Source organism: Emys orbicularis, chromosome 22, assembly GCF_028017835.1.
Source record: "Emys orbicularis isolate rEmyOrb1 chromosome 22, rEmyOrb1.hap1, whole genome shotgun sequence".
NCBI classification, from domain to species: Eukaryota; Metazoa; Chordata; order Testudines; family Emydidae; genus Emys; species Emys orbicularis.
The window spans coordinates 10,576,816-10,638,146 of record NC_088704.1 but is presented as its reverse complement, the minus strand read 5'-3'; the positions used below and the strand labels follow the sequence as shown (position 1 = coordinate 10,638,146).

At 42.4% G+C, this 61,331-nt stretch overlaps 1 protein-coding gene across 1 annotated transcript; it reads left to right on the top strand.

The window, feature by feature from the left end:
- Positions 1-29,773: 29,773 nt before the first annotated feature.
- PDPN (podoplanin) lies at positions 29,774-51,583 on the top strand. Its single transcript, XM_065421178.1, has 5 exons — positions 29,774-29,843; positions 45,333-45,418; positions 46,619-46,748; positions 50,627-50,665; positions 51,468-51,583. Exons 1-5 carry the CDS (start codon positions 29,774-29,776, stop codon positions 51,581-51,583), a joined length of 441 nt encoding a protein of 146 aa, XP_065277250.1.
- Positions 51,584-61,331: the final 9,748 nt, after the last annotated feature.

Below are 61,331 nucleotides of genomic sequence, written 5' to 3'. Positions count from 1 at the left end.
AACACCCAAATCTCTAGCCAGGTTCATTGAAAGGCTCATAAAGATTTGAAAAATCTGGAGCAAACCTGGGGTCTGAGCTTGCTCCGTAGTCTGGAGATAAATTTTTCAGTAAACCTTATGTGACATTATTATTTTCACTGGAAAACATATGAATCTCACTGGTTTTTAAACAGCAGCTTGGGTTGAGTGTTGCTTTGAGTTCTGAGGCTTGTTTGAACCGGAAACTCAAAGGGAAACTCAAGTGGAGAGAGCTCATGAGAAGCAAAATGGAAAAAAAAAGTTTGACTGAACCTCTAGGAATTGAAACCACCGAGTTTCTTGCAGCTTTAGTTAAAAGTTACATGAAAGATGATCTGAACCCACTGTTGCCAATATAAAGATGTCGTGTTTGCTCCAAATAACATGATTCTAAGGACTTTGTGCAATTGATTTTTTCCAAGTGTAACCCCTACACTCCACATTCATTCTTCCTAACCTTTCTGTAAAGAGCAATCTCCAAATACTTTATAGAAGCATTCAGAGTCTGACCATGTCACTCTGCGATCTGGCTAAGCTGACAGTCATAGAGTATGACAAATTGTGTATGTTCTGGGAAGCAGAAGGAGCAAAAAAGCTCTTGGAGAAGGGAAAACAAGAACTTAATCTGGAAGATCGGGAGTTGAATTTGTGTTGTTCAAGGGGATAATATCTCATTTTTATTACCTCTCCAAGCAATTTATGAAACATTCTGGATAGGCCCCTGTGCCCTGACTCCATGGTGACTAAGCCCAACCCAGACTGAAATACATAAGCAGATGAGCAATGGGATTTATTTATTTTGATTTATGGAAAGGTGTTTTTCTGCTAACAGGCACCCATCTCATGCTATGGGACAACCTTGAACATCCACTGACTGCCCCAATAACAACTATGTGGGTGAAACCAGGCAATCACTACGCTCGCAAATGAATTCACACAGGAAAATGATGAGACAAAAACCACCCTGTCACCTGAGACAAGCCTGGGAGCTTAAATTCATAACTTTGCTAGACACTAAAAATCATTGTCTTAATAAAGACATGGGATTTATGGTTTATTACGACAATCTCTAACCCACTAACCTTCCTTTTTGTCCCATGACAACAGGGGTGTTAATGGACCACTTCATCTTAAATATGTGCTAACTACTTATGCTAAACTGTTCGACCTTGGATTTAGCTATGACACTGAGGCCTGGTCTACACTACATGGTTAATTCAACGTAAGCTACCTTGCAGCGACCTGGGTGTGGAAGTGTCTTCGCTTAAATCTGGCTCCCGCCAACATAAGTCCCTCTGTACGCTGATTTAGTAACACCACTCCACAAGCGGCGTAGAGTCGTAGTTGATGTAATTAGGTCAACGTAGTGTCAGTGTAGACACTGCCTTGCTTACATTAACTGTTACTGACCTCCAGGAGCCATCCCACAATGCCCCACACTGACAATACAATCGATGCAAGAGCTCCTGGTGAGGATGCAACACTGCTGACACAAGGAGCCAAGTGTGCACATGCACAAGCAATTTAATAACTGCGGTGGCTGGATGCTGAGGTAAGTTAGGTTGACATAACTTTGTCGTGTAGACATGGCCTGAACGCCTTCCCCAGACCTGAGGAAGAGCTCTGTGTAGATCAAAAGCTTGTCTCTCTCTCTCCAACAGAAGTTGGTCCAATAAAAGAGATTACCTCACCCACCTTGTCTCTTTAACATTGAACAAGATCATTCAGCCTCATCCACAAACAGGAAAAGAACAGGCTGCTCATTCCATCCCAGGTAATGAAGCAGCTAACCCTTCCCACCCTAGAGCGCCCCATAGAAAATAAACTTCTCCAGTGCCCACCGCCCCCTCCACACATGCCTAGGGGAAAAGATGGGACTTGCAGCATATCCAGAAGTTAACAAATCTTGACCTCTGAAGAGGGGGCTGTGGTGGGCAGTGCACCCCCATGGGAGGCTCTGTTCACCTCCTGAGCATGCAAGGTGGGCTTCTTCCTGGCCCTGAAAAGGCCTACAGAGAGGATAATGCTGGAGGCAGACCAGCGAGTGGCTAGTGGATCCACAACTATGCAGATCCAGTTGCATCAATGACACAGGGAGGAGGAATGCAAAATGGTTGCAGTGCAGCCCCCTTCCCCGACCCTGAGTTGAGCGCGGATTGTGGATGTTGTGATTGCTGGGGTTACATGCACGTCCTTTATACTTTGCGATCACCAAGGACGCACAGCCCTTTAAGTCAGCAGAGCACTAAGAGAGAAGCCCCCGTTTATTTCCGAAGGGCTTGAATTCACTTTGCCATTAATGCTGTCATTTTAATGGACTGAAATGTTTTTTGGAGACTGAAGGAGAACGTGCACTATGGTAGTGGCTTTGTGCAACTGTGTGCCACATTATATACCCAGCTAGAAAAAAAAAATTCTTTGCGGGTAAATGAGGACACAGGGAAATTAATGGGTAGCCAAGGTCTTTATAGCTGTTCCTAGGCACTTCTCTCTACTGCAAGAAAGGGGCTTATTTAACATAAGACGTTCGGAGCCACCACATTTTGCTGTGTTAAATCACCTTATTTGATGTGATACATCCTAATCACAATGGAAGAAAACAGCTTGGTTCTTCCAGTAAATAGAAACAAACAGCAATCCGTGAGCTGGAGTCTCTTCTCCCATCCACCATACGGCTTACTATTGCATACTCTTCACTGACTCCATGTGCATACTGCCTGTTTGTGTCAATGGGGATTCCACGCACGAGATGAGCGAGAGATGTAATGAGAATAATCATCTTGCGTTTCTCCAGTGTCTTTCACCCACAGGCGCGTTACAAGCTTCACTAAGGCTGTGTCTACACTACAAGTGCTACAGAGGCATAGCTGCAGTGCTTCACCTACGCTGGTGTAGTATAGACACTACCTACAGTGACAGATGGGTTTTTTCTGTAATTGTGGTAAATGCACCCCCTCAAAAGGGGGTAGCTTAATCAACAGAACAATTCTTCGGTAGCAATGTCTATACCGGGACTTAGGGTGGCTTAACTCAGTCTCCCAGAGATGTGATTTTTTTACACCCCTGCGCAATGCAGCTAGGAGGGCTGAAGTTTTAGGTGTAGACCAGGCCTAAGAGAGTATCAAAATGACAGGCCACATTTTCAAACTTGGTCTCTGAAATTGCACCCTCAGGATTGCACTCTCATCAGTTGGCAAACACCAGTAAGGCAGGCGTACAGTTCCCTGATGTGCATCTGCCACCTCACAGGTCATTTTTGAAACCTTGGCCCTGTATACAGACAGTAGCTTTATCCATCACCAAAATGCATCCACCTCTGAGGTGGAACACAGCAGCTGTTTAATGGTGCAAAGTGACACTGCATAATAATTTAGAGCAGTGTGGTGGAGTATATTCCCCACACGGGCTCCAAAAGGGTTAATATTGGCCTAAGAGGCCAATTAATATACCAGTCTGCACCTGGAGGGGGAGCCAAGGTTGACTGAGGATGAAGCTCAGGAGGGAGGCTCTGGAACAGGACAATAAACAGAGGAAGCTGAGAGCAGAAGGGGGCTGTTCTTCAGTATAAGTGAACTCCAAATAGTGATAATAAGCCATCAGACAAAGACGAAATAAGCTTTGAAATGCTCAGACACCTAGGTGCCGAAAGCCTGAGGGTCATACTAAACTTCTACAATAGCATATGGAGAAAAGGGGAAATGCCTAAGGACTGGAAACATGTGATTATTGTCCCAGGGAGGAAACCAGGCAAGATTCACTCTAGACCTGAGGCATACAGACCAATTGCCCTCACAGCATGTTTAGGTAAAACTATGGAAAACCTGGTGACAGAGAAGTTAGTAGCACACTTGAAAAGAAACAGCTCATAGATGGAACACAAAGTGGGTTCAGAAGAGGCAGGAGTGTGACTGACCTGACCACGTTGTGTATATATAGAGACACAAGCACAAAAAAGCTTGACAGCCAAAGAACACATGACAGTAATCTTCCTGGACATAGCAAACGCCTATGATGTGCTATGGAGAAAGGGACCATTATGTAAGTGGCAACCATGGATATTGTAGGCAGAATGTGCAGATGGATAAGGGATGTCCTAGGCAAAAGGGTAGGGAAAGCCTTTTCCACCATATAGTCCATTATAAATGGAACTCCCGAGGGGATGGCCTTAGCCCAACCATTTTTAACATCATCATGAAATGAGCTTCCAAAGGAGATGAGTGCAAGAACAGGCACCCCGTTATTTGCTAATGACTCTTTTGTTGGCACTTTCAAGGTTTCTGCTTTCGGGCCATCTAGAACAATCGCTTCAGAAGAGTACAGAACGGGGAAACAGGTGGAGCTTCAAGTTCTCCACTGACAAAACGAAGGGAATGATCTTCACAACACGGAAGATTAAAAAAAGAGGGAAAACTATCTATATACTTACAGATCTACATATGAACAGCAGATAAGTATAGTGAAAAAGTACAAATTCTTAGGTGTGCTGTTTGATAACAAGCTCACCTGGAGGGACCAAATTGAAAATATGATAGATAAGTGCAAAGGAAGAATCGTCTTACTTAAGAGTATATCTGGAACCTCCTAGGGACAGGGGTGGTGCCTGTGGACAGGGCAGCATGCAGAGCTGCCTGGCCATACCTCTGCACAGGAGCCGGAGAAGGGACATGCCGCTACTTCTGGGAGCCACTTGAGGTAAGCGCCGCTCAAAGCCTGCACCCCTGAGCCTCTCCCCACTCTCCAACCCCCTGCCCCAGCCCTGATCCCCCTCCCGCCCTCCAAACCCCTCAATCCCAGCCCAGAGCACCCTCTTGCAGTCCAAACCTCTCATCCCCAGCCCCACCCCAGAGCCCGCACCCCCAGCCGGACCCTGCACCCCTTCCTGCACCCCAACCCCCTGCCCCAGCCCAGAGCCCCCTCACACACCCTGAACTCATTTCTGGCCCCACACCAGAGCCCTCACCCCCCCCCCCCCCGCACCCCAACCCCAATTTTGTGAGTATTCATGGCCCACCGTACAATTTCTATTCCCAGATGGGGCCCTCGGGCCAAAACTTTTGCCCACCCCTGGGCAATGATTTGAAGAAATGATGATTTATACAGCGTCCTAATCAGACCTTTTATTGAGTATGGCTGCCAGGCTCTTAGGTCAGTCTTGAAAACAAGTGTGACAAAACTAGACGGTATCCACGTACAGGCATTGCATATTGCATGTGGTGCCTTCATTACTATGCCCCTGTCTGTAATGTGGACACCAGCCAGAGAAATGCCTGTCACTCTTAGAATGACCCTCCGAGACTTAGACTTAACTTTTTGGGCCAAAGTACTAGGTAATAGTGAAGATGCTAACACTGCGCTAATATAGACTGATTGTTGGAAATTAAGTGGAGGTAGGACAAAATCTCAAAATTCCTCATGAAATTAGGGCACAGAAGTGGATTAAGGATCTCAATGAAAAGAAAGGCTTAAAAGAGGGAAAGCACTTTATCACTTGAAAACCATCCCCTCTCCCCCCGAGATAGACATGGAATTATATAATAAAATAAACAAAAGGAGAAGAAGAATATATCTACAAGATATAGCAACTCAATATATCTATGACAAGTGGGGGTGCTATTACCAAAAGTATACTGAAAGCTCCAAAGAGGAAGGAACAGGTAGAGTGGGAACAACTTTCTCTGTGCCCTCATTCGGACTCAAGAAAGCTGAAAGACTATTTAACTTTATCTCTGCCTTCACAGCTGAGCTAACAGGGATATTGCTGGCACTAACTTGGGACTTAGATTTGCGGCGGCCATCCTGCCTGATTTCTTATCAGAGCTGCAGGCACTGTGCAATGGTAAGTCTGACAGCAGAAACAATATACTTAAGGAAATATTACTGCCAATAACCGAATTTGCGCAATTGAATGTGGCCGTCGTAATAGCACGGATCCCGTCGCATGCAGGGATAGCTGGCAATGAATTGATAGATAAAGAGACAAAAAATGCTATTAAACACAAACAAGTTGACCTAGCCCCTTAAACAAACTAGAATTTAAACACAATCAAAAGTGAGTGAAGGAAAGAATCACAAGAACTGCAGGCACATGAAAGAAAGGGGGGAAATTCCATGAAGGTTGCCCAATAGTTGAAAATGTTGCTATAATCCAAGACCCAGAGAGGAAGAGTGAAGTGGCTTTATTCTGAATGTTAACAGGTTATCATGGATTAAATAGCAATCTATTTCTAATAAACAAACCAAAGGACTGTCAATGGGATTCTGGCTCCTAAATTCCTATGGAAAATTAGATTTAGGATTTTAAATCAGTGGGCGGTTGCAATGCTGAGCACCGCAACCCATAAATGCCTTTAAAAATCTGGGCCTAAGTGTTTTGTCCACTAACTATAGGGAGCCCTTTCTATCATCTGGCCCTTCAAACTCTTTAATGCTACTTACAAAATTCTAAAAAATATATCCTCCCCGAAGTTTTACTAAAGACTTTTGTAAACTTGTCAAACCTCTGTTCTTTCACACCCACACAACGATCAGAGACCAAAACAAAATGGCTGCATAAAGATCTTGGGGTCAGTGGGTGAAATTCTAAAAAATATATCCTCCCCGAAGTTTTACTAAAGACTTTTGTAAACTTGTCAAACCTCTGTTCTTTCACACCCACACAACGATCAGAGACCAAAACAAAATGGCTGCATAAAGATCTTGGGGTCAGTGGGTGAAATTCAACCCTGTGCAAAAAGCCTGTTTTTGTACAATGTTAGTGGGAGTTAAGTGATGGCTAGGCCTGTGCATTCACAAAGGGACCATATTTCCCCCCATGGTGAATTAAGGCTGGATTGATTTGATCAGAGGATCTGGGACTGCCAACCTGAGGGGAACTTCCAGGATCACTTATTTTTCAGCACTCCCTTGTCTTTGCATCATTTCCTCCAGCACCACACTTCCGGGGCCTAGGAATGCCCAAATATTTGAGTGATGGATCACTCATAGGACAAGAGTTGGAAGTAAATTTTTGAAAAAATAGTAAACTTAATTGAAAAATGGAGTTTCAGGGCAACTGAAACTATTTGCTAATTCAGGCTGAATTCAGCAAATAACTTTAGCCAAGTAAAAAGTAGGGAAAAACTTCCAAAAAGTCAAAATGGTTTGTTTTGACTTTTTTGGAAATGAACCGTTTTGACATTTTGTTTTGGAACGATCTGTTTTGTTTCAAAATGTCATTTTGAATCTACATTTCATTTTAAAACGATGATTCGTTTGAGCCGAACAAAACTTTCCGTTTTTTATTTCAGTTAGAAAAAACAGGGGGGAAATCAGTTTCACTTTGAAACAAACCAAATTTTTGTGTGCCACCAACCCAAAAAATTAATTACTCGCTTAGCTTTGCATAGGACCTGCTCCTATAAATCCATAGTCACACAAACAGCCTTTACTCACAGGAGTAGAGTCTTATGGAAGCCAATTGGACTCTAGCCAGTATAGGGACAGGGACCTGATTGTTTGCTGGGTGGGGACCATATTGATTAATTAGTTCAGTTACTATTCTCTGGGTTAGTTTGAAATGTATCTGCAGTGCTGTGCATGGCATGCTGCACCGGTCACTCAAGTATGTTCACACAAAGAAGATCCTTCCATGCTCTGAACAAGTTTCTCTGGCTCCACAAAAATATTGCACCCCTCAGGGAATGCAACATATTTTGACTTAATGTTTTCTGACATTTCACTCGCCTTCTTAATAAGATGGGTGAAATGTCAGGAGAAATTAAATCAGTGAGTGCAGCAATCCCCCAAAGGGGAACATTTGGAGTTCTAATACTTCCTCTGGATTTGCTTTTTAAAACAATTTGTTACCCATTCCTAACTGTTACAATTACCAGTTTTCATAATTGTTACAGAAAGTTCTTATCCCAATATCTAGTAAACAGTGGTACCACCCTTGTACTCGGTGATTTTACACAATGTCCTCTACAGTAATATTACACGTGCACTTGGTGACACTAAATTAGCACTTGTTGAGTAGTGCTACTCTAATATTTGTCAGAAGTACTATATTAATCTACTTGGCGTTACTGTACCATTACTCAGTAGTACTATATTAGTATTTTGTGGTATTATACTAGAACTCACTAGTAGTATTTTGTTAGTACTTGGTGGTATCATACAAGTATACATTACGAAAACCAGTAGATTCTAGGGAGTGTAATAGGATGTTTGTCTATATGTCTTTACTCATATCTGGATTAACTCCTTTTATGTCTTTTTATTGTTGCCTTGGTTTTTTTAAAGAAGGGGCAGATATTGCTGCAGGTGACTATCTTTTCGAATGGCAAAGTATTCGCCAAAAATGGCAAAACTACAAATTTCCGCCCTGCAGAAAATTGATGAAATTAAAGACCTTTCTCCTGAATTGGCAGTTTCTACCGTATAGTTTTCAGGTACCATCATAGTCTTTCTGGGATCCTCTCACAAGTATGGAGCTTTTTTGTTTTTGGTCCATTAAAAGATATTACCTCACCTATCTTGTCTCTCTCCTATCCTGGGACCAGCACAGCTACAACAACACTGCAACACTCAGTTACTTAGGTCCTTGTCCTGCATTTGACACTCTCCAGAAAGTTCCCTGTACCTGGACAAAGCCGCATTGAAGTCACACTCATGTATGTGTCCTTCTAAAGCATCCTGTACTCTGCACAAACTTGAGACATACCCCATTCCTACTATGAGTCCTGCTTTCAGCTCTGCATGCTTAAAGGGAGCATCTCCAACAGCACAGTGAGCACTAGCACCAGACTGGGACATACTGACCCAGATAGAATGCTATCTACTGATAAATGAACACCACTTCTCCTTGGCGTTTCTTGACAGCCTCCGTCCAAGTATTGACTCCGCCTGAACCCATTTGGCTGGTCAGATTTGACAAGATCATAACTAATGGTGGCAGGGAATTATTATTTGTGGTCTTTGTAAGAAAAAAGTGGCAATCCTGGAATGCTCTGAAACATGTATGCTTAGGCCTACAATTTCTAAATCAACTAGTGATGTTGGATGTCTCCATTTTTGGGTGCTGAATGGGAAACACCCTCTGAAAGTGAGGCACCTTTTAAGGTGTCTCATGGAGACACGCAAAATGTAGGCTCCCAAAATCACTAGTCATTTTTTAAATATGTTGGCCTTGGGCATCAGTAGAATAAGGGGAATAACTTGTAATGGCTACCAGACTCCATGGCAGAGACTGGGAGTGACAGTCTGTACCGCTATGTTCACTTTTTACAGGACTATGATAAATTTTGTATGCATCAAAGTATGCCTTGTGATGTATCATTTGAAAACCCATAATTTGCTGCTCATTATTGTCATGGTAAAATATGTGTGGCAACACTGTATGTAAAGTTCTAAGATTCTGTTATATGATGTTACTTAAAACATATTCCAAATCTGGGGAAGCAGCCACAAACCAGTTCCCCAGATACCTCAGTCAGGTATTAACAAAATCAAATGGACCATCACCTAGTTAAGTGGCCATTCTTTGGCAGGAAAGAGGATGTGAGCAGAAAATCTACATCTTGACAAAGTAACAGCTTGGGGTTCCCATTCACACAGACTTTCTGTCTCCTGAACCTCAGCTGGAGATGCTTCTCAAAGAAGAGAAAGAACTATAAGAAGGGAAAATAGATGCTTCAAATTATTCCTCCCTTTCTCTCTACCCACAGCATCAACAACACTTGAAGAACAAAGGAAGCAGCATTAGACTGAGGGAGGGATCCTGACTGAAAGAATTCAGCCAGTAAGACTGCTAGAACATGTGGTGAGAGAGACCTTTACTTTGAATTCACTTAGCTTGTTAAGTTAGGCATTAGTTGTATTTTACTTTTATTTTCTTGTAACCAATTTTGACTTTTATGCCTCGTTACTTGTATTCACTTAAAATCTATCTTTTGTAGTTAATAAATTTGTTTTATTGTTTTGTCTAAACCAGCGTTTGTCTAAACTCTATTTGGGATAATAGGATTTGTGCATATAATTTTCTATTAATAAAATGACTGACTTTATTTGAGTTTGTATTGTCTAGGAGAAAGCAGGGCAGTACAAGACATATATTTGGGGGGAAAGTCTGGGAATGGGAATTTGCTGGTGTTGCTTTGCAGAGTAATACATGAGTGGCTGGCCATTGCACTCATACAGTACAACTGGGAGTAACTTACAGGAGTGGTAACTCTCACAGCAAAGCAGTGTAAACGATACCCATGTTGGAGAACTGAGGGAACACAGCTATTCATCGGTCCAGCTTGTACCCTGGGTAATGTCACACTGGGTGAAAAGGGCATGATTTCAGATCAACCTGCAGAGACGTGTTCTAATTGCTCTAATTTTTGAGTAAGAGGAAATCAGTCGCTATAGCTGCATCATGAGTTTTCTTCCCTTGAGAAAATCTGTCAAATCTATAAGTGCAAATATTAACATACATATCAAGAAAAGCTGACTGATTTTTTTTTTTAGTTTGTCTTGAGACTTACCATTGTTCAGGTATCATAGTTCACCTGAATATTGCTATTGATAGTACTGTTGACAGGCATCGCTCAGCAGAACAGAATTTGTTCATTCCTCTATGGGAGTTTTTATTATTATATTTAATCTGGAACTGCTCTTAACATGTGTTATTTTGGCACTGCCTGCCAATTTTTGAAACATTTGAATACTCGGGCAGAGAAGTGATAGAGGAGAAAAGCAGAGTGAATTAATCAGATTTCTGGATGCTAACTTTGGAAGTTCTCCAGGGTTTCCTTTGAGCCCAGGTGTCTTTTTTCAGGTTGAGGATGATCTCTGTATCCGGCACAAATCTGAAGAGCTGTATGATATGTGGGTGACTTACAGCTTGCTCCTGCTCCCATGGTAGAAGTTCCACTGAATTCAGTGAGATAGGGTCACTTCCCCAGAGCCCAAGAATGCATCCCAAAACTCCCGACAAAGCCACTGGGAATTCTATGCACACATGATTTTACGTGTGATAACTTTGGAAGGAACACATCAAGGCATAGGTTAACCTTTCCTGACACATGGTCTGAAACCAAACCACCAGGAGTCAACAATTTTAAAAAATATTTGGCCATTACTCATGTTTACAAGTCACAACAGCTCTGTGCCTCAGTTTCCCTTTTAGTACAAAGGGAATAAAACTACTTATGTTATCTGCATTACGGGCTCTGAGTTCTGATTATTTTTATTATACAGCGTCCACAAGTATGCTAGGTGTCCCACAAGACGGACAAATTGCATAGGGTCCTTGCCCTAAGAACATACAATCTATTTTCTGTTCATTAATATGAAAGGTAGTATATAATGGGAATTCAAAATATTATTATTATAAAAAATATTCCCTCCAGGCAATTAAAAATTGTCCACATCACTTGTGTCGCACATGGTGTACAGATGCCTACGCCTACGAATATATGAATCATGATCCCTTAATTCGCTTTACTGCACTAATACCAAGGACAGATTTATAGTCCAGTAAACAAAAAGCTCTTAGCCCAATATCTAATAAATAACATAGCAGGAAAACAGTGTGATCTAGTGGACAGGACCCTAGATTGGGAGTTTAGAAACTTGGGTTCTATCCCAGTTCTACCAAAGACAATCTGTGTGACCTTGGGCAAGTCACTTCACCTTTCTGTGCCTCAGTTTCCCATTACATAAAATGGGGATAATGAGATCTTTGTTTGTAGAGTTCTTGGAGGCTTCCAGATGGAAAAAGACTTTTAAAGAGCTAAGTATTATTATTAATAGGCTAAAGGGCCCAATCTTGCCCATCTGCTCCAGCAGGAAATAGGCTATTGATGTAGGGCAGGACTGAGCCCTAAGTTTAGATGAAACCTGTTTTCATGGAGTTATCAGCATTTCCATTTTCAAATTCATAGACTCAAATATTTACATTTTGTCATTGCAACAGTGCCTGGATTTTAAGCCGATTTTGTGCTATTAAAGCTGCACAACGCTCAAAGGGAGCAGCTGACTGGCTCTCCTTAGTGTCCTTGAATTGGTTTCCGCAAGACAGGTCTTGCTTGTAAATACAGAGCAAAGCACAAAGCATTTATCCGCTAATTTAAAGCTTGACTTAACTCACCCCATAGCTATAGAAATCCTGTGTTTGAACTGCGTTCCCATCATTCCCTCAAGTTACTGCTGACAAGATATTATCATATTAAATGATCACAGCAAAATACTTTCCTAGTGCAAAGAAGAGGTCTCTCTCAGTGAATATGCCATCGAGCCTTAATTGTGCCACTCCACATCCACCCTCCACATAAAGACCGAGTCTCTGCTGCTCTGCATCTTCCATGAGTGCTAAGTGGATGTAAACTGCAACAAACAAAAACGATAGCGTTTCACACCTACTCTGAACTCATGTTGTACAGGTGCAAATGATGACAGAAGGTGCAGGGTGGTGACCAATCAGGCCCTGACTCTCCAACTTTCACTCTGGCCCCTTCTGAATATTCATTAGATGATGATGTTGTTTGCAGAGGCGGCTCCAGGCACCAGCGCCCCAAGCGCGTGCCTGGGGCGGCAAGCCGTGGGGGCCGCCCTGCTGGTCGCCGTGAGGGTGGCAGAGTCAGGCAGCCTTTGGCGGCGTGCCTGCGGGAGGTCCGCCGGTCCCGTGGCTTCCTTGGTAATTCGCGGCGGGTATGCTATATATTTACTTATTATGATACTGTGACCGGGGTCCCAGTGGGGGCCAGCTATGATCATTCAATTAGGGTGAACTGCAAAGAATAGGGCAGACGATCCCCAAAAAGCTGGTGGATATTCCAATACTAAGATTTACCAAGCCAGCATTAAACAGCTTCTTTATTACCTTACTGGTTACTCAGAAGTCCAAACAACGCAGTTCCCTTAAAGTGATCCAGCCCCACACCTCCATCCAGGTACCCAAGTCAAATATGATGATTTCTGAAAATCTTATTTCATCATATAAAAGAAAAGGATCTACCAATCCCAAAGGATCAGACACATTACCTCTCAGGTTATTGAATGTTCCAGATCTTACCCAAATACACGCTACAGCCAATTCTTATTAACTAAACTAAAATGTATTAAAAAACAAAAGAGAGAGAGTATGATTAAAAGATCAATATGCATACAGACATGAATTCAATTCATTTAGATGCAGATTCATAGCAGAGATAGTGAGCTTTGTAATTGTAAAGAGTTCTTTTAGAAGTAGTTCATAGGTTATAGTCCAATATCCAAATATCATATTCAGGGCGTACCAGCATAACTGGGACCTCAGTCTTGTGACTCAAACTTCCCCTGATGAAGCCTAAGCAGATCTGAGATGACAGAATCAGGATCCAAGGATCTTTTATACAATTTCATGTTAAAGTTGGGATTTCCTCAGGGAACAAAAGGTCATTAGGATGACTTTGAAGGAAGTCCATCACTGGTACCTAGCTATAGAATTAACATAAGGCCATTTTCTTGTTCCTCCACCATTCACAGATGATTTACTATACATTTCAAAGAGCGATGAATACTGAGATATCCAGTGTTTACAATTCATCTAAATGCTAGGCTGTTCTTTTGACCTCTGAATTATCAGAATACACCATAGACAGGGACTGTTGATTACATTGTTGACCCTACTCATACATATGTAAATACACAAAAATACAAACATTATCTCCCCACCTGTCTTTTGAGGGTTATTTATTTTGCAGGATGTTTAACCCTTTCTAGCCATGCCTCACAGATACGTATTGATGCTTTTTTCTCTCCTCTTGCTTTATTTGAAAAATCAAATCAAATTACATTTCAAGAGAAAAGTAAAGTCCAAATCAGAAAAATAAAGCATTCACAAACCCCATTAAAAATTAATTATTTGGAGAAAAAAAAATTCTGATTCTAATATCTTCTCCCAGTCAAAGAACTAGCACTCATGGATGGAAGCAAGCCCTTATTAATTTAATATAATGCTACTGTATTTTATTTGATGTGATTAGAAAACTGGGCATATAATTTGTGAATACATCTGGATCTTGCAAATATTTGTGATTTTGTTGTTGTTGTAATTTTCAAGTTTTCAGACTGGTTTTAGTTTGATTTGAGGCATGCTTTGCCTCTAAGAAACCTTCAGATTGCTATTAACTGTTGAATTTGTTTCAGGGCCCCATTCACTCAGCATTACTACCGCAGTTGTCAGTTCAGAAAAAAACAATTGTTTCTACTGTTGCCTTTTATCTACTTCTCATTGTGGCATGTGATGTTTCTTTCATTCCCATTCCAAAATATATCTGGGAGGGGGGAGACATTGGTATCTGAAGATGTGGCACAGAAGCTTCAGCCCCTGAGTCTGGTTTGTTTAGTGTATTTGTCTGCTAGAGTTTCTTGGCGGGGGTTGAGGAAACAGTGGAATCCAACAAATAAATAGTGACTGAATTTTAAAAAGTGCAATATCAGTAAACATGCAACTCCCTCTAGTGGTCACAGAAAGACTCTAAAATTTATAGGCTCCCTTGTTGCTCGACCTCTTTAAAAATGATTTGGAAATACCTAGCAGAGTCAAGTCATATCCTACTGTTACAGTACCAGGGAAAGACACTGGAATTACCACTCAGTGAGCACCCTTTCTTTACTTTCAAAGCTTTGCAGCTCTCTAGTCCTACGTGTATCTTGGCTGTCATGTCTTCCTTCCCTCTCACATTTGTTCCATCCACCTTTTACTCCTAGCTGCTCCCTTTTCACCCTCTTTTCACGTTCATCTTTGCACCTTCTTCTATGACAACCCTTATCCCTGGAACATTTTCTGTATCCTGGAAGTAGAAGAATCCACCATCTCTGTATCATATCCCTCGTTAGAAACACCAGGCTGAAGTCAATGGGAGTTTTACCGTTGCCTTCTGTGTGGCCAGAATTTCACACACACCCGTCTTCTGCCCAAAGAAGCACTAGTTTTTATTTACAAAAAGGAAGCAGCTGCACCACTATGCACCATCTCCTAGCGACCCTGTGTGAATTTTACCCCACGCAGAAGAAACCGAAAGGGCCCGTGGAGAGGACTTAAATGGTGCATAGGCCTTGTGCTGACTCTGCACAGGGATGAATTTCAACCCCCGTGATTTATATCTGAACGGTTTCCTATGTGCCTCTGTAAATTATAATCTCTGTCTGTATACTGTCAGTGCTCAGCACAGACAAATTAATAACAAGAATGAAAATGCCCAAAGTCCTAATGACAGACCTTTGCTTTAATAGATTCTACTCACTTTAAAACACTGAAGCTGCATAAAAACAAGAACAAGCTCATACAGATCCATTTTAGACATCATAGATCTGATGAGGGTGAATACACAGGACGTGTGTCCGGCTTCTTCTTTTTTTGTTCCCTTGCTATATTGCTTTCCATATTTAACTGCCCTAGTTAAATAACCATCCGTGCCCTAAGAGAACCTATGTCAACATTGTAATTTTTGGTTAAATACATGGTGGTCATCCACAGATTTAAAATTAGCAAAGTAAAGTAAAGAGTGAGCTTTCCATATTTAATTCTGTGTCACACTATTGTAGGTCATGTAAAGCTAACTACTGGCAAACTCTGGAAAGATTTTTTTTTTCCTGGATAAAGTGGCAAAAATCAAGTATTGTGCAGCCTAAGCAGCAAGTCTTCACTCCTACAAACAGTTGTTACTATACGGCCTCCCATTAATTTCAGTGACACTAATGTTTGCAGGAATGAGCGCTAAGGAAGTCTCATAAGCTCTATTTTCTCTGCTAATGTAAAAAGGGAATTGGGGGAAACAATGAACAGTTACATTACATACTGTAGTCAATGGGACTCCTTTTGTTAATAATTTGAACTGGGCTTCCTTAACAAAAGATAATCACATCTCATGCCTGTGGGTATAAACTGATTGTCACAACTGATCCTTTCTTTTTCCTCAATACAACATTTCATGACTGGCTTAGTACAGTATACTTTTCCCCCCTTAATCTAAAATACCAGATATTGACAACTGTCAGAGCAGGATATTGGACTGGATGAACTGATGGTTTGATCCACTATAGTAGACCCTATCTTCCTATAAAAGCTCGTTCAAAGAGATCCTATTCTATACAGGTTCTTATACAGCACTTGTCACTGTAGCATCTGAATGTAGAATCTGAAAAGTATTTTTGATGATCTACAAGTTTTCTTAATCAAGGTAGTATAGAATACTTCAAAAGTGTGTATCCTATCCCATCCCCCAGAGGCTAGGCCTCACAGAGGTTAACACCCTTCTACTGCTATCGGACAAGTTATCAGTAGTTGGTTCTTAGGCTCAAGAGGTAGTGATCCATTCTTTGGTACAGATTCAAGCCCTGCTTCTGGCAATGACCCCGCAGTAAGAAACAGGAAACCCCAGGCTTTGAAATGCCAAAGGCAGGAGATAAAGTCACATTAATGTCATTTGTAATGTAATTTGCTTTTGAAACACAATATCCGAGACCAGAAACTTTTGACAGGTCAAAAAGCTGCCGGCGTTCATCCCCTCCAGACTGGGCTGTTGCTGATTGTGTGGGCAACATGGAAAGTCCAGCTTATGCAGGCTGCAGCCACCCACCTCCCTAGTATGAAACTATACAGAGACTCGTCGCTGAATCCTAGTTCACTCTGAGTGTCAGTTCAAGGCCCCACGTCCTCATTGGGTTGAAACCTGGCCACTTCAGAGATTGCCTCTCCATTAACAACCCACCAAGACTGCTGTTATTCCAGAGACAATGCAGCTGGCAGTGGTCAAATTTAAGCTCTTGAAAGACAGATGTAGGACATTCTTGGGCAAAGGCCTTTGACTGTAAAACAATGTTCCGGAGGAGCTAAAACTGAGTGCGACCATTTTCAGATACATTAAAAGACTCACCTCTTTGCCACAGCTTCCTATGGCAGCTGAAGGTGAGGAAGACAGTAACAAAGCAGAAAGTACAAGAAGCCAAATAGAAGAGACGCGAAGAGCAGGTGGTCATCTCAGGGCAATTACTAATAACTGTATCTGGCACTTATATTCTATGGTGATGGATGCTAAGAAATACCGAAGACAGATAGATCTGGGACCTAGTGGAGGAATTTTGTGCCAAGTCTGTTGTAAGTTGCAACACCTTGGCTTATGTCACATATCTAGATCAACTGACTGAGCACGAACAATTGTTTTTATAGCCTCTTCTATATTCTTAAGTAACAGTAAAGTAAATCTAAAAACAGCCTTCAACTGGCTTGACATTAAATTCATGTTGTTTGGAAATTTCCCATGAAGAGTCTCCATCTCTCTGTGGTTCCTCTCTTTAAAAAAATCTCTCTCAGAGTATGTCTTCACTGCAAAGTTAGCCTGGGTGATCAGCACCTGGGTCAGAGCACCTGGGTTATCCTAGCCTGGCTGTGAGCATCCCCACTACAAAACCTTATCTATGTTACTTTGTCCCCTCTGTTTCTGCACTTGGCCATGTGGGTCTGGGGGTATATAGCATTTTGTGTGAGTGCGCTGAGAGGCTCTAGGCTTCTTTCCCAGGCAATTGGGTCAATTGCAGGAGAACTTGTCTGTCTTTCAAGGGGAACTGTGGGAAGGCATGGGAGGACTATCAGAACTTGAGTGATATAGCCTACTTCCTCAGTGCAAAGTGGGCAGGTTCCAGCCTGAGTTAAAGCAAAACACGGGCTGTAACCTACAACTTCAGCTGGGTAGGCTAGCCCAGGCATCTCCATACCCGAGGTATTTTTTGTGTGTGGACAGTAGAGGGGGTCAGACTAAATCCTGGGTTAGAGCCCAGGTTAACTCTGAAGTAAAAACATACCCTCAAATGCTTGCCTGAATACAGTCTCATGAAGGGATTCTCAGAGACTGCAGTCCTTTGTTTATCCCCATGCCAGGTATGACACAAATAAGTTCATGCTTCCCCATAGCACACCTCCACCTGATCAAGCGGACCACCTCCATGGCCTGTTCAATCCTTGAACTGTGAACTGAGATACACGAAACTTACCTCACTTAGTCTACCTAAAAGCTACTGACTTAGGCTGAAAGATGATGTACCCCATTACCAACCTCCATAGCCATCTTCTTCCTGTCTCTTGGGGTTTGTCAAGATAAAGGAGGTACATTTTCCCTGTCACTTTCCTTCCAGTTTACCCTGTTGAGTTTCCTCTCAACTCATACGAGCTACAAGGGAAAAACGTTTTACACACCTTGACTTCAGATCCTGCAGAGTTCCCAGCTGAATTCTCGTGGAAGCTTTGTGCTTTGTGTGCATGCTTGCTGTCGTATTTTGTGGTCCCTTTGTGGAAATGATAGGCTGCACTCTGCTTCCGTCTGAACCCAGGAATTTCTCATTGACAGTAGCATGAAACACGCTTGCTTTCTGTTTCTGTCTATGCATCATGGGCCAGCTGGTGCAGATTTGTATAGCTGCATCGACTTCAACGAGGCTGTGCTCATTTAGATCAGCTGAGGAGCTGGCTCCTAACCTCTAAAACTGAGGAGTAAATTAGGAAAAGTAGAGAAGGAAGCTAGGATTTACTGTTCTAATTTGAGATCTCCATGGCCCAGCACTGATTCAATGTTCTGATTTAATAATCTCTCTGAACTCTACATCTGACAGTCGTGGCCGGGCCGACAGGCCTGAATATATTATTTTATGGCCCGGAGTATTAATGTTCAAGGAAGGATATTTGATTTATAATTGTTTACCTTACAAATTGTCTACCTAATATGCAGGTTTATGGACATCACTGAAGTAGAAGAATCAAGAGTCACCAGTCCAAGCCTGTAGGGCACATTTCACATTTCTAAGTAGTCAGCTCCCATCGCCTCCCTCTTTTATCTTTATCTTTATATTTATCTGCTTCAAATCTGACTTCACATCCAAATGATTGTGCCTGTCAGTCACGAGCTGTTATCTGCTTTGGGGCCATACAATAAAGCTACTATGAAACAGCAAATGGAAAGAACAGAACACAAGAGTTTTCATAGCAAACACCTTCACATTCTCCCATTCCCTAATCTCTGTGTGATGGAAAGCTTTTTGGACTGACATTCTTACATAAGTCCATCTAGCCCAGCATCCTGTCTTCGGCCAATGTCAGGTGATTCCGAGGAAATGAACAGAACAAGCAGCCACTGAGTGATCCATCCCCTGTTGTCTGATAGTTTCTGCCTATCAGAGGCTAAGGACACCCAGCCATGGGGCTGCATCCCTGACCATCTTGGCTAACAGCCATTGATGGACCTATCCTCCTGGAACTTATCTAATTCTTTTTTGAACCCAGTTATACTTTTGGCCTTCACAATGTCCCCTGGCAATGAGTTCCACAGGTTGACTGTGTGTTGTATGAAGAAGTACTTCCTTTTGTTTGTTTTAAACCCGCTGCCAATTAATTTCATTAGGTGACCCCTGCATCTTGTGGTATGTGAAGAAGTAAATAATTCATTATTCACTTTCTCCACATCATTCATGATTTTATAGATCTAAATCATATCCCCTCTTAGTTGTCTCTTTTCCAAGCTGAAACTACTTAGTCTTTTTAATCTCTACTCATATGGAAGCTGTTCCATACCCTTAATGATTTTTGTTACCCTTCTCTGTACCATTTCCACTTCCACTATATCTTTTTTGAGGTGGGGTGACCAGAACTTCTCACAATATTCAAGGTGGGGGCGTCCAATAGATTTATACAGTGGCATTATGATATTTTCTGTCTCACTATCTACTCTACCCCTTTACTAATGGTTCCTAATGTTCTGCTGCTACACATTGAGCAGCTGTTTTCAGAGAACTATCCACAATGACCCCAAGATCTCTTTCTTATGCCGCGGACAGCAGCTAATGTGAAGTGATACATGCAAACTGGTCTGTTGATCATTTATTCTGAGCTGGAAGTATACACAAAGTTTTGGGAAGTATATGCAAAGAAACACAATTGGCAAATCATGTAGGTAAAATCATTTAGGGAACAATCCAGTTCCCTCTGAAGCCAAGGGAAAAACTCCCATTGACTTCAGTGGGCTTTGGATAAGGCCCATAACACTCACCCCCTTTGTATCCACTGGAACAAATGCGAGTCAAGTGTTTTATAACAGAATGGGATCTGGTTTTGCATACTCTAAAACACTGGGTTGGCCAAATGCTTTTGCAGAAATGAGTTAACATAGTGACTCAAGCTGAAAAGTCAGCAAAAACTGGTACAGAACCTTGGGTATTTAGAACCTCTTCTGGGGCCTTTGAGGGTTGATCCCCATTTTTCTTTCTGGAAAAGAACCCTTGGAATCTTGCAGCTTCTACTTAGGTAGCTCTGTGAAATGGGGCTATGTCAACTCTACTATCTAGTTAATGTCTGACACATAGAGCTGGTTTGAAAATGGGTTGCTTTTATTTCCATGGAAAATCTTAATGGAAAAACTGAAAACCTCTGGCTGAAAATCCAAAGTTTCTGATGGGAAAATCAAAACAAAATATGCCTGAGTTGTAATTTGGCTGCAGCATGCCCCAATATTCCCCTTTGGGTCAAGCTCCTGGGCCAGACTGCATGTCCCATGATGCACCATGGTCTCTCCTCTTGTAAGCTGCCACAGTGCATCATGGGAGTCCCGTGGCCACAGTGCATCATGGAAGATGTAATCCAGACAGGGAGCCTGCATTGGCCGTATTACATGTTCCAAGTTCAATCTAAATATAATACCATGAATGTTGCAGTCACGTTAATTTTTCCAGCAAAAGGTAATCAACAAGGTTTAAATGGTGATCACTGTATAGTCAAAAATGGATATAAACAATAAAAATGAAATTCTTTCTTTAATAAATCGTTTTTGCCTTTGTAAATTTCAAGGGTGTTTCTCTTGTCAGTCTCCAAATGGATCCCTACAGCTTCCAGATCCCATTAAAAATAAAAAGCTTTGGTTTGGCTTTGCTGTGCACATTAATGCCTATTTCCTTGCACCTGTACCTTTGGCTTCTGCTTTCTGGTCACTTAAATGAACAAATGGGTGTTCTGTCATTTACAGTAAGAAATGAGGTATTTGACTGTTTGGGGGACAGGTAATGGATTATTGCTGCAAGTCTCTGAATGTGAAAAATTCCACACTGATGGTCTGAAATTGAAGAGGTGTAAATCAACAAAGGATTTGTCCTTTTCACTTCATTTTCTGCACTGCAGTGAAATAACCATCAGAGTACCCTTATGAACTGGCTAGTGCATATGTGCGTCACTGCCCTATATGCCGTGGCATCAAATAAAGATTCTCCTATAGCTCAAGTGGCCAGGACTCTTGAAAAGGGAGACTTCAAGTTTTCTCCTGGCTTTCCTCCCATGTCGTTTCTAGTTGCCAGGGCATGCAGCATGGAGACAAGCGTGAAGTTTCTGGCTGGCCCCACATTTGTTATAACGCTTTTTTGTTTACAGTGCAGCCCACCTGCTGTAAGAATTTCTGTTTCTGCAGAATTAGCCCTAATGCAATTGGGACCCCGTGCCCTTGAAGAGTTTCTCCGGAAACCCCACTTTATAGAATGCACATCGGCCATTCCCCAGCACCAGAAAGTATACTGGAAAAGAGCTACTGAAGCCTACAATTTGTTATCCTTTGCAAAGCTGCTCTATAACTAGAATGAACTTGCCTTTTTCCGTTGCCAAATTTCCTGTTTCTGTATCCTGGGGCAGCTGTGGGCCCTGCAAAATTGGGTCAGAAACATAAAAGCTGTTTTCTTCAAGCTTTATTAATTTTCAAGTCATTTCCTGTTTTCCCACTACAGCCCAAACCTCCCTTTGGCAGGTATTGAACTATGAAAACCCCTGATTCAAAATCTGTGGCCACTGAGTAAATGGCCTAGTAGTTGAAAGAAGAAGCGACCCAGAATGACAGCTACAAGGTTTCATTATTCTGCTTCAAAATGGCAATTTTGCTTTAGTGTGAACAAACCTTTCAGGAAATCAGATCCACTCTACAAAGGTCCCTATCTGACTTTTTGAATCATTTCTTACACAGAACCTCCCCTCCAACTAGGGTGACTAGGGACTGTCCTGACACTCGGTGCTTTGTCTTACATAGGACTCTATTACCGCTCATCCCCAGTCCTGATTTTTCACACGTGCTATCTGGTCACCTCCAACCCCTTAGAAAACTTCTTAAAAGTCATGAGCAGGGAGGTCTCTTCCCTTACACTGAATGCAACCTTTTGAAAATGGAAATAAAACATGTGTTCCATTATTTGGGCCTTGTATTTATTTATTTATATAGCGCCTTCAGCTGGGATGGAACCATGAAGTCAGATGCTTCAGAAATGGCCTCTGATTTTGGGTGTCCAGCTTGAGGCACCATGGTTCTGATTTACGGAGGTGCTGATCACCCACAGCTGCAAAGAAAGTCAATGGCAGCTATGCATGGTCAGCTCTTCTAAAGATCAGGGTCTCAGGAGGGGAACCCCCAAAACAGAGGCATGGGGCCACTTCAGATAATATTGACCTAAAAGCTTAGGGCTTGACTCACAACTTGCATCTCCTTGTGCTAGTAGAAGCAGAGGGAAATCATCCCAGAGAGAAGGCAGAAGAGTGGTTCTGCTGCTATCATTCCCTGAGGCCTTGGCTACACTTGCAGCTGTACAGCGCTGTGAGGTAAACCTGTCTTCGTACAGCTGAGTAGGGAAAAGCACTGCAGTCTGTCCACACTGACAGCTGCCAGCGCAGTGGTGTGGCCACACTTGTAACATTTGCAGCTGTGTTGGGAGCGGTGCATTATGGGCAGCTATCCCAGCATTCATGTGGCTGCAACATGCTTTTCAAAACGGGGGGGGGGGTTGGGGTGGATTGTGACAGGGAGTGTGGGGGGAGAGAAAGTGCTTTTTGGAGCATGTCAGCACTCTATTTTGCAAGTTCCGAACTCCCGGCCCCCTGCTCATTCATTTACTCACTCAAAGCAAGCTGCAAACTGTTTGCTTTTCTCTGTGGTACGAGCTTTGAAACCGGCACTTCTGCATTCCTGCAGCCGGTCACAACAATGGAGAGGATTGGCCACTTGACAAGATGATTAGTGCAGCGCTGCAAGCCGTTTACACTCACACCCGTGAGTCGTAGCCACTCCGCTGCAGCTGTTATTCCTCTCGGGGAGGTGGAGTACCTGCAGCGGTGTACCCAGGGAGATACAGCGCTGTAAGTGCCCTGCCAGTGTGGACGGGGAGTGAGTTACAGCGCTGGGGGAGGCTTTACAGCGCTGTAACTTGCAAGTGTAGCCAAGAGATTTCTGCACAAGCAAATTGAAGCTACACCTGGAGCTCCATAGGAGCCTCCCCTGGAAGCTAACCAAGGAGCATGTTTCCCAGATCTCACTGCCAAGCCTTCTCCATGGCTTCCTGGGCAGCATTGGGCCCCCGGCAGAATAAGGATTATGGTTGCCTTGTGCAGCAGGGTCCCCTGTCCTTCAGATGGACTTTGTATCACTGGGGTCTGAATTCTTTCCGTGGATATGAATCACGCCATTAATATACAGCAAGGGATTATTTAATTCACCAGAGCAATACAGCCATCTCTGGGGCGACATATGCCAGTTGTAACAGCACAAATCAATACCACCCAAGGGCTTACAACAGGGCATTAAGAAAAAAGCAGGCAATTAAACCTACAGGGGAATTTGCATACCAAGAAGGTACAGCAGGGCCAAATCATCTGTGGCAAGCCCAGTTAACACAGCCACAGATCCCCTGGCCGCACCCCTCCGTGATTGTGTGCAGGAAGCCCACACACCTCTGAGCTCCATGGGTGACAGCCAGATTCTGGCTGTCTGCACTGGCCCTCTGTTTCAGCCTCATCCCTTCCTGTGCAGCAGACTCACAGTGATTCATCTGGGGTCAAGCCCTTCCCCATCTGCAGAGCTGGAAGCACCTCATTGAAAAATACGATCTGAAGTCTGGAATTTAAGCCCGGAATCTTTCCATTGACTTCAATGGTCTTTGGATCAGGTCCTTCTTGCAAAACCCCATGATTCAGAAGAAAAGCAAATGATCCCAGATCTCATAATGCTTTTGTTGCTGAGACATTAAACTTTGCTGGATGATCTCTCTCCACCTCCAGCGTCTCTCACCCTCTGCTCTAACTAAATCAGAGAGACAGCCTGGCCTCCCAGGAGGCTGTGTAAATGACTGATAGGGTCAGAAGGAAAGAAGAGATTATGAAATGAAAACAAAAGAGCAGCTTGTGTTCAAGGCCCTGTCTCCCTCCTCCCCTAAAGCATTGTGATTAAAACCTCACAGAGTGGCCCTGTGCAAAACCAGGCAGTTTGAAAGGGTGACTCACCCACTCACAGCCTGGTACATGCCAATCTGAAGAATCTGACTGGTAAGACTTTAGGTGAGTCTTCTTAGTAAGGCTTATAGGTATGGGACAGCTCTGGCACTCATCTGTAGAGGTCCAGGTGCCAGTTCAGCAAAACATGCCTAAGGGCATGGCTACACTTGCAGATGTAGAGCGCTTTGAGTTAAACCCACCTTCGGAGAGCAAGCGCTGCAGTCTGTCCACACTGACAGCTGCAAGCGCACTGGCGTGGCCACATTTGTAGCACTTGTAGCGGCATTGGGAGTGGTGCATTATGGGCAGCTATCCAGCATGCAAGTGACTGCAACGTGCTTTTCAAATGGGGGTGGAGTGTGGTGTGTGTATGTGGGGGGAGAGAGAGTGGGTTTTGGGGGGGCTGAGAGCATGTCAGCATGCTGTCTTGTAAGTTCAGACAGCAGCAGACCCCCCCCCCCCCCCGCCTCTCTCTCTCTCACACAGCATTCCACAGTAATGGTTGCTTTGTCTCGGAGCAGATAAGCAGCTGGCTGTCAGAAACGGAGCTTTCAAAGGGCATATCCGCATTCCTGCAGTGATTCCAAAACAATGACAAGAGTGGCCACTTGACTTAAGGGGATTATGGGACTTTCTGGAGGCCGATCAGAGCGCAGTAATGCAACACCCCATTCACACTGGCACCACAGCGCTCCAGCGGAGGCGCAGCAAACGTTATTCCACTCGCCGAGGTGGAGTCCCAGGAGCACTGCAGCTGCGGAGTCAGAGCGCTCTACGTGCCTTGCCAGTGTGGAGGGGGAGTGAGTTAGTGCGTACGGGGCTCCTTTATTGCGCACTAACTCGCAAGTGTAGCCAAGCCCATGATCCATCCCTATTCAGCAAAGCACTTACGCACATGCTTAACTTTAAGAATGTGCTTACATCCCATGAAATCAAGTAAAGTTAAGTTAAGCACATGGTTAAGTGCTTTGCTGAATAGGGTTGAACTGTAGAATCGGGGCCTGATTTAGGGATGAACTGAAGTCTCTTGCTCCATTAACAAAACATTAGTTCTGTTTTTTTTTTTTTTTTTTACAAATGATATTGGCTAGATTAGTAGAATAACAATATGTGGCGAGATATGTTTTCACAAAGAGCTCTGACTTCAGTAGGGAGGAATTTAGCCTATTATCTAGTTTCAAACTTCCTATCCCTTATCCTAGGTGCGTGCCCATATATAAGGAGATTCCCCTTCTGAAGATTATTCTTTAAAACTGCGATTTTAAAGAAAATCACTGTGGGTTTGTGGGTTTGTTTTTTTGTTTGTTTGCTTTGGGGTTTTTTTCATTCCCAGGGTCATAAAATGGCCCCAAATTCCTTCATTTACATATTTCTTAGGGACCTCTCCTTCCGTTCTCGCCCTTGGATGTAAATGAACAATTTTCATAAACATTATGCAAGGGAGCCATGCACATGCACCAAAGAAAAGACAGAGACTAGAGAAATAATTTGTCATAACTAACAACTGGATGGGTCTCACTAACTAATGCTAGCTGAAGTGGCAACTAAAGGCAGTGTACTCGATTGATTAGTACACAGCACTAAAAGTTAAAAGATCTAGGTTCTATTCCCAGCTGTACCACTGATTTGCTATATTTCCTTAGGCAAGTTCCTTTCCTTTTTGTTGTGCTTGGAAGCTGACTTTATAAAATTATTGATAGACCGGTAGATAGAATCCTCTAAAGCCTTTTTCTGATGAGGAACTGACTGACTTACTGGTCAGAAGAAATTGGTATATATCATAATAGACTTAGACAAAAATGTTCAGAAGTAGCCACTGATCTTTGGACGCCTCTATTTCTTGATAGCCCAACTTGAGACACTTTCTGTTCTATCAAATAGAATTAAATGAACTTTAAAGAATGAAGTTATTTAATCCAGCAAACTACATGTCCTCCTTCAAAACGATTCTCATTCTGAAGCCAACAAGAGATACATCCATGCATCTGTGGACAAATTTGACTCTAAACATGCAAAGTTCTCAGGGTACCTGTAAATAGGTTCATTGATCAAGGGGGAAAACAGGGCTAATGTCCTGGAAAGACCCTGACATTTCCATTTGTTTTTGTTCCAAATCAGAACAAAACCAAAACATTTCAAATTCTTCTAGGTAACATTTTCAAATATTTTTGTCTCAAGTTAGTCGAAACATCATGATCTGATTTAGACTTTTTAAATTGGATATGATATTAAATTGTATACAATAATATAAAATAAAGACCTAGACTACAAGTCATTCTGAAACAAAAAAATCTAACCATTCTGTTCTGATAAGGTCAAACTACTTTGAATATTTTTTTTTAATGAAGTGTTATTGAAATCAGCACATTCCTATGAAAAGTTTTATTTTTAACAAAATTGCATTTACCAACACAAAACATTCTGTTGGGAAATTTTTAACCAGCTCAACCCCTGAATAATCCATCCCAGGTTTTATAGGAAACTCAGGACATGCTGAAACACAGTACATGGATATATTTGTTTAGTTAGTTCTATGAAGACAATAATCCAGGCAGGCTATAGTCAAGAAAAGCTGCTAACTCTTAAATTAACATTGAGCTTTAGTGTTTAATTCTAATTTCCTAGTGATCTGAGCTTCAAAAAGGAGTATTTGGCTATAGGCACTTAACTTACTGGTATAGCTAAATCTTTGGCACTGAATGCAGAATTGCTGAAAAATGGGATGTGTCATTGCTGGGAAAACGGAATGACCAGTGCTGAGACATCAAGCCAAATTCATCACTGGAATAAGAGGATCTTCTCCATTGAAGACACATGCCAATAACACATCCAGCCCTTCACTTCTAGAAGTCCTATCCTTTGGAAACAATCCCTAGGAAGGCTGTTACAGCATGATGAGTCAATGGGGGGGGAAAAAGGGGAACTTTTCTATTTGTTGCCTCTGGTTCAAGAAGACCATCATGTTCTCCAAAGCCAAATTAGTGGATGGAATGAATGGCACTGAAATCAAGACATCGGTAATTTTGATGGATGGTAGCAGAAGATATTGTATATCATTTTCTATGGAGTAAATGATTAACATTACATTGTGCAGATGGGAATCAACAGCATTAATTAAGGTGCCCGATATGTAATGGGTGGGAGGGAGAACAAACATAGGTTTTTAATCAGTAAAATAGCACATGCGGAAATTTCAAATAGAATATAATCAAAATCTTTTAAATAAAGGAGGCTAAAATAAATAAATAAATAAAGTGCCAAGTGTTTTAAAATATCACGAGGTTAAACAAACTTGCATTTATAATCCAATTTCCAGCTGAGATTTTTGTTCCCCTAGCAAGGGGAACATCTTCCCAATGCCTTATACAAGACTGATTTCAACTGCTGTGAAGCACGCTGCCCCCAGCCAACCAGCTCACTGGCAACCCACAAATGCCATGTATTTGCTTGGAAAAACACCCAAAAGAATTCTGTTTATAGCACCTTTCATTTGCAGTTCTTTATATACACGTTCAAATTTAGCCTCAGTTTACTCATCTGTACCTACTACTTATGGGGGCTGTGGGCCTTCATTCATTCATGTGTGCGCGCGCGTAGCTCCTGCCAGTCTGAGGACTTCACAGTGGCTGCTTCCACAGGTCCAGGATAGATGTGTGACAATTAGTGTTGCCCATTTCCCCGGATTTATCGGGTAAGGGGATTTTGGCTCTGCCACTGGGACTCTCACCCCTATATCTGCCCATCCTCTGCCCAGCAATTAATCTTGCTCCCAGTTCTGCTCCCACATCAGTTCTGCCCATTCCCCTGCCCCATCAGTTCACTGCTGCCCCTCAGGCCCCAGATCAGTTCTGCCCCTCTCCTCCAGTCTCACCTCTGCTTCTCCTGGAGTTCTTCACCCTCCTCCCCAGACCTGGGAGGGCTCAGCAGGGTGCTCATCTCCCCCTTCCAGACTGCAGGGGGGCTGCTGCAGGGACTCATCACCCACCTTGATCCCTTCCCAGGCTGGGAAGGGATCATCTCACGTCATTGCCAGACAGGCTCAAAAATCCCATAACTCGTGGAAAAATCACGAGAGCTGGCAACACTGTAGTTGTAGGGGCTGCAGACCAGCAGAGGCCATAGGCCCTCCAGGCACTGGGAGCCAGGGCTCAGTCCCGCTTTGGATGCCATCCTGCTGGCATGAGAGCTGTCAGCCGCCCAGGCACAGACACTATCTCTATATCCTGAGCTCCAAGCCCTCTGCCCCATCTGGCCTATTGATTTCATGTTGAACTTTCTGTTGTTGTTACAAGACTGGTTGGAGCCTTGTTTAGTTCTCATCCGTGAAACTCTTGCCCGTTCCCATCTCCTCCTTTCAGTTGACCCCTTTCCTGTCCAAGGACTGTACTGTCATTTATTGTTATGTGGTGTTTGCTTTACTGTCCTAGTTAAGGAATATCCTAGTGGTCATAGGGTGTTAGGCCTTCGTACACCCAGCCCTAGGTGGAGGCCCCAGTTGGTAGGAATGCAAGGCACATTGCTCCTAAAAGGGGTGAGGGGAAGCGCAGATGGACCTTGAGTAGGGAGGACCAAGGGACTCCACTATTCTGGGGGATCAGGGGTGTCCCAGGAATGGTCAGTCAGTTACTCTATCTATCTGACTTAATTAAGCTTCACAACACCCTTAGGTAGTAGGTACAGATGAGTAAACTGAGGCTAAAATTAAGTTACTTGTCCAAGGTCTCAGAGAGCAGAATGCTCTCAGTGCTTGCTAGAGCAGGAACATGCCAAAATATAAATGCTAGATGACGGTTAGGATGTCACTTGAGGACACACAGACAGACACACACATACCAAAATCAGACACTGTGTTTACTAGCAGCATTAAATCCTCTGTTCCACAATTATTTCTCTATCCCTGCACACACACACAGGCTTACTGAGAAGTGAAGAAAACACCATTAGTTTACTGCTGGAAAAAAACAGGAAAAATTATGCTTTACCCTGGGTCCTTAAATATTTTTGAAAGGGGACTTTATAGAAAGGAGGGAACTCCCTGCTCACCTCCCTCTGCCTGAATTCCCCTCCCCCTTCACTAAAGATAACTGTCTCGGGCATCTTCTAAAAATCCTATGCGGATTTTGTAACTTTAAACCTGGCCTGAGATCATAATTTTAGTGCTGGCCAAACAGAGTGCAGAGGGCGGGCCTGACTCTTTTTTTCAAGACCACCTTAGATAGCCTCCCACCCCTGAGTTAACAAAAAATGCTGACTCCATTCTCAGTTACTTTTCTTTAGCTATATAGTTATCACTCTGGGAAAACCTACCCCTCTAGCTACTGCAGTGAAAGGAATATTTGGAACCCCAAAGTTTTTCCACAGTGATTTCTGCTTGTGATTTCAACTTTCCCCCATGCTGTTTCTAAAATAATCAGAATTTGGAGTAGTTTGATCCCAGGATTGGAAACCTATCCTCTAACAGAACTACCAAAGATGTTTATTCAAACTCAACTCCTCATCTTCCTCCTAGGGAGCATGCCCTTCAGGGCATTTGCTGAAGAAGGTAAGAAGAATCCTATGATGAAATTATTTCCAATGATTTGTTGTAATTAACACAGATTGTGTGTTCTTATTCATTTGCAGCGGGACAGGTCTGTGTTGTTTATTAAGCCCTCCCTTTTGAATTCTTAAAGCCACTGTTGAGTGAGTGTCTAACATGAGAGAGACACGTCCAAGTTTTCAAACTGGTAAAGTTTATTGAGTGTTCAAAACCAGTTTTTGTGCATGTTGCCTTTTACACAGGAATGCAAGGCAGTGGGAACTATTATAAGCACTCAGTGAAAGCATTACATCAACAGCCCTTGAAAATGTCTCCAGTTTTACCATGTACTGTGTGCAAGAAGATACTGTCAGCAATGATTTCGTGTAACTGAAATTAAACAATGGAACCTTTGATACCAAAGTGATTTTTATTCAAAGAACAAATTATTTGCAAGCAGATTGCACTGTATAGTTTGGTGCATTGTAGCAATGGAGGACTTTCACACTCCTTCACTTTCAAAGGGGCTTTGCTAATGCTGACTTCACTATAAGCATGTTTGACTGTATTTCCATTTAAACAAGTATTGTGACAGTTCTTAAGGAAATTTATGAAATGGCAAAAATTATTAAGACAGGTTCTAAGCAAATGTAACTCGACTCTGAAATGTGCTCTGTGCCTGCTCAGGGGGAGTACATTTTGCAAACTATGTCTTTTGAATGTTAGGTATTAGAAGCATGAAATACTCTGCATTCTTAGAGTTCTTGGATTTTTTTATCCAGCTAAAATGTATAGGGGTAGATCTGATCCGCTTACACTAAATAGTACCTTTAGTCCATGATGAGTCACATTGAAACTGAGTAATGTGCTATTCAATATAAATCAAGATATCAGAATCTGGCCAATAGGCAATTAACATCAATGGGGTTGCAGTGGTGTAATATAGCGGGCTTTTGCCAACAGAATTCTGCATGACAGGATAAAATGTGTTAATCATGCCCAGAATTTTCAAAAGCAGAAAATTATTTTGCAAGCTTTTGCTTTTGGGAAGCTACTTAAGATATTGGACCAGATCCTCAGCTAAATCAGCACAGTTCTGTTGGAATCTGTGGAGCTATGTCAGCTGCAGACCTAGCCCACTGACTGTCACTGGAACTGCAGGTGCCCAGCACCTCCGAAAATCAGGCTCAAGGTGTCTTGAGTTGGGCTCCCAAACTTTACAGCCACCCAAAGTCAGTGGATACGTTTGAAAACGTTTGCCTATTCCATTTTGTGTTCCCCAAGATAAGCACATTTGGCTCAAATCCCCATTACCCTGCACCTCCTCGTATACATCGGTGCAAAGTGTCAAACAGTATTTTTCTGCTTTAGCATCATTTTACATTGGTTTTTGTACTTACTTTTCACCGGTATAAATGACTACCCAAGCAGCAGAGAAATGGTGAATCCGCCCAGCGCTGCTGTCCAATTTTAAATGCACCAGAATATCCAGCTGTGAAAAATGAAGCAGGCAGATATGTAATTGCTATCTGTAATTACTGTAACCAGTTTTGGGGATGTCAGAACTGCAGCTGAAAGAGGGCTTTTTTAGTTGTTTAAGAAAGGAAAAAACCCTTACTTTCCCTGAGCGCTGACGCAAGGAGTGTGGCTGCGACAGAGTGGGTGTTGTGCCCATCTCCACTGAATGAGTCACAACACTACAGTTCAAACTGTGTTAGCCATAAACATGTTTGAACACAGTTCTTGCTGGCAAAGTGCTAACATGGTTTTCCTGGGCAGCTTGGATAGAGCTGAACTCTGGTGACCTCTGTTAGAAGTTGGTTTACAGAACCGTGCTATAGACTGGGGAGCTCTTTAATAGTCTAATCTGTCGTCTATTTTGGGTTAAAATTTTTGAGACATACAATTCCATGTGGGTGCAGCACCAACATTGGTTGAATCTGTGTCTGGTGTAGTATAAACAAGACTCAGATGGGCATTTGTACCACTGTGTCATTTAACTTGTACCCATTAGTGATTATGGATAAACAAATCCCACAGGACTAATACAATTTCCTTGGCCAATAGAAACTAAGTTGATTTTTTTTGCACTGTGTTAGGCAGAGTTGTGTCTAAACATAATTATTCTGACCTAAATTATCTCAACCTCTGTGCCTGCAAAACTGGCAGGAGATTTTGTGGAAAGGGACTTTCCTTGTAAGATTTCTGGTACTTCTTGCTTCCGCTTACACTAGAAATAAACCTGGCATTATCTCTTAGTGGCATTTTGGCCTTTCCATTTCTGGACCTAGACAGAATCTGGAAGGGCAGGTTCGGTTTGAGTTTGGGACAAAGTTTTAGAAAGATTCTTATATGATCTTCCCCCAAACTACTTAGTGCCTCATATACCCAACCCAAGACCTCTTCTGCTCCTGGCAATATTCCCCTCCTATACTGGTATTCCATATGAACCACTCTACCATCGAAGCAGGTTGGCAGTATCAGCTACTTCCAAGTCTCTGAGTCTTAGCCAAACCCAGATGTGCACAAAGCATCTGGGGCACTTGTGAGCCAACAAGCCTTTAAAACATATGATTTAAAGACATCAGCCAGTGCAGATCGACCAATGGGGAACATCAGCAAAGGTACAAATAGTTTTGTGAGGAAAATCTGTGAATCCTATGGGAACAGCCAATACTACAGAAACATTCTCAGCCCATGGATGCTAGGGTGTGTCTGCATTTCAAGATGGAAGTGTAAATTCCAGCGTGAAGAGACATAAATGTGCTAGCTTGAGAGAGGGAAGCTGTGGCAGCGCAAGTGGCGGGAGGAGTTAGCTGCCCTGAGTACATACCTAGCATCTTGAACAGGTACATACTTGGCATGGCTAACCGCTCCCACTGCTCACACAGTGCAGCTACACTCTGCTTGCAGCGAGCTTGCGTGAGAATGTCAAGTGTAAACGTACTCTTAATCTACAACATGGCCCACAATGAACAAAGAGCTATGTGAACTTTTCCTTTGGCCTTTGTGTCTATCTTAGTATCAGGGGGGGAAATTCCCAAATCGGTTAAGAAATAGTCTTCCAGGGGATATCAGCCCTCATTGCAGAGAATGGACATTGTTTGCTTTGTTCTCCAATCAAGTTCTCCAAGTTAGTTAAAAGAAAATGAAAATTAAGTCCTTGAGTCTGTGTAACCTCACTGGTAAAGAAAATCTTCCCGTTTAAAGATCACAGCAGTTCTTTCATTTGCTGAAAGTGCATCGTGAAAGCTGGACACAAAGGCTAGATCCTGAGCTGGTGTAAAACAGCATAGCTCCACTGGATCCATGGACTTACACCAGCTGAGAATCTGGCCCTAATAATTTACCAGCAAAGATAAACCACTGGCTGGCACCACGGCTGTGTATCAGAGACAAAAAGTACAGTCACAGATCATTATAAACAATTACAGAAAGCGTAGGGCTTGTCTTCACTACCTGCCCGGATCGGCGGGTAGAAATCGATCTCTCGGGGATCGATTTATCGCGTCTCGTCAGGACGCGATAATCGATCCCTGAATCGACGCGTGTACTCCACCAGCCCAGGTAGGAGTAAGCGCCGTCAACGGGGGAGCCGCGGCGGTCGATTTGCCACCGTCCTCACAGCGGGGTAAGTTGGATCAGATACACCGAATTCAGCTACGCTATTCCCGTAGCTGAATTTGCGTATCTTAAATCGACCCCCCCCCCTTAGTGTAGACCTAGCCTAAGTCCAGAGCAAACAGGCTGCTGGACTCCACCTCAGCGTACTTCCTCCTCCAGACATTGTTTTAAGCAAGCCTGAAGCCACATCCTCATACACCACAGAAATCTCTCTCTCTCTCTCTCACACACACACACACACACACACACACACACACACACACACACAATTAATGCAGCAGCAGAGCTCTCACAACTGTTTGGGGCACAGCTTGGTACCCAGTGTTTCTCAATGAGATGAAGGGTTGGGAAGAAAGAGGTGGGGGGAAGGTCTCCCAAACAGGAAACAAATGAGAAAACCAGTAACAAACATTTACAATTTATTTCGAACACAATGCCTCAGACGTCTGGCCACAGGGCCTCAGAGGGGACAGCAGTAATGGAACCACACTCATGCTGGCATTGTTTTCTATTGCCTTATACTTTTTCATCTCACAAATACCCGGAGAAGCTTCCTGTTGCTAACAAACTCTGTAACATCCACCAGAAATTACATTTGAAAGACTTTCTGAGGGCAAAAGAGCCTATCTGCCACTTCTGTCCCACTTATACCGTCTTATGAGGACTTCAAAAGGCCTTGAGCTAACCCTCTGCAGGGGGTAGATGTCATGCTGAATGCTTTCCAGAAGGGCCTTCATAATTACAAAACCCATCCAGCTACTATGTGTCTACATGGGTGTGTCTTGCTGACTACCTGGAGAGGTACATCATGAATAGTAATAAATCTTTGTGAAAGCCAAATTCAAGTCCAAACAGTTTCAAATTTCTAGTGTTGAGCATATGTTCAGAGAAACCAATAAATATGGACATTAAGAGGCTGATTCAGCAAAGCACTTATGCATGTGCTTAAAATTAAGCATGTGTGTTTCAGTGCTTTGCTGAATCGGATATTTGGGAAGGACGCAGTTCCAGGAAAGACTTCTTTTATTGTGATACCAATGATTCTTCCTAGCCATTGTTTACTCATTTTTCATATTCTTTATTCTGCTTGAATTGTACATAGATTCAGCCTACCTTCTGCTATGAGATGAGCAGCGTGCTGCACGCATTGTACGAGAAGCTGACCCACCACTTGAGTTTGTACTGTTTGCTTATGTACTTGTCAAATTCGGATCCCTGGGACTATCTCAGCGCTGCACTCTGCACTCCCATAGTGCATGGATGAGTGCAGTGCGTTATTGTACTGTAGTTTCAGATGCCAGGCTGATACAAGACAGATTCACACCCAATCTGGAACTTGATATCTGCAGTCTTGGTGAACTGCTTAAGCCGCAGAAAGCTGTGTTTCCTGGCTCCTCTGGAGGCTGAGATATTCACAATCTACTAGGCCTGCAGATGGGGCAGCTATTGCAATTGTGGGACAGCAACAGTAGTGGCTTAGCTAAATGCTACAGTCATCAGGCATCAATAGATGCTAGGTCAGATGCTGCATTCATGGGACTGCAGTACTGAAGGTAGAGGATTTAATGGACCAACATGGAAGACTCAGGAGACAGCATAACTGAAGGTGTAAAGCCCAGATGACTCGAGAGGTCTTTTTCCAGCTCTAACTCTATAAGGAGTATATTGTAAAGAACTATCCTGCAATGGCAGGTGGTGAACTAGTCAACGCTATTGGTCTTTCTCCTGACATCTTTGGTTCTATGGCTGGTTTTCTGCTGCAAAATAAAAAAAGCTGTAATCTCTGAATAGTAAAGAGTCACTTTCCCTCCCTTGGCTTTGCCTCATATTCATGGCTACTGGTCATTTACATGACAACAGTTCTCCAGAACTCTAGTCATTTCCCCTTGCATCTGCCCCAGTTAGAATATTACTTAATTTTGCAGGCATCCTTTATATGAGCAAAGTTAAGTGCAGTATTGGAAAGCTCAGAGGATTTATTTAGAATCAGCTGTTTCTTTGCTAGCTGGCCGTGCAGGATCAGACTCAGAGATGGAAAAGTGCCAGCCTTTTTCCTCTGGCTAGACCAGTCAAGGCAACAGAAACCATCTGCTGCAGGGTGTGGCGGCCAGATACACCAGCCACAGGAAATGTTTCTGACAGTTCAGCAAAATGTTGTCATGCAGCATGAACCACATGGAGCGGCTGGACGACAAAGCACGTTGCAACATAAATCAGGCCCCAACTGGATCCCGAACTATGCACCAGGAGCTTGCTTTCAACAGGAAGATGCTTTCTTAGGTTCACAGTGTTCTCCCATTCACCTGCCTTCAGTGCCAAAAAAACCAGACCCCAAGTCCATATGTCAGGGCACGTATTGGGCACCAGCATCAGGCACTCCAGGGTTTAATTGACACAGACTGCCTCTTCCTAAATAACAAAAACAAAATCAGGGCAGCACCTTTCAAAATGTCACTGCACAGCCACATGTCATGCCATGATTTTCAGTTGCAAACTACCATAAGAAAAAAGAGCCAACAGCACTCTGAAAATAGCCACGCAATGCTTCCAAATAGTCCACTGTTGCCCCTCGCAGGATTTTACTCTGAGTTTCATGATATTTTATATTTTTGTTAAAGCCTGAGCTGCTGGAGTCATGTGTGTAAGTGAGAACTACAGCTTCATTTTTAAAAAGTCATTTCCTAGTTGCAGATTCAGAACTCAAACAATAAGGGGCAAAAGTGGGTCCATACCCAGGGATTTGAATCTCAGACTCATGGGGGTTAGATCTGTGCTAAGTAAAGGATATATAGGGATCACTTTGCTCACTACCAAATGGCAATCGTCTCTGGAGTAGAATGAATGAGCTGCATATTACACACATTAACACTCTGAACGCAATAGTTTACGGCAAGAAGTGAAGAACGCTGTCTCCAAAGGGGAATTTCAGCATGGAGAATGTAGTTACTCCAGGTGGAATTTGGTCTGGACACTTAGGTTAATACACCCATTGTTACAAACAATGCCATAGGGTCTTTAACAGCCATAGGTGCTCAGGAAGTCTCCCTTCCAAGTACTTACCTAATACTTCTTTTGAGGTTTGGATACAGTTAATCAAATTGAAAGTTCCATTTTTTCAGCATGAACTAAATCTGTGGTAGCATTCATAAACTGCATTGTCTGCAAAGTAGGCTACCACATAATATTTAATTATAACATGACAAGATGAAGAACTGGTGGTTTGGCTCCGATTGAAACAAGCACTCAGTTAGCCCATAATAGTGGGTATCTCATTGGCCTATATGAAGATTTCACCATGGCACCACTGGGGGTATTATTAGACACAAATAGATTTTCCTTGGTCTAACTTTCTGATCCCACATTATTGGTGGTGGCTTCTCTCAAACTTCCATCTTCGATGCCTCCCAGACTTAGCCCTCTGGTAAAGAACATTTTAAATAAGAAGTGACTTTGCTCCTAAAATCTGAGAATAAACCCTAAGCACCAAATTTGTCTGATGTCATAATGGAGATGACTAAGCCAGCAGAGAATTTGGCCCTACCGGAAGCATGATGAGCAGTAAGGACGACATTAGCCATATTGTAGAACAAATGCGGCACTAAATTTTCTAGTACAGCCCAGTTCTTAAACAGCTCCGTTAAGTGGAAAGGTGTTTCCTCTTCCTTAATAGCATAATTTTCATGCCACACAATGACATAGCCTAAGCTAAAAATGAATATGTACATTCATAAAACTTATTATATCTTGCAATAACCATTTTAATACAAGAAGCGACATGCCAGCGCTGCTCCTTTAAATTAAATGTACAAAGCGCTAAATAGAATTGCAAGGCCTAACTCTGGCTTTAGTTCTATGCACATAACAAAGAGCAGAAGCTGGCCCCAGACCTTTGGCAAAACTATCCAAGCAACATTTTGGAGAGTGGCATGGTGAATATAGTGCTTCCCATCTTGGAATCATGTACAGGTTTCTTTGCTGCTATATTTGGCTGAGAATGCCACAGTTGTATCCCGCAATATTTTTTCAAAAGAAATTTTTATTGACCATAACGTCTTTCCTTCCAGAAGCAAAAACCAGGGTAGTTTAGCTTCAGCAACATATGACTCAGCAACTAATGGGATAATCTGCCAGTTTTTCCACTTCCACCAGTTTCGTAAATAGGATTTTTCAGGAATCTAAAAGTTACAGTCTTTTGAATATTAACAAGAACTTTATGTGTGGAGTGAAGTTCAAGACCATGGAAGTTGTGAAGCAGGTGACCAGTTTGCATCCAGAGCTAAACCTAGAGGTTGTGAAATGCCACCAAAACCAAAATAAAAGAAACTGGTGAGTTTTGCATAGCTCTACTTGAAAATAATGTTCTTCAAAAGCTCCTATTTTCCCTCCACTTGTTCCTAATCAATCTTGTACTAGTTTGTATCCAATAGGTAGCAATTACTTTGGGGATGGAAAGAAGCCAGGTTTCCTCCAAGCTTAGGGTAGCATGTGTAGATGGCTGTCCCTTGGCTTTCATGAAAATCTATACACTGTGTGATGCAGTGTGGACAGCACCTCCCATTGTTTCCTGATGTGACGTATGGAAGCTTGATAGGACTTGACATGGTGAATGCACATGTTACTTTACATTACAACATAGAGTAGGTATAGAAGATATTCGTATATGGTGGATCAGTTCCCAGATACTAGAGGAGGAGGGGGGTTCCCACAGACAGCATTATTTCATAGGGCTTCAGTAATTTATATCAACCCTTTAACTTTACGAATATAGATTTGGGACATTACTCAAAATGGAGTAATTACATTAAAGATGGTGTAGATAGCAGTACTGCTGGCTGATATGTTAACTACCTCCAGTCTACTACCTCTGTAATGGGAAAGGCATGACATGCTATATATGAGACCATCCCTAAGAAATGTACAGTTATGATCAGCTTTTAATCCAAGCATGGTACTTTGGCAACACCTGAGTACAGCTGCTGCAAAATAGCGATATCAATGGAAATTGTGTGGGGAAGTCAGTGAAACACCGTCACCTGTCTAGTTCTTTGTAGGTACCAAGCCTTTACTTCTTCTGGTGAATAGAATACCATGTCCATTATAAGACAAAAATCTGCTTCTGGTATCTCCTACCAAAACTGACAGTGGGTTTCTGATCGGAAAAGGAACATTCATATAAACACATGCATTGACCTTAATCTGAAATCTCAGGGCTCTGCACCCGATACATCTACAGGTCCATATACAGACTCTATATAAGCAGGTGCAACTTGGATTGAAATCAAGGGAGTTGTACCCATTTCTGTTAGGTTTGAATTTGGCCCCCAGACTTTGAAACAACCCACCATACCTGGGTCAATCAGTGTTGGCATCTGAGGCACACTCACTGGTTCAATTACATTTAAAATTCAAGTTGCTTTGACCCTGACAAATGCTCTGTTTTTAAATCCTGAGAGTTCGTCACTAGGTAATGACTGCCGATTTCAATTAAGGAATGTGAATAAAGTAACTTGAATTCTAAGGTGCAGTGACCCACTGACTGTTTTCTGAGTGACCCAGGTAAATTGTTTGAAAGGAGTGTATTCTCCTTTATATATAGTTGGTCATACACAGTCTCGTGTTTTATTATGTCAGCATATGATGTGAATAAATCCATGCTACGCACACGCAAAAAACCTTTACACTACAGAATGCTTCTTTTCAGATTGTATATTCTGTACTTGGACAGAGAAAAAAACATTGAAAAGCCTCTTCAAATTTTTGTTAAGGTGGATTCTTTAACTGCTTTTACTAAATATTCCCATTACTCACAGGGAGTGAAACTCACCATATGAAGCGGGGCAGCCCAAAGTCTACTCACCATTTATATCCTACTTAAACCCTATTTTGAGGGCTGAGGTGGGGCACAGGCTGTGTGTTGGCTTTGCACACAGGGGTCTCATTCACTCAGGCTGCAGGGAAAGTCAAAAGGTGGTTTTGGTATCTTCTGTCTTCTAAAGCTTCTTTGTTTTTCTTGGAGATACCTGATAGACATGCTAACTGACAACTGTCATGCAACTCCTGCTCATTCTGTTGACCTACACAACAGGCCTACTTTGAAAGTAATCATAAGAGGCTTTTCCAGGAGGTTGTCACACCATGATAAACAGTGAGCCATGAGCTCATCTTTTCAGATGTGGGCCATGGGATGTCTAAGCATTTGAAATATTTTCAAAGCAATACTGAGCTTTCAAAGGCATTGTGTCTTGTTGTGGTGTGAGACGTTGCAACCCAATAGCAGTTGGGGGCTGTGAACTGGAATGCACCCCGTTAGAATTTGGCAATGCACAATGCACTGATTAATCCACATCTGCACCAATCGACAACTGAAATAACAATGACAAGAGATGAGGCAGTGGTAGGAGGGAGTCATGGTTCCAAAGGGGAATGTTTATGTTTACAAACTGCTCAGAAATAATAACAGAAACGTATGTCGAACTGAACTGCTGCTTTCTGCGGTGGTTCCCCCTAAAATCTGGATCAGCTTGGGTGAAATTTAAATCTGTACACACAGTCAGTAATGGACCAAGCCCATGCACTACTTAAGTCCCAATTAAGCCCCCTTTTGAAGACTTAAGGGATGAATGGGCTTTGTGCTGAACACTTGCATGGGGTGAATTTCACTCCCAGTGAAGACAGTTTCCCCCCAGATTTGTTCAAATAATATTTTAAACTTTGAAAAGCTTGAAGGTGAAATCAGAGTCACATTTTTTCCTCTCCTGTGTGTTCACATTGGTTTGTAATCAAAAGATTACTTGTTCGTCAGACTACACATGCTGGTTTATTACTGTAAGAGCACTTGCAAGCACTGGGCCTTCTACACTGCTTTTATTACTGGAGAGGTGCTCATAAATACTGGACTGCCCCAGTTACGTAAGTTTTCTCCAGTATGACTCTTGTGATAAAATCCTGGCCCCATAGTAGACAATGAAAAAATTCTCATTGACATCAGTGGGGCTGGGATTCCAGGCTTGGTCTTTGCTGACTCAGGGCTTGTCTTCACTACGGAGCTAAATCGGCACTGCTGCAATCGATACAGTGGCATCGATTTAGCGGGTCTAGTGAAGACACGCTCAATCAATGGGAGAGTGATGTCCCATCGATTTCTGTACTCCGTTGACATAGTGAAGTGAGGACCCCGCAGTAAGTAGATCTAAGCTACGTCGACTTGAGTTATGCTACTAACAACCACCAGTTGTGGTGTAGACCATGCCTCAGATGGAGTTCATTCCTTGTGTACAATAGTATACGTGTGGGAAATGCATTTAACTACATTGGTCACAGTGTATTGAGAATTAGGGTTGACAAACCTAACAGAGTATGAAGTTTTGTAAACCTCTGGTTTTTGGGGTCAGAGAACTAATGAGAGTTTACAAACCCTTTTCACTTGCAATTGAAACCCAAAAATGAATAATAGATTTTAAGGCCAGAAGAAACCATTAGATCATCTAATCTGATTCCCTTATAACACAGGCCACAGGATTTCACCCAACTTCCAATGTACTGAGCCTAATGTTTGATTATCTGCCAGAAAGGCATCTAGCCTGGATTTGAAGACATCAAGACACGGAGAATCCACCACTTCCCTTTGTTTGTAGTTTGTTTCAATGGTTAATCACATTCACTGTTATAAAATTATGTTTTATTTCTAATTTGAATTAATCTGTCTTCAGCTTTCAGGGATTGGTTCTTGTTCATAAGCCCTTTAGTACTTGATATTTTCTCTCCATAAAGGTACTTATATACCATGATCAAGTCACCTCTTTATCTAATCTAATCTAAGATAAAGAGATGGAGCTCTTTCAGGCTGCGCACTATATAAATAACTAATGCAAACATACAGACAAAGACAGATTTCCTACACTACCTTTGGCATACAAAATTGGATTATTTCACTGCCCCTTATGTCTCTCTTTGTGAAGCTCACTAATGCTCTACTTGTTCTGCTGCATTGTTTCCTTTCGGCGCCCATGGTATCAAGTAATTCTTAAGGGCTGAAAGCCGTTGCACTGCTAACAGAGTAATTAATTTCCTTGAATGGGGTTCTTGTTATGCATGTAGTGAACTTCTTTCACTTCCCATGTGGGGTTTTCCTCCATTCATTGGTTTTCTCCATCTGTGCTTATTCTATGACCAGTGTATAAGGGATGTTTTTTCAGTTGGGACTGGGATTATAACTTTAACTGATCCTCACAAGTTGCGTTGTTGAACTCTCAAGCAGATGTTTCTCGGTTTATACACAGTATATACAGCATCCTAATCCAAATATTGTAATGTAAAGGCATTACTTTGTAAACCCAAAGAGGGCGGAAGACAAAGTATTTTATTCTGTATCTGCATTTAGACTTTTTCTGTTCAGTAACTGGATTTTTCTTTTTAAATATTTGATGTTCGGTAGCCATTTCAGATCTGGAGAAATGCCTTTATTAAATACTTTATGGTTTAGATCTGCTCCGGGGAAACATTTAATATGTATCAGTATTTGCTCTTTTAGAACGTCTTCAAAAATAGAAGAGAAAAATAATCATCAAACACAATTTTTTAAAAATAATTTAGATAGAAAAAGGATTTTTACCGTATTTTCCGACACAAGAATGATATTATTAGATTATAAGATCACTGGGCCAGCTCTTTTCTTGTTATGTGAATACAATGCCTAGTAGGGATGTAAATACCGGGTAAAAAGTTAACTGTTTAAGCGATTAAAAATATTTCGTTTAAATGGTTAACTGATCCGGCGCGGCTGGGGCGGCTCCAGTCGGGCGGTGTGGGTAGGGCCGCTCCGGCTGGGCGGCAGTGCTCCGGCCACTCTGGCCAGGCAGCGTGGCTGGGGCCACTGGGGTCAGCGGGCCAGCCAGCGCGGGGCTGCTGGGGTCGGCCGGCCGACGGGTTAACGGTTAAGGCGAGTTAACCAGTAAGACTAATGCTTACCAGTTAACCGGTTAACATTTTACATCCCTAGTGCCTAGTGCAATGGAGCCCTGATCTTTGATTGGTTGAGGTGCTACCACAATACAAATAATAATATACACTACTCCTTAATACCCTGGCTCACCAGAAACGAGTAGTAAGCAATCCTTCATTCATTAACAGCAAATAGATCTCAGGAGGTAAATAATACTTCCATTTAGAATAAAGAGATAAGTAAGGAGATGGATAATGGGCTATACAGTCTTTCATATGTAAGATGCAAGTTCAAATTCACCCTGGTAGTGACTGAAAGCTGTTACCCTTGATGGCTGACTGGGGTCTGTGTGAAATTGCTTCAGTGCTCTTGAGCCACTTCCCAGTGGACATCATGGAAAACTACTGCAATTCATGCACATATGAACTGTCTGAGCAGAGAGACCAATCAGGACTGAAGTAGTCCATCTTTCAGATCCAATTTTTCAGAAGTGACTAGTGATTTTAGTTGCCTCAAATTTTAGGTGTGCAAAATGAAACATCTGAAAGGGGCCTGATTTGCAGCAGATGGGTCCTCTGCACTTTCTGAAAATCAAGGCCTTTAAATTGTCTCTCTAGAGGAAGTTTGCATGGCTGCTTCCCTGCTGTTCTTGTTCTGGACATTTATATAGGAATTTAGGTCAAAGTGTTCCAAACTGAGTGTCTAACAGTAGGGTCCTAAATCCATATTCAGGCACCTAAATAGAATCTGTGGGCCTATATTTAGGCTCCTAAATCTATATTTGGGCTTCTAAACAGAAACTTCTATATGTGCCTAAATATGGACTTAGAAACCTAACTTTAGATTCTCACATTTCAAAATCTTGGAATAAATCCTCATGGCTGTCAAGGCACTATACATTCATATACAATGTAATAAAGAAAAAATAGTGTGTACATTAAATCAACTGTTCTATAAAACCATTTCATGGGAGAGAGAGAATAAAGCAATAACCCCCTTATGTCAGGCACACAAGACATGAGGCTGCTATTAAAATAATCCAATAATAATTGGGGCAAATAATTTCCCCCTAAATAAAATATTAAAACTACGTGGTAAGCCCTGTGAATAGCTTCCCTCTTTGCTCACATGCAAAGCACTGCAAATATATCACTTGCCACTTTGTAAATCACACTGGGACATGAAAGGTACTGAATAAAACAATTCTATTCATTAAACATATTGCAGGAATACTGTGGAATAGAAACTACCCAATGAGGGAAGCAAAAAATCAGATACTGATTGTTCAGAATACTCTGATTATTAACAGGGATGGTTTTCAGATTTTTGAGCCTCTTGGTCAGGTTAATTTGGGGTGAACCAATTCTCTGTATTTTCCTCTGCCACAATCCCTTTCTTTTTTCATGCCCTCTCCAGTCAATGCACTTATCCAACATCAGTCCTATGTCAAATCTGGGCCTGTCACACAAGCTGGTGTACAGGGTATACACCGTACCTGTGGTGTTCCATAAGCACCTCTTTTGATTAAACTACATATGTCTTGGTAAGAAAAAACTAAGGCCAACTGTTCCAAAACTTGCATTTTTCCAGTATGGCACCAACATCCATACTTAGGTCCCACTGATTTCAATGGGACTCCTCGTGTGCTTAAAGATACATAAATGCTTAAGTGCTTTCCTGGATCAGGGCGTTGGTACCTCAGTAGGTAGCGTGGTTTTCAGAGATGTGAGTACCAACAGCTCCCATTGAATTCAAGCCTTAAAACTTTGTACATTTGAAGCTTTGACACTGCCTACCCTTCCAAAAATCATTAGAAATAAATGATGAGTACTATGGGAAAAACTAGAGTTACAAAGACATTACTAACGTTGGGGGCTCAGAATTTCACCTATTTTTTCTCTTTGATCTCTACCATTTTGCATCAGAAAGGCCTGAAACTCTGAATATTGCTGGTATTCGAAGCCTTGAGCTGAGAGTTTCAAGAGGAGATGGGGATGCTCAGCATCTTATAGGCCTGGACCATTATTTTGCTTTCTGTACAAAATCAGATGTTAAGTTGATTTGAAGTCTATACGGTGACAAATAGATAAATTGTTTGAATATCATCGCTACGGCGATCCATTGCGGTTTAGTGAACTAGTCAGGACAACTGTCTTAATTAAATTATTTCTTGATAGAGACATTTCTAATAAATGCACTGCAGCCCAGACTGGGGGAATATATATACAGTGCAGTATGTATTCAAGGAAAGAAGAACTGGATATGGAAATCAGTGAGTAATTTATAGATCATTCCACAGCACTTGAAGAAATTTTGTGTAGAAACCAGATGCACATTGAGCCCCTCCATCAAGTGTTTAATAATGCCAGTCGTGGTAACAGGCAAACCCAGTCTAATTTAGAATTAAACTATATCTGATTTAACTTGCTTCTAGGGACTTGTCTTTGTATTGTCCTTAGTGGGGAAGTGCAAAACCTTCCCAAACACATGCCTTTGAGAGTCCTCTTCACAGTTCAGTGCTCTATCAGATGAATTCCAATGGCACAACCGAGCAGCTGTTCATTGTTACTTTAAGTCAATCACAGGTGAGTATTGTTTTGGCATCCAGGGACCTCTCTAAAAAGCAAAATCCTACTTCTCATCACGAGTTCTGTTTACAGTACCTGGTGGACTCAGCACCTCTGGCCAAAACTATTTAAACATTGTAAATAAAGGACAGCTGATTTCTTGGCCAGGATGCTCAATACAAACCAAAGACTTAGGCCACAACGTTAAACCAAAGTATATTGCTAATATACATGTGTATATTAGCAATATACCGATAGGTAGATATGGCAGTGGAGGTAAACTATCTCATGTTGAATATACTTAATTTGGAGAATGTTCAATTTAGCCATAATAAGTGACCATCAACTGAATCCCTAACTCATTTTCTGTGTTTCCCTTAGCAAGCACAGTTGCACTGGAAGATGAAACAGTATCCATCGATTTCAAAGACAGAAATGACTCAGAGGTTGAAGAAAGGCCAACTCTGGTGGGTGTCTCTTGAACTGAGGATCTTCAGACCTAGCTGGCACTGTATTCCTTGTCTTCTTGCTTTGTCTTTTGAGCAGTCAGATTTTGAGCTTGTGGCTTTATGGCAATAAGTGATGATTTGTTCCAAAAATAAAGGGTGGCCAAATACCAGTTTTTTGCTTTGCAAAACTTTGGGTGGCAGGAGATGAAGCTGAAAATAATTATAACATTTGCTGAATTTCACAGAATATTCAGGGCTTGCTATGCACTGTCTTATACCAGTTCTGCCCTGGTGTGCCTCCGTTGGCTTCGGTGGAGCTGCCCTGATGTTGAACTGATGTAACACAATGGACAAACAAATGTGTAAATTTCTACGACACTGGGTAAAACTCCCCTTTCCCTGCCTCTGCATTGACAATGTTTTGCTGTTAGTGATTGCTGTGGCAAGCAGTTCTAACTTTCAGTTGCATCAACTGTTGTTCCTTTACAGTAAAGTTGAATTAGTGACAATGAACAAAAACCCAATGATCTAATTTTTCCCTTTAGAAACTGATGAACTGGCATATTGTCCTCGATACTGGAAATACTTCCCCACAGCTGCGTTCCTAAAAGCTGGCCTTCATGGTGGTCATAGCTTATTATTGATCAGTAATTCAGCATGTGTTTTTCACACTGCAAATCCAGACAGTCAAATATAGACTTATATTATTATTATGAAAACTTCTAAAACACACGACAGCCAAACAGGGCTGCTTCTTTTCTGTCTTTGTTTCACACACTTTTCTTTTTTGTGAAACGTAGGGCTTGATTCTCAACTGATCTTGAGCTGGGGATAAAAGGTACCTGGTTGTGGCTCCCTGATCATGTGGCTGCTTCTGACCCAGTCCTGGGGTAGATTTGAGCAGCCTAGGGATTGCTGGACTGCAGCATGGTCACACTTCATCCCCATCAAGCCATAGACAGGAGGATCTGCAGGCATAGGAGACTGCTATGCTTTCTATATGCCCACAGGGGACTCCCTCAAACTAGGACAATAGGATACCTTTTCAGTCCCTCTTTGCTGCAGGAGTAGAACAAAAAGAGCAGAGCTGACCTCAGAATCCAGACATTGGACTTTATGCAGGCGAGGAAATTAAAGTTCTGCCTTTATATATAAATGTTAAAGAGATTGGGTCTTACCTTGTCTTTCTCTTTCTCTTTTTACATTCACTCCTCCCAGTTGCCTACCAGACTGCACACCATAAGAGACCTGCTCCCCTTAGAAGAGCTAATAACCACAGAAAGTATGGTCGCTGATAATGAAGACAGTGAGAACTCTACTGATCCGGATGTTGTTGAAAATTCTGAAGGTAGAAGCCTTTACTTGTGATTTTTAGTTTTACTAGAGTGTAAGTTATGTTCACTGAGGTTCATGAACCTGTCAAAGCCAAGCTGGGCCCATTCATGGCTTTGCACTGAAACCCCATGAATTCTAGTGCTTGCAACTGAGCTTTGCTTTGGCACATGAGGTTTGTTTCAAAATGGAAAGTCAAAGTGGAACTGGGATGGCATTTGGCTAGCCGCAATGTGAAATAGTTCCACAGATCCCTGCAAAGCAAATTTCATACAGTTGTCTGGAACAGCCTGGCCTTGGGCTCTGCTTTCCTAAGTACCTGCAACCCTCCCCCTCCCAAACGGCTGTTACTCACACAAGCAGTTATTGGAGATGTCGCTGCCCCAGGTCACTCACTGTTCTACCTGGACATTGGAACTGGCTCTATCTGTTGATAAATAAGAAGACATTTAGGCCTGGTCTACACTAACCCCCAAATTCGAACTAAGGTACGCAACTTCAGCTACGTGAATAACGTAGCTGAAGTCGACATACCTTAGTTCGAACTTACCGCGGTTCAGACGCGGTCCACACGCGGCAGGCAGGCTCCCCGTCGACTCCGCGGTACTCCTCTCGCCGAGCTGGAGTACCGCAGTCGACGGCGAGCGCTTCCGGGATCGATTTAGCGCGTCCAGACCAGACGCGATAAATCGAACACGGAAGTTCGATTGCCAGCTGTCGAACTACCGCGGTAGTGTAGACCTGGCCTAAGTTAATTACAGTCCTCAGACAAAATTTCAGTCTTTTGTTGCTGGTTTCTTTCTCTGCTTTTCTATGCTGCAGCAGTTGCATATCCCTGGATAGAAGATCAAACACATTTGTTTAAAAATGTATGTTCTTCTGTCTCCTTACCTGATTCTTTGTCTCTGCTGCCAGTCTGGGCATCTCTTGACTTTGTTCATTATTAAATAACAGAAGCAATGGTAACCAACTCTGAATTTTACAGGGGGAGTTTCAGACTCACTTTCTAAATTATGTGTGGGTGATTTGAGATCACTTTCCTCTAGGAAAGAAAGCAGCAATTGTGTTTCATCTACTGGTTGCTACTCAAGTAAGGAGTTAATAACACTGGCTAGAGAAAGAGATTGTACAGCCTCTGTACAAACTTCCCACACACAAGCTTTGACAATGCATTGCAGTTCCAATCTGCAACACACTTGTTAGTTTAGGCTTGGTTCTTTATTAAGTAGAGACTGTCACTCATGCCAAATTGTAGCAGATTATGGGGTGGATGCAGGCCAGTGACTACTTGGAATTAGTATGTGGTGACCAAATTATCTGGCCCCAAGTTTCTGGAGTTCAAAGGTGTATGCATTAGTTAAGCCAATGCAATATCAAGTTCCTACCATTTTATTTATATACAGAGCCACTTTTTTAATTATCGAAAGAAGGAAAAAATTTGGTATCAGTCAAGTAAGTACAAGACAGTATATACAAAGAATTTCTATTATTTAGGTCAGAACACCTTTTGTACTAAAAATCTTCCAGTCTTCAAATTAAAATCTACTTAACATTAATGAATACACAACACCCCATTGCAAGGGAGCTAGTATTATTTTCATTTTACAGATGGGGAAACTGAGGCATAGAGAAAAGTGACTTGCTCAAGGTCATGCAGGACATCAGTGGCAGAACCAGGAATAGAACCTAGATTACCTGCGTCCCCAGCCAGTGCCTTAACCACAAACCATTCTGCCTCATAACAGCTGCAAGCCCTTTATAGGCAATCTCACCAGTCACCTAAAACAGAGAACCCTTCCCTAAATTAGTGCTGTTCAGAATTTAATACCCAAAGAATTGTTTTTTCATCAGGTGCAGCCTGAGACCCACCAATTAACTGCAGCATGATACCCTGAAACTGCATGGGCTTTGAACAGTCACAAAAGAGTTATCACTGATCTACCCTATTTTTATTGGTACCTTTCATGTTAAAACTAAGAGGAATGAGTAAATACTCAGGAATTGTGAGAAGGAAAAGTGTGTGCATTATTATAAGCATTTTTAAGTGCCATAAAATATTATGGGTGTGCTGAGCTGTCCTAGCCATCAGTGCCCAGTTTGTGCCAAAGAGCAAAAATACCTTCCCAGTGTCTTACTTTTTCTGTCAAAACACAAACAAAGCCGTCCTAAAAATGACACATTTTCCTTAAAACATTGGCATTGTGTCATAAAGCATCCTACTGCTGCACTGTCAGATTGCAAGCCAATAACACACTGTGCAGTACAAACTCGGGGGGGGGGGTAGTTGGCCCCATGGAGTGCAGATACTGTAACAGATATGTTCAGGTCAGACAAGCTCATGGCATCCAAAACAAACTTGCCTTCCTGTCCGGTTAGGCATAAATCTAGAGCAGAATCAAAAACAAATAATGAAAGATTAATGTCTCTGGGCTCAAGCCTCAAACAAATCAGTCCAAGTTTGACTAGCCCACTTAAGGATCCAATGTAGGAAATAAAATGATATACCAAAGAAACTACACTAGTTTTAATATCTGGGACACTGATCACTTCCCTGCCTGTTTGTTGTCCTGATTTTAACCAGGCAGGTGTCACTCTGCAGTTAGGTTAGCTAAGATATTGCTATTATTTATTATACAAAAAATTGTGTTAAAAGAACATTAAGGCTGCAAAGTCAAGCACTCAAAAGTTAGGAAACGCCAGAGTTAAGATGATCTGTGAAATCTAATTTACAGTGGTTTTACACCAGTGTAGCTCTATTGATCTCAATGGTGTTGATCCTGATTCACACCAGTTCAAGATCTCTTTAGTCGGTTTGTCTTTGGGCTGGCCTACACTGACAAGTTAGGTCGACCCGGGGTGAAAAATCCACACCCCTGAGCAACGTAGTTAAACTGACCTAACCCCGGTGTAGACATGGAAGAATTCTTCTGTCAACCTAGTTACCACCTCTGGGGGAGGTGGATTAACTGTAGTGACAGGAGAAATCCCTCCTGTCACTCTAGGGCAGCGGTTCACAATCCACGGCCCATTTAGCACACAGCTGCAGCCCAGGTCAGATGTGTGCTACAGGCTGCAGGCTCCGGGCTCCCGGCTGCCCTGCTGTGCGGCGGGCTCCGGGCTGCTGGCTCCCAGCTGCAGGGCAGGCTCTGGGCTGCCAGCTCCTGACTGCCGCATGGACCCGCATGGCAGGGCTCGGGGTCCAGGCAGCCGGCTGCTACCTGGCCCCATGCAACGGGGTCCTAGCGGGATCCGGGGTCCGGGCAGCTGGCTGCCACCCAGCCCCATGCAATGGGGTCCCGGCGGGATCCGGGGTCTGGGCAGCCGGCTGCCACCCGGCCCCACCCAGCAGGGTCTGGGGTCGGGGTCCTGGCTGCCCCCTGACCCCGCACAGTGGGGGGTCGGGGTCCCCACGCAGCAGGATCCGGGTCCCTGCCCCTCACCTAGCTCTCCGCTCCTGGCCCCACTCTTTGGCGGGATCTCTGGGCGGAGGGTGCTGAGCATAGGGGTTTGTGGGGGGTGTTAGGTGGGGGGCACTGTGGTTCTCAACCTGCGGCCCACAATGATAAATAGGTTGAGAACCGCTGCTGTAGGGAGTATCTACACTGAAGCGCTACAGCTGCAGCTGTGCTGCTGTCGCATTTTACGTGTCGACACAGCCTTTATTTCAGCTGTGAGGCTCAGTCTCTTCACAACTCCTTTTACTCTACACTCTCTGTGTGCTCTCTATTTACACTCACTCCCCAATTAACACCCTATTAAACTGCACACCTGTAGTGGTTTCATTCTCAGACCCGTTGGGCTGTAGTTTTTATAACCTCCCCTACAGTGTGACATCATGGTATGAAGACATAACAGTTACCGTATTAAAAAGTTATTTTGGTTCTTTCTTTCCAGACGAAGTGGGTGGCGAGCCAGGGACTACAGACGAGAAAGGTAAGTAACAAAATTGGTTATAAAAGGAGTAGATGCACTTAAATCCCACATGATATATGGCTATGAACTTTTAAAGGCTTTAAAGGGCCTGTCTCAAAGCCCATTGAAGTAAACGGACAAACTCTCTTTGACTCCAACAGGCCCAAAGAAAGTGAGCAAGGAAACTGCTAAACCTAAATGACATATTTTCATGACATGCATCCAACGAAGTGGGCATTCACCCACGAAAGCTTATGCTCCAATACATCTGTTAGTCTTAAAGGTGCCACAGGACTCTCTGATATTTTCAAGTGGTTTGCAGTATTGTTGTAGCCGTGTTAGTCCCAAGGTACGAGATAGACAAGGTGGGTGAGGCAAAATCTTTTATTGGACCAACATCTGATGGTGAAAGAGACAAGCTTTTGAGCTATACAGAGCTGAGGAAGAACTCTGTGTAAGCTCAAAACCTTGTGTCACCGACCAGTGCTTAATAGGCAATTTTTTTTTACTTTCATAACTGATGCGGCAAGCCTGGAAGTGCCGGGGCTCTGAACTGCCAAGCGTAGAGGTGCCGGGGCTTAGCCCGGCACAAATTAAGCATTATCACCAACAGAGTTTGTTCCAGTCAGACCTGTCATGTCTCTCTAAACCTAAATGACATATTTACAGTTCACAGGATTCAGGGAAGATTCCCATGGAATCGAATGTGACAAAAATAATTCCATTTTACTACAAAGTATTAGGACCTCTTACTATCCAGCCCCATAGTTATACATGGATTACGTGGAAAACATGCTAACATCCTATACATTTCCCCACTCAGATGGCCTGGCAACAGTTGCACTGGTTGGAATCATCGTTGGAATCATAATAGCAGTGGGAATCGTTACTGGAATCATCATTGCCGTCGTGAGGAAAATGTCGGGCAGGTACTCGTAAGTAGATTACTAGGCAGGCTTTATGGCTAGAGGCTGCTATATCTCCAGGTTCAGTGACGGACACACTTCAAAAGGAGTTTGATTCAAGATCCAATGTAGTCTTTCCATTGACTTCAAAGGGTGGGGGATCAAGCCCAAGGTCTGGATACATTCCAGATAAGCAGCCAAACATTCAAGCAGTTTATCTGAACCCCAGGAGAGACTGGAAAGCTCACAGGAACGGGCCCTAATATTTCTAGCAAGTCTACTTTTGGACATAGTGAAACATAGTTTGGGACTGCCCTTTATCGTGGCATTTGGTGCTTTTCATTCCAGTTGTGGCTGGAAAACAGAAGTGAAGGGGGAAGAAGGGAAAGAAATATCTAAGCTTTAAAAAAGTCTGATCAACATCCACTTCCAGATATAAAAGCATAGAACCACAGGGCTAGAAGGGACCACAAGGGCTATCTAGTTTAGCCTCCTGCCAAGATGCAGGATTTGTTGTGTCTAAGCCATCCAAGACAGATGGCTCCAGCCTCCTTTTGAAAACCTCCAGTGAAGGAGCTTCCACGACCTCCCTAAGCATCTGTTCCATTCTCCTACTGTTCTTACAGTTAGGAAGTTTTTTCTGTGATTTAATCTAAAACTGCTGGGCTGTAGTCTGAATAATTTACTTATTTATTGGTGGTGCTGAGGGAGGGTGTGTCAGTTTCTTTCCTCCACTCCTCCAACTGGGTCATCTACAATCCTTAATCATTTATACAGTAGAGACACAGTCAGGCAGGCAGGGGCGAGCAGAGACAAGAAAATGTTCTCATTCGCTGACCTGTTTCTTGTGACAGTCAGTCCCCAGCCAAGGAGCCTTAGGGAATGATAAACTGATGCTGTCAGTTGTCGGAGCAGACTCACCAGAGTTAAAATCAGACTGAGGCAGTCTTCTCTGGAACATGCCTCTAACTTCTCTTTAATATCTATTCTGTGCAGGTTTCACTCAGTGCATCAACCTGTGGCAGAGTCATCTGTCTCATGCTGGTATCTACACAGGACCAGATTCTAAGCTGGGGTTAACTGGCATCGCTCCAGTTCACACCAACTGAGGATCTAGTCCTGTCTCTCAGCTTCAGTGTTTATGAGAACATCAGTACAAATCAAAGGAGACGGACCCAAAGGGCTGTCTCCCTTTAGTCTAGTTTTTTCAATTACATTAAATTATGATCTAAATTTAATACTTTAATTAAGTTTTAAAAACCAATTTAAACTAATTTTAAAGGTATCCCTACTGACAGAATTAGAGCTAAGCTTAGCCGATTCTTGGTCAGAGAGTTTATGCATGAAATTATCCTGGCTGCATACACCAACCAGAAAGATGCAGGTGCAAACACCTATTTAGCTGTATTTGCATGTACTATTCTCTGATTTACATGCAGAATAAGGCAATGCATGTGCAAATTAAGCACACCATTGCACACAAACTCTTTGAAAACCTGGCCCTCATAAAAAACAAATAGTAAAGACATAATCTTTTTGTTTTGATTTTATTTGCCCTGTTATATGTCTGGCAGACTTCTGAGTCTGGAAAATAATGGGTTCATTCCCCCAACCTTCCCTTATTTTCTTGAGTTTTTGATTTAAGTAATCAAATAAACATTGGCTAAACCCCACCACTATCTAGATGGTTTTCATCCAAAATCATAAATCAACACAGATCTGCTGAAAAGCTAGTAGAGGCTCATTGCAAGATTTAGGAATCCAGTTTGAGAATTTTGTGTTTACAGTAAAGCCCCCAAATTGGAGAACTTTGCATGACTTTAGGTGCGATTCCAAATTTTTCAGACAATATCAGTTTCTACCTTCATTGAAAGACAGCGAGGCTATATGTGTAGACTGGAGAATCGCAGCACCATCTAGTAGTTAGTGCATTAGACTGAAACCGAGGAGGCTGGGGTCATAATCCTGGCTCTGAAATTGATTAGTTGTGGGTCCTTGGGTGCACCACTTACCCTCTTTGTGACTCAGTTTCTCCTTCTGTAAAATGGGGGGTACTAACCATACCTATTCCACTTAATCAACCGAAGGCAAATCACCCTGTTCCTCATTGTGCTAAGCCTAAGAAAACAGGCTTGGCCTTGTCTGACCCTGTGGAGTTAGGAGAATTCTCAGGAACAGCTCCACAGACATTACTGCAGTCTCAGGCCTGAGGAACAGTCCACAGTCCATTCAGCCCATGTGCTGGCAAGAATGGCTAGTCAGTGGATCCATGTAGTCACAAAAGCCTGGTCCCTCTGCCTCCAAGTGCCCCTGCATCCCCCACCAAGTTCTGCTAGGTCAGTGGTTCTCAAACTTTTGTACTGATCACCTCTTTCATATAGCAAGCCTCTGAGTGCGACCTCCCCTAATAAATTAAAAACACTTTTAAATATATTTAACACCATTATAAATGCTGGAGGCAAAGCGAGGTTTGGAGTGGAGGCTGACAGCTCACAACCCCCCCATGTAATAACCTCACGACCCTCTGAGGGGTCCCGACCCCCAGTTTGAGAACCCCTGTGCTAGGTAATGGCTCAAGTGGAGCTTTAATGGAGTTCAGCTCTATACTGCAATTTTGTATCTGGGACTCTGTGCCTCCTCTCCCCGTATGGCTGTAGAGAAGGAGAGGATTTGCCCCTTATGGTTTGTAATGCACATTGAAATTCTCTGACGGAGAGTGCTCTAAGTACTGAGTGTGGTTATTATTTCCTGTTTAATTTATCCAGCAAATATGTTTGCTGTGAAATGGATGTGTACCCAATGCAAACAGATCCTTTTCATTTCCAATTTCTGCTCCAGTAGAAACAAGGAAACAATATTTCTCTATACATTGTCAATGGAATCTATGCATACTTTCCATCGCCAATATCATAGGTCATTATAATGAAATGCCAATCTGGTTTTAAAGTATTTTAAATGCTCTCCTATCACCTATCATTTAACTGGTATGTGACTGTGTCTGGAGCAGATATTCCAAGTTTCCAGAGTCCCTTCAAAATCTCCAGCTTTGGTGGCATCTGCCTCCTTCCTGCTTTTGGAAGACAATCTTCCACATATGGTGGTGTCAAATGGAAACGCTATCCCCTCCAACCCTTGGATGTGCCTCTCAACTTTCTACTGTTCTCTGTTTAATCTCTTCCCTCATGTTACCAATTTACCATTGGGAGAGATAGTGCTACAGAGAGCTACCACCTCTACAATGGGACAATCGATAGTAGAGCTGGAAAAATGATGAGGAGGGGATCAAATTGCAAATATGTCATCAATATTAGGATTCAATTTTTTTGTCAGATTTGAGCCATTACACTATGTTAAAACCCATTCATGACTTTGTATAGCTTCAAAACTGGTCGGCATGGTTTGGTTGAACACACCTGCGTCAATGTTTGCAACGTGCTCAGATACTATGATGACAAGGCCTTCTAAGGAGATAGACAGAGGATAATATTTTCAAAAATGCCTGACACTTGTGCTCATATCATTTAGGCACTTTTGAAAATCCCACCCAGATACGGTGCTCTAGAACAGCACATGTTCTTATAATAAGGTTTAAGGAGGATTTAAGTGGCATTCTGCTGGCCACTGCACAGGGGTGAGTTTCACCTTAGGGTGACTCATTTTGAAGCTGGAATACCTAGAGACAACACTGGATGCTGCATAGGCTGTCTTCTGTTCACTTCTGACATTCTTGGAATATATTCTAGTACTGACAAGATATACGAACAGCAAGACCAGCCCATGAGTGCTTTGCAAAACTGAAAGAAGTAAAAATGTATTGAATACTGTATTTGGGGAATGCACTTCACCCTGCTTTAGTAAATGGGCAGCAGAAGCAAGCTGCACTGGTGATAGACAGGCACTGGAGAGAGGAAAATATTAACTGGGAAGGGGAGGAAAGAGGCAGTGGGAAAGGCAGGGAGGAAGAGGTGAGAGATGATAAGAGAGAAGACAGACAATGAATATATTTTTCTGACTCTGGGACACAAAATAGTATAACGTCACCCCATTTTTTCATTTCTTTTCACAGGCCCTAAAAATAAGTGAAGAAGGAAATCATGTCGTTTTAAGCCAGAAAATAAAAGTGCTTCCTATTTTACAACTGCTAGAGACTCTGTTCCTGTATCGCTGTGAGAAGATGATCCATGGAAATCGTGAATGCAGAATTCCAAATCCATGGGGATTCCACACAGCTTTCCAGAGGGATGCTTTACAGACTTATCAGAAATGCAACGATTCATAGGACTTTGATAATCAAAAGTATTTAAGAGGAATGAAACAAAAAAAACCATGCTATAGAAAAGAAAAACAACAAGTAAAGCCAAATGCAGCTGAAAGGTGCTTTATTGGTAGTAATACATCTGTTAGTCTTTAAGGTGCCACCAGACTCCTTGTTGTTTTTATTGGTAGTATAAATACAATTGTAGATAGGTGTTAAACCATGCCAAGAAAAAGTCGTCATCTCACATTGCGTCCTATTGGTTCCTCTGAAAAGTTAAATCCAGATTCTTTTCTGTTATAAGCTCACTGTGAAGTCAGAAAGTCTGGTGTATCTATCCTATAGATGTTTAAAACCACCTGTCCTTGTAGGATGTTGATTTACTGAATCTGTATTGTTTAGCTAGGTAAGAAAGTAACTTCATCCTAACAAATCTAGAATTGACTTCAGAGGGAGACAACTGTATTTAAATGATGTAAGCAAATTGCATTCATGGCCTGGCACTTAAATCATTCGGGTAAGGATGCTGCACTTCTATACAGAAAAGCATGGTGGGCCCAGCTGGAACTGACCTACCAACTCATCTCTCTGACTGTTGTGCCAAGACCTTCTGTCTTCTCTGTTGCAGAGATGTGCAGGGATTGGAATACACATCCTGACTTAAGCAGTGCTAGGAAAATACCCATTTTTGATGGGTCATCGTAACCTATTACTCAACAAGAGTTGGATTTGATGTGTAGACGATGTCTGAATCAGTAAATGGCATTCTTTTATACCTTTTTCTTTTCTTTTCTTTTTAACTGTATGGCAGGCTGAGTTTGGCCACACACTGTGCCACATCAGATCACTGCACATATTGATGAGGTGTAACACTTCTCTGGACACAACATAATTTTTACCATGGTATACATGATGCAGTGGGATAGGATGTGACTGAGATTTCCAAGTAAAAGGCTTTAAGTTCCAAATGGCTGCAAAATATCATGTTTTGTAAGGGCCTACTCTGGAATCCACTTCTGCAGAGTGGACTAAACATGCCAACGTTTCCAGATTTGCTCTTCCATTTCCTTTGTCTGCTATGATCTATCATATAGAGCTGAGCTTTGGAAATAAAAAACTATGGTGTATCTTATATCAGATTTTGCAACCGTTAGTCTTTATTTTCTTTTATACTATACACCAGGGGTCGGCAACCTTTCAGCAGTGGTGTGCCGAGTCTTCATTTATTCACTCTAATTTAAGGCTTCGCGTGCCGGTAATACATTTTAACGTTTTTTAGACGGTCTCTCTATAAGTCTATAATATATAACCAAACTACTGTTATATGTAAAGTAAACAAGGTTTTCAAAATGTTTTAGAAGCTTTATTTAAAATTAAGTTAAAATGCAGATCTTATTAGTTTAGTGTGATCCTTGCCCTTGCTTTTCCTTGCTGAGTTTTCCAATGTCTGGTGGCCCGTATTTGGATACTTTAAGCTGCACACAGGCTTCTGAGTGATCAGTTGATAACCGGAGGCCAGCGGCTGGAACCCCAGATCGGCAGTTGAGGTGAGTGGAGCTGGTGGCTGGTAGGGCTGAGCAGGGCCAGAAGCCTGGACCCTGTCTGGCAGGGGGCCTGCGCTGGAACTCCAACTGGAAGCAAGGTGAGTGGGGCTGCGGTGAGGACCCCGGCTGGCAAGGGGCCAGCAGCCGGAACCCCAGAGCGGTAGCGGGGTGAGCGGGTCAGCCCACCCAGCTCTGGGGTTTCGGGGGTGGGCTGAGCGTCTCCGCCCACCCCCGCTCTGGGGTTTCAACCGCCGGCTCCTGCCAGCCGGGGTCTCAGCCCACTGCCAGCCTGGGGTTCCTTCACTCAGGCCAGCAGCTGGCGCTGAGTGGGACTGGCAGTGGGACCCCAGCTGGCAAGGGGCCAGCAGCGGGAACCCCAGAGCGGCGGCGGGCTGAGCAGCTCAGCCCACCCCACGTGCCATCAAAAATCGGCACGCATGCCGTAGGTTGCCGACCCCTGCTATACACAAAACCACTTAAATTCTTACCTTCCTGAATCTTCCTTCCTTCTGTTACTGTCTCTTTGTCCTGGATTCTGTTTGTCTTTTACAGACTTTGGCACATTTCTTTTATTAAAAAAATCAAGTGTATTTAAAAACGTCTATGTACCAGTCTAGATACACTCGTGAGAAAAAATAATTTAGAAACGGTTTGCAGGGCAAGGCTCCAACTTGTGCATCAGTGAATCCTGATCTCTGGTGACTATGTTGAGCTCATAAAGTATAGAGAGAGTAGGAGATGAAAGAAATTCTAGTGTCCAGCAAACATTTTAATTTAGCAGACTTCAAGTTTAGGGCATTTTACTATGGTCTCCATCACGTTCAGCCCTGTGTTTCGTCAAGCTGAGCTTGTGCAAACTTTTCTATCAAGAGAAGGGCCCAAACTGGAAAAAAAAAATCAAATCTGGATCTGGGGGTTGGGATGTTTTGATACAGGCTTTTGCTCTGGCCCATTTATAGAGTCCAATTTGCAGAGCTGGGATTTAAAAAAAAATCTCAGAATTCAAACATGCTTTGATACAGGGTTTGGGTTTGGGCCTGTATCTTTAAATCTATTTGCTTCCACAGTCACTGAGAGGACATTTGTAATGTCAAAAGTGGAATGTAACATTCTCTTCATCATCAACTAATTATAAAGGATGGGAGGAGGTCAAGCAACCTTTATGGATTGTTTCCAGAGTTCTCCTCGATCATTCACAACATGCCTGCTCAATGATAAGCATCAGCATCCATATAAGGTGTTTTGTTTTGAGGTTTTTTTGGCCAATAATTCAGAGATTCTCACTAAGGGCCATAAACTTAAGGCCTACTTTGAAGACTTAAATGGGACTTAAGTGATGCATAGGCTTCATGCTGGCCTTCTACACAGGGGTGAAGTTCCCTCCAACTAATGGTACCAGAATATCTTTAATGTTTGAGGAGCCTGACTTAGAATAAAATGGCAATATGCCTTTTTGGCTTGATTTTGGGTGACTGCTCTCCTAAAAATATAATCAAGAGCTGTACATTTAAAGTGAGCTGTTTCTGTGATGGACAAGATGGAATTTAGAGTTGCCTGCATAGGATGGTGATAAGCATAAAACTGAATTATTGCTGTTCATTTGTTGTTAACTAAGGACTACTGCTATGCAATGTAATTCAACTATCAAAGTGTTGACACCCAAATATCACTCTGTTGTAATGTAAAGGGATATTTTTCTATAGCTATGGAATACATTTCTGAAAAAATACATGCCTACTTCACTTCAATCTAATTTGACTTAAATTTTGTCTACACACAAAGTTGCTCTGATTAACTAAAATCAATTTGATAGACCATTGTGCTAAACACATGTGGACATTCTGAAACCAATTTAAATATGGTGTGTTTCAATTTAGCTACAGAACAATTCCTTACCAAATTAGGCTGAATTGATATACAGCATTTTTAAACCACAGGGGGTGAAGTCCCAGCTCCAGCTAAGTCAATGGCAAGACTCCCATTGACTTGAGTGGGGCAAGGGTTTCACCCCCACAGGCCACATCGGGTTAATTAAAATAATTAAATTATAGTTAAGCTGGTATGTAGATAAGGTCTCACACAGATAGTCTCATTGCCTTCAGTAGGAGTACTCGTGAGATTTTGCCCAATTGTTTTAAACAGTTCTGACAACTTAGCCTTTAACTGCCTTTTAAATATTAAGGGCTGTACATTCTTCTTCCGGGTAAACACATCTGGTAACATGCAGTAGGATAAGTGAAACTCACACATGTGCATTGAAAAGAAAATATGCCCTGAGGTGAGCATCTCTACAGAATTCCTATTCCATATAGCTCAGCTCAGATACAGACATTTGTGTTTCTTAATAATTTAGAAATAAGTTTTGTATTTCATCATTTCTCACTAATATCCTTTGTTTTGTTTATTTCTCTGCATAGTTATATGTTGGAATTTTGAGGGAACTAGTTTACTGTCAGTATCCTAAGAGGACGAGGGGAATCCATATTTATCATTGATATTTTTTAAAGGATTATTATGTACTTGTTTGTGAATCTCACGTACATGACTTTTCTATCTGATTTTAACTTCATACATGACCTGTTTGAAGTTGCTGAAATGTGTGTAAATCCATGTGAAAGCAGCAAAGATATTGATTTTTCTTACTGTGGCAAAATACGATTATATGAAGAGTAAATGGCGTCAGTCTAGACTCTGAAAAATGTCTGCACTAGAAACTTCCCTGTGTGGTGCACTTGGTCACTGACCAAATGGATGTCATCTGGGATTATGAATTATTCAGCCATTACAGGGAATATCGCAGATTTCACTAGTTTCCTCTGCAACAGTTCAGTTTGCTGCTGCTGACTTGCACTTGCAAAAAAAGAAAATAAATCCTTTCCTGTGCCTATCCCACTACCTGAATTCCCATAGTGGTTAAGCCAGAAGTAACAGCGCACGCTCTCCAAAAATAGCATGGCAGGAGGTCAGGCAACCTTTATGGATTGTTTCCAGAGTTCTCCTTGATCATTCACAACATGCCTGCTCAAAGATAAGCATCAGCATCCATATAAGGTGTTTTGTTTTGAGCTTTTTTTGGCCAATAATTCAGAGATTCTCACTAAGGGCCATAAACTACCCTTACTCCATGCATGGAACTGCCACAGTTGTTCTGAACATAGCTGTGAATTCTGGACTTTGACCATTAACTCACACAAAGAAAGCCCTAAATCTTAAAGGGTGAAATTCACTCTAAGCAGATGGCCAGCTCAAGGCCTATGCACCATCAAAGTCCTGTTTTGAAGGCTTGAGCATTGTATAGGCTTTGTGCAGGGCCTCTGGTCAGAAAGTTTACTATGTAAAACATCTGATCCCTCTTTGTCAAGGTATGTCACTTACTTTACTGATGGGCTTTAACTCCTGGTAATGCTTCAGAGAAATTCCTTCCATATAGGACTGTGCTTCATGTACAAAGTAGTTCCATTTCTCTGTCTCGCCTATTCTTTGTTTCTTGTGTTAAATTCTAAGCCAGACAAACACACAGGTCTTATTCTGCAAATTTATATATATCCCAATCTCAGATATGTGCTACATGTGCATGGTATTGATAGAATAGTAAATTAGAAATGGAACATACTTATTAAGCTCTCTAATTCATCCTCCTTTCAGGGCATACTTAGTAAGGTAACCAGTCTACTTTTAAATGGTTTCATATGCAGTTGCTAGTCAGTTCCTGGTTCATGGCACCAATTTGTGTTTAGACCAATTGGTGGTTGTGAACTGATCATAATATAGTAACATACAGTGTTTGTTCTGATTGTTTATTCAGTTATTGACAGAAGTGCACCCCACATGTAGCACAAACAATCCTTTATTTTTCCAACTCGAGGATGTCATCCCTGCATTGTTTAGAACTGTCAATTGCAGAGACATTTGAGCGAGCAGGATAGGCAATGAAGTGATGGGCAGCTTTGCAGAATGGATTTGATCTTCTGAGCATATGATTT

Excerpts from the sequence above, each read along its gene's own strand:
- PDPN (XM_065421178.1), top strand. The coding sequence starts at position 29,774 with ATGTTTATTCAAACTCAACTCCTCATCTTCCTCCTAGGGAGCATGCCC. Across the intron at positions 29,844-45,332 it reads CAGGGCATTTGCTGAAGAAG|CAAGCACAGTTGCACTGGAA; the intron begins GTAAGAAGAATC and ends TGTTTCCCTTAG. Across the intron at positions 46,749-50,626 it reads TGTTGTTGAAAATTCTGAAG|ACGAAGTGGGTGGCGAGCCA; the intron begins GTAGAAGCCTTT and ends CTTTCTTTCCAG.